General features: G+C 32.5%; 7 protein-coding genes across 9 annotated transcripts; 2 read left to right on the top strand and 5 right to left on the bottom strand.

The window, feature by feature from the left end:
* The first annotated feature begins 333 nt into the window (after positions 1–333).
* Positions 334–1,739, top strand: LOC118043868 (CRIB domain-containing protein RIC4). Its single transcript, XM_035051970.2, has 3 exons — positions 334–595; positions 681–821; positions 1,263–1,739. Exons 1-3 carry the CDS (start codon positions 409–411, stop codon positions 1,520–1,522), a joined length of 588 nt encoding a protein of 195 aa, XP_034907861.1. The 5' UTR covers positions 334–408; the 3' UTR covers positions 1,523–1,739.
* A 1,655-nt stretch (positions 1,740–3,394) lies between these two features.
* LOC118044012 (eukaryotic translation initiation factor 3 subunit H) lies at positions 3,395–9,494 on the top strand. Its single transcript, XM_035052155.2, has 12 exons — positions 3,395–3,529; positions 3,610–3,689; positions 3,758–3,874; positions 3,957–4,060; positions 5,342–5,408; positions 6,883–7,016; positions 7,104–7,152; positions 7,286–7,357; positions 7,439–7,540; positions 7,607–7,674; positions 8,244–8,396; positions 9,243–9,494. Exons 1-12 carry the CDS (start codon positions 3,511–3,513, stop codon positions 9,298–9,300), a joined length of 1,023 nt encoding a protein of 340 aa, XP_034908046.1. The 5' UTR covers positions 3,395–3,510; the 3' UTR covers positions 9,301–9,494.
* Positions 9,495–17,171: 7,677 nt separating this feature from the next.
* On the bottom strand, positions 17,172–20,658 carry LOC118044002 (probably inactive leucine-rich repeat receptor-like protein kinase At3g28040). The gene is made up of 2 exons (XM_035052143.2): positions 18,887–20,658; positions 17,172–18,789 (listed from the first exon to the last, which is right to left on the bottom strand). The coding sequence occupies exons 1-2, from the start codon at positions 20,446–20,448 to the stop codon at positions 17,313–17,315; spliced, it is 3,039 nt and encodes a 1,012-aa protein (XP_034908034.1). The 5' UTR covers positions 20,449–20,658; the 3' UTR covers positions 17,172–17,312.
* A 4,811-nt stretch (positions 20,659–25,469) lies between these two features.
* Positions 25,470–30,607, bottom strand: LOC118043985 (uncharacterized WD repeat-containing protein C2A9.03). Of its 3 annotated transcripts, none has more exons than XM_035052134.2 (10): positions 30,475–30,607; positions 29,933–30,105; positions 29,660–29,827; positions 29,485–29,571; positions 28,845–28,979; positions 28,566–28,676; positions 27,609–27,700; positions 27,422–27,527; positions 26,661–26,747; positions 25,470–26,075 (listed from the first exon to the last, which is right to left on the bottom strand). In XM_035052134.2, the coding sequence occupies exons 2-10, from the start codon at positions 30,077–30,079 to the stop codon at positions 25,662–25,664; spliced, it is 1,347 nt and encodes a 448-aa protein (XP_034908025.1). In that variant the 5' UTR covers positions 30,080–30,105; positions 30,475–30,607; the 3' UTR covers positions 25,470–25,661. The 3 variants fall into 3 exon arrangements, with proteins under 3 accessions (XP_034908025.1, XP_034908021.1, XP_034908012.1); XM_035052130.2 differs by having other exon boundaries at positions 30,479–30,583; XM_035052121.2 differs by having other exon boundaries at positions 30,395–30,524.
* Positions 30,608–33,771: 3,164 nt separating this feature from the next.
* On the bottom strand, positions 33,772–44,688 carry LOC118043974 (fanconi-associated nuclease 1 homolog). Its single transcript, XM_035052101.2, has 15 exons — positions 44,461–44,688; positions 44,205–44,367; positions 43,405–44,048; positions 43,210–43,314; positions 42,259–42,523; positions 42,109–42,171; positions 40,670–40,744; positions 40,453–40,568; positions 38,464–38,534; positions 38,276–38,363; positions 38,031–38,171; positions 37,735–37,955; positions 35,763–36,036; positions 35,406–35,639; positions 33,772–34,576 (listed from the first exon to the last, which is right to left on the bottom strand). The coding sequence occupies exons 1-15, from the start codon at positions 44,578–44,580 to the stop codon at positions 34,130–34,132; spliced, it is 3,027 nt and encodes a 1,008-aa protein (XP_034907992.1). The 5' UTR covers positions 44,581–44,688; the 3' UTR covers positions 33,772–34,129.
* Positions 44,689–46,563: 1,875 nt separating this feature from the next.
* On the bottom strand, positions 46,564–48,544 carry LOC118043966 (protein WHAT'S THIS FACTOR 1 homolog, chloroplastic). The gene has a single exon (XM_035052088.2). It carries the CDS (start codon positions 48,124–48,126, stop codon positions 46,675–46,677), a length of 1,452 nt encoding a protein of 483 aa, XP_034907979.1. The 5' UTR covers positions 48,127–48,544; the 3' UTR covers positions 46,564–46,674.
* Positions 48,545–59,588: 11,044 nt separating this feature from the next.
* LOC118043937 (probable aldo-keto reductase 2) lies at positions 59,589–62,152 on the bottom strand. The gene is made up of 4 exons (XM_035052054.2): positions 61,645–62,152; positions 61,132–61,304; positions 60,912–61,014; positions 59,589–60,097 (listed from the first exon to the last, which is right to left on the bottom strand). The coding sequence occupies exons 1-4, from the start codon at positions 62,059–62,061 to the stop codon at positions 59,759–59,761; spliced, it is 1,032 nt and encodes a 343-aa protein (XP_034907945.1). The 5' UTR covers positions 62,062–62,152; the 3' UTR covers positions 59,589–59,758.
* Between the last annotated feature and the right edge of the window lie 9,230 nt (positions 62,153–71,382).

Raw genomic sequence — 71,382 nt, 5'->3', positions numbered from 1 at the left:
TTCGATCAAGTTTTTAGTGATAGATTAAATCTCTTTAAGTCAGTACCAAATAATTTTTTAAATAAAATGACATTATTTTAATAAAAACAAATTATTTATATTAATTCAATCATTTATGTTAACTCAATGTATCAATAACTCATAAATTGATCTAAAAATCGAGTCATTTCTCGGGTTAATTCCTTGTGGAATATGACAACTATGCTGCAACCCCCTCCATAGAGTCTAATACTAGGCTCACTCTCACACATGCGCACAGCACCAAAGTTGGGTGGATCTTAACATATTCCATACACAAATCATTCTAGCTTGTAAGACAACCTACAGCGACCCAATATAATATAACAACTTGATATATTTTTCATGGCAATTCTTTATTTCCGCATCTAATCCTGGCACAGCTCTTGAATGCATGCATGCCCCTTTCAGATTTCGTGTTTGATTTTGTTATGTAAATCGAAGATGAGAGATCGTAAGGAAAGATTTGTAGTTCTTCCCTTCTCCATCGGATGTGCTTCTCAGTCTAGTGTCGCGGTGGCCACCGCTGAACCCTGCAAGAAACCAAAACATGAGACCAAATCCTCACATGCAACAAGTAATCTCGCCTCCGCCTCCCTCCTCCTCCCTCTCCGTTAAAAGTCTTCTCTTAACAATTTCTTTTTTCTTTTCTTTGACTCTAGGAAGACGGGAAGGGGAAGAAAGCTCTTGTCAAGAAAAGACGAATAGTAATACATTCAGTTCCCTGGCTCTTCCAAAGCCTAACATCTCCAGTGGCATGCACAAACTCGTTAGGGGCTTTAAAAGCCTGTCCCACATATTTGGTAAGTGATTGCTTCTTCTTCTTCTTCTTCTTCTTCTTCTTCCTGTCCTGTCCAAATAATGCAGTAGATTAACACAGTAGCATATATACAGATTAATGGTCATACATATGTTAGAAATTGAAACTGAGTTTTTTGAGCAAGAACCAACTTTAACCTTCGACCAAAACCTTCCGCAGTGTCTTTACTCTGCTTTGCTCTTCTCTCTCTACTTCTTCTTTTTTGTCTTCGACCAACATCAAATTGACTTAATTTAGTAAAATAGTCAAATCCCAGGTCTTAACTAATGCTGTGTAACATGCGTTTTGGTTAATCACTAAGGTGTTCATGTCATCCTGGTTAATTATCTCAGCTTTTTTCTAAGTTTCTTAGCATTAATTCTCTTAATTAGGTGAAATGTCTTCCTCACGTTTCTACCCCACCTTTGGTTCATGCATGATGCAGTGTACAAAGAAGATGATGGCGACAGAATGGAAAGAGAGATGGAGATCGGATATCCGACTGATGTGAAGCATTTAACACACATTGGATTGGATGGTTCCACTTCTACAACGACAGCGACAAATCCTATAAAGGGCTGGGAAAGTCTGAAACCTCCAGAAATAATTTCATTTCCTTCTATTTCTTTAGGGCACTTAGAGCTTGCTATGGCTGCACAGGCTCATGGACCTCTTGTTGAGGTCGATCATTCCAGGCTCTCCTGAATTATGGGAATTCTTCAACTTCCGTGCCCTCATCGTGTTTCTTTAGCACCTGATGAATGGGAGATGAAGACGACGGATCCATGTTTTTGATGGATGGAGGCCCTCCCAGCTGGTTGCTTGATGTGATCATGATGATATGTGTATAGAACTTGACAATGTTTTTTCGGATGGAGATTGTGTTGGGAAATTATTATTATGATTATTGTTATTCTGTAAATTTGTAAATCTTTGCTAAATGAAAAACTATTGGCATAAAATTTGACCACATACTTAAAGTTTTAAAGAATTGAATATAAAAAAAATACATGCAACAGAACAATTATTCAATTAAATAATTATTGAATTGAAAAACATTATCTTAATAAAAATTGATGAGAATTATTGAAGATAATAAAAAAAGAAATGAGGAACTTAAACGCTATTGCCAAGAATTGAATCTTTTATCCTCAAAGCATAATTTCCTGTCACTTGGTGGGTCCAAATGTAATTATCTTGCATGAATTCAACAACACCGCATTGAAAAAGGTGATTTTCTTTTTAAGGTAATGGAATGAGCTCACTTTTTTTATTCAAAAGAACACCTCCTTGAGTTTTTTTCAACACTAATTCTAGCTTGCCAACTAAGGAAAATCCCATATTTGCAGGCTAACATAAGTTGATTTGTCATTGTAAAAAAATTAAAAATAAAAAGATTTTAACCTCTTTACTTATGTTTTTATTCTAATCTTCTGTGTAAATATTTACTATACTTTGGTAATTTGGGTTGTAAAATTAGGATAAATACTAAAGAATAATATAAATTATATTTTTAAAACTTTAACTGCTAGTTTAAACTTTTGGGTTGAGATGATTTTTGTTATGGTATGAAAGCTTTAATGATTAAGTTGTTACGAGTTCGAATCTTATTATTATCATTTATTTGATCAAAAAAATTAAGCACGAGGTAACGTGGATCTGTACAAGTTTCAAGTTCAAAGAAGGTGTGTTAAATAATAATATAAATTATATTTTAAAACCTTACCTAACAGTTTAAACTTTTGAGTTGAGATAATTTTTTGATAAAATATAAAATATTTTTGATGAATAAATAAGGATAAATTACAATAACAGCGAGAATTATTTTTGCTATTACTTCTCCTTGAATTTTTAATGTTTAATAGTTTTTTCTTTAAAAAAAAACCAGTAATGTGTGTGTATGCATTAAAAAAACTGTTCTATGAGTAAAATGTTTGATCTTCGTCTCAGTTATTAGGATAACACTTTGATTTTTTTTTTTCTTTCCAGCTTGCAAATATAAATTTTGGGATTTTAGAAGAATTTTTTTTCAATGTTTTCAATTCAAGTGGGTGCTTTATTTTCAATTACATAAATCCTATTAGTTTGATAATGTGAATTCATATAAATTATAGGGGTGAGCATGGTTTAAATAGTTTGTTTTGGATAAAAAAATAATAACTAAACGAATCTCAATTGGTTTTATATTTTTAAAAATAAAATAAGTAAAACTTAATTTACAAGACTTTTAGTTGGAATATTTTTAATAGTATTTAATTTAATAAATCTTCTATTTTTTTTTTAATTTTGGTTTCTAAACCGAAATAAACTAATTTTTTTTTAAAAAAAATTTAATTAAAATTATCCAAAAAATTCATACGCTATTTCATTTTATTAATTTTGATTTAATTTTTATGAATATACCAAAAATTCGATTAATTTACCCATCCTTAATAAATTCTATTGGGATGTAATAATGGATAAAAAGAAGAAGAAAAAATACAAAAAGAGAATAATAAAAAACACAAATCATCCAAGCCCACGAAGTCTTAAGCCCAGACCAACAACATCACTCCGTAAGCCCATAGGAAAACTACTCTTAAAAGCAAGGGTTTTTTTCCCTCTTGCCAGGTAGAAGAGGCAAAGGGGAAGAACAGAGAAGCAAAAACAACCGCTTCATTCTTTCCTTCCTTCATCAATTCACCGGCGACTCCATGGCTAATCTTACCCCCAGTTTGTTCTCTTTCTCACTCTTTTCTATGTATCTTCATGGAAGGTTACGATCTGTAGTTAATCTTTTCGTTTTGGTGCAGCAATGGCACGATCTTTCCTTCAGGTTGCAGCCACGGAGGAGGTTGCTCCTCCTCTCCGTGTTGTTCAGATCGAAGGACTGGTACTTTATCATTTTCTTATAATTTAACGGCAACAACAACTATTTAAATTAATAAAATTAGTTTACAGGTTGTTTTGAAGATAATCAAACACTGCAAGGAGTTTTCGCCGTCTTTAGTGACTGGGCAGCTCCTAGGGTTGGATGTTGGTAGCGTTCTTGAAATTACCAACTGCTTTCCTTTTCCGGTATGCTGATTGTTTCAATTTTGAGAAAAAGTTTGGTTGGTTTCGCTGCCGAATTAGTTATTGTTATTGTTATGTAATGAAGATTAGGGAGGAGGATGAGGAGATTGAAGCAGATGGTGCTAATTACCAGCTTGAAATGATGAGGTGCTTGAGAGAGGTCAATGTTGACAATAATACCGTTGGATGGTCAGTTTCTTAATGATTTTTCATTCTTCCTTGAAGGTGCCATGCATTTTATTGATTTCTTCTACATTGTTAATGCGAATTTTGAGATAGAAATACCTGATTGGATTACAGCTGATAATTTATTTGATAGCTTCCCCTTTATGATATTTCAATTTATCATCTCATGTTAGAATTTTTTCTTTTTAGAATCAAAGGATTTGGAATAATACCATCATTTGTTCTAAATCAATTATGTTTACTGTTATGGCCTTTAGGCTCATTAGTTATACATTGAAGGACCCTTCTTTCTTTTGAAGTTTATGATTTTTAATGCTAACTTGGTCATTAGTTATGTGGTCCATGGACCATAAGGTTGGGCTTGTTGCGGTTAGATTCTACAACAAAATTTGAGATGGAGTCGCATCAAACAATTGACATGGGAATGAAATCTCAAATGCTTGTTTTTTGTGTGATTGTTTCGGATAGCACCAACACTTTTGTTGTGATCAAGAAAAAACATGGTCTACTGATGTTTGTTGCTAATGAGGTTCTCAAGCTATCACTAGGGAAAAATATTAGTGTTTCAATCCAAATAAACAAATCTCATTGCAGCGGATTTGCAACAACCTTTTGAATTGAAATATACTCTTACAATTTCTTATTTTTTGGAGAATTTGTGTTGAATTTTCACTTTTCATGGTCTACGAATATGTTTGTGGGATCTTCTTGTTCTTTTCCTTAGAACATGGACCATATCCATCATGCAATGCAGTGAATGAATTTAACTGGTTCACTGGACTGTTAAAGACCATTAAATTATTTGGGAAGGATTAGTTTTTGGCCTGATTATTGCAAGTCTGTATTTCTTTTTCATTTTCAATATATGGCAGTTTGAAAAAGAAAAAACAACGATTTTCTGTCTTGAGTGCAAATTCTAGGAAGTATGGATTTTCCCAAGTAAATTATCTTTTATCAGGAGCATTTATTTGTAAATTTTTACCTTGAGACTCATTTTTAAATGGTTTGTATGTGTATGGTGTTACCTCAATGTGTCTATTGCTATCAATAATAGGATACACACAAACATGTGTGTATCCCTTCTTTAAATGTGTCTAACTTCCATTATGAGAGGCTGCGACATGGACCTTTGCCCACTTTATACCATGAGTTCATTGCTTTCATCGATCTTTTTCTACAACATAACTAGTCTCCTTCAAAATAAATATGTACATGTGCTTCTGCTTGCGCATATCAAGTTTGCTGGTGCAATCTGTGATCCATTATTCTCTTCTCAATTTTCAGGTACCAGTCAATGTTGTTCGGTTGTTTCCAAACAGTGGAATTGATTGAGACATTTATGAATTACCAGGTACTGGGGTTTCCTCATTGTTTTCTTTTTTGACATGGCATACTCACAATTTGAGTGATGTATTCATCATAATTCATTTTCCCTGCTCTTATTATTGTTGTCTGTGAAGTTGAAAGTGTGGGAATATGAAAGAAGCAAATGAAAATAGATAGTTAGCACTGAAATATGAGAGATGCAAGTGACTATTTAACTGTTAAGTGGTTCCATTACTGATTATTTGGTTTTTTAATACTGGAGAGGTAAATATTTTGTCTGCTAGAATAGTTTTTGGCCTTTTCCTTATTAAAAGTTAGTAATCCTGAAACAGAAACTAGTATCGTCTGTGCTGTTTTCTTGAAATTACAGTCATACTTGAAAGTGAACCATGACTTAGTAGGAAGGTCAGCTTGAGTGTAGATGAATTGATAATGGAATGCTTTTAATTGGTGTACATCCATTGACATTGTAATTTGATCATATTGAGTGCGAGAACAATCCTTTCACCTTCTTTTAAGGATTGCTGGTTGATGATTTACATATTAATGGTATAAAGGAAAACTAACATTATTTGCAATGCTTGAAAGATGGTTAAGACATTTGATGGTTTAAGACAGCCCTTCAAATTGCAATTTTAAGGGTTATTCTACAAATATGATGCAGGATCTTTAACTACAGCACCTAAATACGGAGATTTTCAGATTATAGCTGATGTGGTGGATTAGGAAATTAAGGAATAGGTTATAGGAGAGGATTGGGATATGTTCAATGGTATAGTGAATAGGTAAAGGGTAAAGGATATGGGGTTTATAAATGCAAATGGAGATAGATTTCTGCTAACATGTTACCAGTAGGGTTTCTTGGAATCACACCTAGAAGATGAAAACGTTAGCATCACATCTATGGTTCTTAGGAGTCACCCAGGTATATTTGAAACTCCCATTCATTCATTCATTCTCTAAAAGTGTATGCTTACTAACATGTATATGGAGCAAGTAAGAAGGTGCCATGAGGAGGTGCTTGTTAGGTGGAGCCAGCTGACCATTCACAAGAGTGAGCAGCTGACTGCTCAATTTTTACAAAATTATAAAATTAACCTGTGAAAGACAATCACAGAACTCTTGCAGGTAGTTTAGACCTCAGAATCTTACAATATTACAATACCAGCTTAGCAATATAATCTTCTTTGGGCTAGTTCTTGTTGGGGGTCAAGCAAAATGGTCATGCTTACCTTAAAGATCACATAAAGATATATGAATTCTAATTGTTTCAGTTTCTGCATCAGTTTATTTACCCCAAAAAGAAAATAAAAGCATTTGCATATGTTTCATTTTATTTTTTACGGTTTTGAACACAAACTTAGTATCCAGTTTCAGGAAGTTGGTTTTGAATATATATGAATTCATTAACGAATTTGGTTGCCAGCACTTGGTACTGCAGCTTGCTACTGGCTTTCCATACTCAATTGTTTCATTACTCAAACTTTTCATGAATGCAGGAAAATATTAAGCGGTGTGTTTGTATAATTTATGATCCTTCAAGAGCTAATCAAGGCGCATTGGCTCTCAAGGCTTTGAAGCTTTCTGATTCTTTCATGGATCTGTACCGCAACAACAATTTTACTGGAGAGAAGTAAGAACTTTTCCTGAGGTGAAGTTGGGGAACTGGATTTAAACTATTTAACGCAATCTTATCTTGATGTCTCTTTTGCTTCCATAGATTGAGGGAGAAAAACTTGTCATGGGTGGATATTTTTGAGGAAATTCCTGTAAGATTTTGAAGTTTTTTTTTTACTGCAAGATAAATAAAATATTGCTGACTTTTCATTAAATTGTAAAAAATGTAGCATGAAGAAAGGGTACCTGTTTCCATATGGGTAACATTTTTCTTTCTGTTCTCAGATCAAAGTTTCAAATTCTGCACTTATCAGTGCCTTCATGACTGAGCTAGAAGCTGATACACCAGTGACTCAGGTACAATTTTAGTATTTTGAGCAACTATTGGAACCCAAGCTTCATGTTTGTAATTTGTCTTACAGTTGTTTCTTATGCCAGTGTGATTATGACCGCCTGCAATTATCAACCAGTCCATATTTGGAAAGAAATGTAGAATTTCTGATTGAATGCATGGATGATTTGTCAGGCGAGCAGCAGAAGGTTGGTTTTCTTGTTATCCATTATTACTGAATAATATGTTAGCCTAACATTATAATGCCTTTGCAGTTCCAATATCACTATCGGAACCTTTCACGCCAGCAAGCGCAGCAGCAAGCATGGCTTCAAAAGAGAAGGTAAAGTGTTGATTTAGTTGTTCACTGCTCTCTTTTTGTTTGGATGGATGGTACTGTGTTTTGGGTTGCATAGTTGGGAATTCTACTGATGCTTGGGCTGCATTCTGGTTCTGTAGAAGTACTAACTGTCATAGAGTTTATGTTCATATGCCCCTGAAACATATTAGAGTGTCTTGTTTTTTATGTATAAGTTGTGGATATGGAACATATCTGTCTTGGGTTTTGACATTTGCGCACGCTCAAAGACACCAAGAGGACATGGGAAAGATAGAGGTTGGCTATTTGAAAGGCTTGGGGTTTCTAAAGTTAGGATATAAGCTCCTTGTAACTCTGGACCACTGGATTAACAACATTTATCCACTGACAAATCTACATCAAAAAGACTAAAGAAGAAAGGCTAACAAAAAGAAACAGAAGCTGTGCGAGAAAAATCTGTCAGATTTTAGAGCTGTGTTGTCATTTTGAATTAAAGTTCTCAACGCAAATGTGCCTGTTTTTCCATTATTTTTTCTTGTTACTATTTTATATGCTCATGGAGGCATCTTTATTGGATTCATTCTGGTCTGCAGGTCAGAGAACATGACACGCAAAGCTGCAGGAGAAGAGCCCTTGCCTGAGGAGGATCCTTCAAATGCCATCTTCAAACCAATCCCTGAACCATCACGTTTGGGTAGTTTCCTGATAACCAATCAAATGGCAAATTATTGCAACCAAATCAACGGGTATGTTACTGATCTAAAAGACTGGCTGATATCATATCCTGTTGTAATGCCTCCCCTGCTAGAAAGCTGACTATCATCAATTTCATTGATGAGTTCATTGGCTTCTATTTCTGTGTCCACCGTCCATTGCCTTGGGAAATTCTGATATGTGATGGTCTGGCTGTTGTCTGAGATATTCTGTGCTTTCTGTATTTGCTTTTTAGATTCGTAACACCTGCTTGTTAGAATTGCCACCTTTTTTAGGCGAAATGCTCAAATGCTCAAATGTTAACTTTTCTGACAGCATGAAATTTGGACATGTTGAAGTGCCCCAGTTGCACTTCAGTCCCCAGCATCAAAATTGTCTCGCTCCGTGTTATTTCATCTTCTGCAATTTGACTTTTCCAAATCCCTATCCATCTAGATTGCTCATTTAATTGCAGTCTTGACTTTTTCCTCCTAATTGATTATGCCTCTGATGATCACATAGAAAACTTTAAAAAATGAGAGAAGATGTTTGGATTTCTGTTGTTGGATATAGCCTCTGAAGAAGTACGTGTTTTTGTAAATAATTCTTCAAGCTGAGCTCCTTGTTTGTTGTCCTATGGCGGATTAATACCACTTAGCCATTGAGCCTGGAGGAACTGTAATAGAAGAGATGTTTTTGTCTTTCTTTATGACAAATTTACGTATTTATATCAGAATACAAATTTGCATAATCTAGAAGGGGTAATTAGTTTGTAACTTTTATTGTTGATGCTCTGGGTCTGGGAGTTAAATTTTTTCTCTCTTAGGTGACACTTATCCACTACCTCAAATCATTGATGATTATAGTCTCATTGTAGCTGTGTATCATATAACATGCAGGGTTTCTGGACAGAGCTTCAGCCGATTATACTTGATGAAGGCTTTGCATAAAGATTGATGCTATGTGAGGTTTGAATGGCCTGTCATCCCTCATTTCAGAATTATTTATTGTTTGTAGCCTTTGTTAACAGCGAGGTATGACGCCATTTTGGATGAAAAATGAAAACAATTTTGGGCAAAGAACATTTGATGCGTAAAAACAGTATCTTAATTTTGAAATGATTATAGAATGTTACTTAGCATTGTTTAAAACCGATTCCATGGTAGAATTCCAGGTCTGATTTGCTGCAGGGTTGTCTCATCGGGCCAAACTTCGGGAGCAGACACTTGAAAATTTTGAGTAAGAACAGTGACAAATGAAGTTCGAGTAATAACCGAGGTATAGAATTTCGAATGCTCCCAGATATCAAGACAGTGAAAAATGAGCCCTTAAAATTACCCAAAACATCCAAATGGTCTTTTCTTTAATTTCCCAGTCATGCTACTTACTCTCTTGCTCTCACGATCAATATTTTTCTGTTTAATATCATTATTGTTTTTTTGAAGAAAAATAGAAAATATGTTTGGTTAAAGTGACGTTTTATTTTTTTATGTAAACGATTTAAAAAACAAAACTAAAGCAGTTTTTTTAAAATATCAGGGGGTTAATTTCTATTTTCTGTTTTTTTGCCTTTTATCCATAGAATATCATGTTATCAATATTATGGCCACGATACCATCTCTTTTATTTTATAGTCATCGCAACCATCACTTTCGTCAACTAGTGAGTTTTTCAATATAATACTAAATATAATGGGGATGGAGTTTTTCAAAAGTGGGGATGGAGTAATTTTTAAATCAATTACTATTATTATTTACAAAAATATAGTGAGTTTTTCAATATAATACTAAATATAATTTAATATGAATTATTATAATGTAATTATTATTTTGCTCTTGGGTGAAAAAATAGGAGGTTTTGTGACAGGTAATCTTTTTCAGAGGTCTATTTGGTCATTAAAATTAAAAGATTATTTGAGAATATAATAGTTTTTTCTAAATTTTATATAGTAATATTATGTTTTTATACTTTAAAATAATAAAAAATACTTCTTTATCTCTAAGATAAAAAATATATATATATATATTGCTAACCAAGAGTTTTTTTTTTTTTTTACCTTTAGAAAAGACAAAATAAATACATTTAGGGGTGTTTGTCTTTCCACTCAAGCTTATTTGTAATTTTTAGGATAATAAGAGGTTTTTTAATATTTTTTACATTGGATTTTTAATTTTTTATCATGAAAAGTTGTTAACACATGTTTATTATTGGCCAACATATAGGTTTGTCTGTATTGTTTTGGGTGACATTCAAGATGTCATCTAGTAGCCAAATTTAATAATTTGTGATGTCCTTGGAAGGGCCACAACATCCTTTTTGTTATGGCCCATGACAATGGATGATGGACAGTTTGTTATTGGTGGTCGTTTCGTCCCTTTCTTTTTTTTCTTTTAACTGTTAGGAAAAGTACATAATTGTCCACTTTGTTTATATATATATATTAATTTCATTCATTGTTTTTTGAGTTTTTATTTTTGTTCAAATCTTCTTTTATAAAAATTTTATTTGTTTTCAATTTAGTTCTTCAATTACAATTACATGTTATTTTTTTTTCATCTCGGTCCTTATTCTTTTAATTTTTAATTTTTTTTCTTTGCTTTTTTGTTAAAGTTTCATTGGTTGTCAATTACATCATTCGATTAAAGTTTATGTTTTAATTTTTTTCAAATTGACCCTTATTCTTTTGATTTGGTTTTTTTATTTTATTTTGTTAAAGTTATTTTTTGTTTCAATCTAACCCTCCAATTGAAAATTTTGGTTTGTTCTTAATTTATTTTTATTTCAATTTTCACCATTATTCTTTTAATTATAATGTCTTAGATCCTTTTGTAATCAGTTTTTTCTTCAGTTTCTTCCTTTTATATTTGATTTGTTGAAAATTAAGCTTTATATTTTTTTTCTATTTATAATGTTTTTGATCTAATGACCAGATTTACGAGTTTGAAAAGTTAATATTCATGTTTTTTTCACTTTTCACTTATTTTCTTTTATGATTTTATCATTCTACTTTAGTTCTTTTTTTAGAAAAAAAAATTAATTTTGTGAATATCTTCAATTTCTTTTCTATAAAATTATTACGGTTTCATGATCTATGTCATGGGTTTTGCAAGTATTTTTTGAATAGGAGTTTTTTAAAATTGTTTTGTTTGTATTTGATTTTTGAAGATATTATTCTACTTCATCTATTTTTATTTTTATTTTGTTTTATACATATGAACTTTGTTTTCAAAATAAAATATTTATTTTTAGATAATATTCTTGATATGTTCGATCTTGCGTGATTTTCTTTACGACGTGAGTGTACTCAATTAATTTCATTTGTGTTTCTATTTCTATTATCTTTTGTTGATTTAAATAAAAAAGTTCAATAAATATAATCGGGTAAATATCTTATTTTTTGTGGATCTTGATCTTCATTCATCTCTCGATTTTTTCTTTAATTTCTCTTTTAGTTATTGTTAATGATTTTTTTTTTATTTATATAGATAATTATTGATTTATTTAATTAAGTTTTTGCATAGACTTTTTGATTTATACTTTGAATTTTTATGTAAAAAAAAAAAAAACACATCGATATAGCTTGCGTACTCGATATTTTGTTTTAGAAAAAAACATGACAACTTATAATGAGGCACAAGTTAAATAGTTTATATATAACTTAGAGTGTGATTGTGTCTAATATAATTTTTTGTTTTTGTTTTTAATTGACTTGCATATTTTGGATATTGTGGGTATAATTATGTTGGTGGTTATTTATGGTTAAAATATTCTGTTTTAATATTCATTAGGTTTTGGATGGAAATCTAATATAGAAAAAAAAAATTCAAGGAAGGTTAGAATGTTTGAAGAGTTAAAACTCGAAAATATCACTATACTTAGAGTCAGGGGCGGAAGTAAGGGGGGCAGGCAGGGGCCCGGGCCCCCCTGCAAGATATATTTTTTATTATTATTAGGTAATTAAGTATAATTAAGTAAGAGAAAGTGTTATTATTTTAAAAAAGTGTGCCTTTCTTTTTCTTTGAGGTTATTCTTAACGTACATGAAAAGAAAAAAATATAAAAATATTATTTTGTGAAATAAAAAAAAATCACCAATTTAATTTAATATAAATCATGCAATGATAAAAAACAAAAATAAAAACATAAATTATATAAAAAAAAATTTCTATAAAAATATTAAAGCAAACCCATCAATTAATTTATCTTTTATCAAACAAAACAAGGTAATTTAAATTTTAAATCTATTTTTTTTTGTTTTGAAATGTTTGTTAATAATTTGATGAGATTTTTTTATAGTTCTACCATTTTTGCTCCTTTTTTTTTTCCTCAAATATGCTAATTCTACCAATTGTTTTTTGAATTTTTGTTATAGTAATTTTTTTTTCTAATGAATTATATATATTTTATTGGTTTGTTTTGATTATAATTGAATTTTTTTATGTTGTTTTTAGAAGAGCCACTAAAATTATTAATTTTTTCTTACAATATATATTTTGATTTTAGGTTGAACCATGAACAAAATAAGAAGAATTGATAAGATAATCGATGATTTTTATTTTATGAAAGAACAACAAGCATAATTAAAATAAATATATAAGAATTATTTTTTATTATTATTTTTTATTTCAAAGTTTATCAAACATAAATAATCCTTCACTTTAAATAATGTTTCTTATATACTTTGTATATTTATATTTAATAGGTATAATTACCAACAACATTAAAGTAATGAATGAACTATGAAGATGAAATTAAATTAATTGCTTTGACTCAATTTAGTATTTCTCCAAACCTTTTACCTTATATAAAGATCATTATATATTTGTAGTAAATTATTTAAATAAATTAAACTAAATTATATAAGTTCTGATTTATAACTCATGTACAATAAATTAAAACAAATATTATATCTTATTATATTAATTCAGATCCTTCCTAAAAAATATTTCTAGCTCCGCCCCTGCTTAGAGTGTTTGGTTTTTAGGTAGCTTTTGTGGTTGTGGTTTAAAAAAAATACGTTTTAAGAAATTATGGTTAGATGTGGTTGGTTAGATTTAGATACGTGTTTGGTAAAAAATGTAGTTGAGGTTTATGTGCAGCAAAAAAACAGGTATTAAATGTTTGGTAGTTTGTGTGGTTGCGGTTGCTTTTCAAAGTGTTTTTTATTTGGAAATACATCAAAATAATTTTTTTATTTTTAAAAAATTATTTTTGATATCCTCACATTAAAATGATATGAAAACACACAAAAAAAATTAACTTGAAGTAAAAAAAATATATTTTTTTTTTCAAAAACGTTTTTGAAACGCAAAAACAAACATAGTTTTATGAAACTCAGTTACAAAAACATGTAAAAACTGCATTTCAAACTTAATTTTTTAATGGGCCCCACAGTAAAAAACTCAATTTAGTGTGTTACCAAACACCTTACTCTTTTTTTGTTCCATAAACGCAAAAGCTTTAAGTAAACAAACTAGTGTGTTTGGTATTGAGGTTGTGGCTGTGATTTGAAAAAAATTGTTTTATAAAAACATTTTTAATTGAGGTTGATTTGGAAAAATATATGTTTGGTAAAAACTATGGTTCAACAAAAAGTAGTTTTAATGTGTTTGGTAACCGTTTGAAAATGCAGTGCAAACCATGTTCCCAAAACTTTAGTGTATATTTTTTTCCCAAAAAATAATTTTATTTTTTAATATTTTTTAGATCGTTTTCGTGCGCTGATATAAAAAATAATTGGATTTCAATATGAAAAAAAAAATTAATTTTCTGCATTTGTAAGTGAAAAACACTATGAATCAACACTGTTATCGTATTCTCAAACAGGTAAGCTTTTCAAATTGAGGTAATAAAATAAATATAAAAGACATTACTATTGATGGTTTTTTATTAGAATCTCGTAGATTTAACTATTACTACTACATCACGAAACAAGCAATACTTATATAAAGATTATGGATTATTGTTTCATTAAACTATCTGCAATTCCGTCACGTACAAAATTCATCCTGCCTTGACTACAATTTGCATTGATTTCAGAGTGTTCAATAACATCGGGTAAAATCTCATCATGAACGTAATTGAGATTGTGATTAAATTCTGCAAATGCAGCGTCATCATGTGATCTCCTTTTAACGTAATTATGTAGTGTCATTGATGCCACTACAATTTCAACTTGTGTTTTATATGCATAAGCAAACATATTTTGTAAAATCCTCCATCTTTGTTTCCATACTCCAAAAGAATGTTTTATGACATTACATAGCGACGAGTATGCTCGATTAAAAACTTCTTGCCGATTTCTTGGTTGTCCACAACATCTAAATTCTTGGAAGTGATATCTCTCACCTTTATATGGACCTAAATAACCATACTCATTGGGATATCCAACATCAACCAAATAATATTTACTTGTAATTACAAATAACATTCAAATTTTTCATGTAATTAGTAAATAAGAAATAGATTTTTATACTTATAATTACATAACAAGTTTTATTGTATAATTACCTTATGGTGGTTTATGAAATTTTATATTTCTATTCTTAATAGCCTCAAGAAAAATATATGTATTGTGGGCACTACCTTCTCATCCTGCCCACACAAACATGAACTACATGTCAAAACTACAAGCAGCCATTATGTTTTAAGTCGATACACCTTTTCTTCCGATAAATGAAATTTGATTTTTAGTTGATATGCAAGCTTGCACATGTGTTCCATCAATTGCACCAATACAATTCTACATGAAAACCATTGATAATATAATGTCATTCCTTACTAACATGCATAAAACTATTTTTAATTGAATACTGATAACATTAACAAATATGCATAAAAGCTTTACAGAGGAATTGAATATGAATTCTTCTGCAGAGAAGGTTGATGTTGTTTTTTCCGCCTTTGCCTCCCTCTTAGAAGAGAGTCTCTTTTTATAGTAAAGGAGACAACCTGGCGGGGTTGGTTGCACCGAAAAATGATTCTCTTTTATGTCTGAGTGGAGATGCCTTTTATAAGTGGGAAACACCTTTTATAAAGAGAAATGATGTTGCACCGAAAGTTTGTTTGTCGTGTTCTATTGACAATTTTGTTGGGTCTTCAATGCTTTGTAATGGGTGGCAATATGCCAAAGTAGTAATCTTCATTATCATTTCTAAGAGAATATGCTGGAGATGATGAACTGGAGGAGCTGGATTTGGACAGGACTATTTTGGGCTCTTGACTTTGTATGATGCCTTGCATAATATTAAGATATTCTTCCTCAGATTTTGCAAAGGCAAGGAGAGCTATAGTATGAGCCTTGCGGGCCAGAAATTTAGACTGGGGATGGTGGTCAGTAATGGGGACTGATTGATTCTTTTGTAACTATTCAATTATAGCTAATTTTGAACTTTTAGATTCTTCTGCAAAGAAATCTCTCCATTTGATTTTGAATTTGCGAACAAGAACTGGATGCCCTTATTGGAGATTGTAATAAAAAAATAATGAACATACCCATGGAACAAAACATTTTGTATAGAATGTCGAAAAAGAAGAAAACTTCCTTTTGAAAGGAGTAGGTTGAAAATTTTGTTTGAAATGGAGAAAATCATTTTCAACAAGGGGGTGGTCCTTGAGGAAGTCAACTTGACAACCAAAATAATCCCACCATTAAAGGAACTAGATTGGAAGCTTTGTAGTAGTCATGGAATTATGAAAGTAGAAAAGTTAGGAATGTCTATGTTTGGAGTTTTGGAGAAAAAAAGCATTGAACCAGGCTTGTTGGTAGTCCCAAGTTGTATAGGAAAGATTGGTGTTGGTGAAGGATGTACGGAGGAGCATGGGAAAGGGAATTGGTTTGTTAAGAGGTTGTTGTTAGTCTGAAGGATGTATGATGTTGTAGATAATGCATATGGAGTATGCAAGTTCAGGGTGGTTTGGATGTTATTTGAAATGTTTGAATTTTACAGAATTGGTTATTTCAAGAATGGTAGAATAATAGGATTGGGGTTTTGTGATATCCCAAGGTTTGTAGTGTCAATTCAGAGAAAATTTTTTGGAAGCAACGATAAAAGGATTTTCATGGTAAAAACCTTCTTTTATGTGTGTGTGCACGCGTGAGATAATGAGGAATATATATAAGTTTGGCTTATGCTTATAATTAACCCTTATTGTTTTGTTAACTGATTGACCGAAATCTACCAACCGGTGAACAAAAATCCTTCAGTACAACCGATCTATTAAAACTGACCTATTGGTCAACCAAAGCTAAACAAGTTAACTGGTCAACCAGTTCAAACAAACTAGTCAATCGGGATTCTAAATTCTTGATTTACCAGTCTCCCTAAAATAAAAGATTGACACTTCAAATAATCATAACAATTAACCCCCAACATTTAATTCATAACAATTAACCCATAAAACTTCAATCAATTTATTAATTAACTCAAAACATAAACTTCAAACCCTAAACCTTAACAAAACCAAAATCAAAGTTAATTACAATAATCATCCACATTAAAACGTAACTCTTACCTTAAACACCTATTTTCACTAATTCTCTTCCCTATCCTCTATCTTTCCCTCTCTTCTCTTCTTCTTCCACCTCCGAATCTCTCTCTCAATTTCATATTCTTTCTTTTCCTCCTCCTGCTACTCCTTTTTATTCTTCTTCTTTTTTCTCTTTCTTTTATACTTATCAATTGGTTGAGCAACTACCCCAATGTCTCTCATTCATTTATATTTAATAACTACTCCTCCACGGTTATTGTTGTCTTTTCATATTAAAATCTTTCTTCTTATTTCAAAACGTTACAAAAAAGGAATGATGAGATACCGATGCAATTAGGGGAGGATGAAGAACTAACTGTTTACAACAGAAATAAATCAAACAGGAAGCAGCTGCTGATAATACAATTCTCAGAAATCAAAAGGTAAAACAAGACATGATGAGAAAAGGAAGGACATGTCTTTGCTTACAAGGTTCATATCTTAGAAAAATTCTGTTCTTTGTGGAACTGGGGTCTTGATGACCTGCAATATTTGCACCACTTCTGCCATGGAAGGCCTGCTGGAAGGTATGTGAGAGGTGCATACAAGGGCCAATTTGAGCACTGGAAGAACCTCATCCTCAGGATAATCCCCCATGCTTGGATCAACACAATCAAAGACATTACCTTGTTCAAGCAAAAACCTCACATGATCCTTAAGTATCAGCACATTGTCTTCACCATATTCCACTGGCCTTCTTCCAGTCACTAGCTCAAGAATCAAGATTCCAAAACCATATATATCACATTTCTCATTGATTCTCAAGCTCTGGCATGATAGTTCTGGTGCCACATATCCTAATGCACTCTGAAATCTAGTACTTATAACATGCCTATCAAGCTTCGCCAAGAACCTTGCAAGTCCAAAATCCGAAATCTTTGGGTTGAAATTTTCATCAAGAAGAATGTTGCTTGGTTTTATGTTACAGTGAATGATTGGTGGACGGAAAGAATGATGCAAGTGTGCAAGTCCCTTTGCTGTTCCAAGCACAATCTTCAATCTGTTTGCCCAAGAAAGATGTGGAGCAGACGGTATCCTTTCATGGAGTTTGGCTTGCAAACTACCATTAGGTGCATATTCTGATACCAACAGCTGCAATTGAGGAGTCCAGTAATACCCTTTTAATGATAAGAGATTTGGGTGCCTTGCCTTTCCTAATACCTGAACTTCTCGATGAAAATCTTCAGGATATTGGATAATGTTTAATGTAAAGAGCTTCTTTATTGCTACCATTCTTGCCTCTGAACCCAATGAGACCTTGTAAACAGTTCCAAATACTCCCTGACCTATCTCAGCAGCCTTATTAAGGAGTGCTTCTGGATTGCTGATCCAATCAGGAGATGATTTCGAATCGAACAGGACCAGCTTGCCTGTGGATAGATTTCCGGACCTGGAAGAGCTCGAGCACATGCTTTCCAAGGCATGGTCCACAAATGCAAGCCTCTTCCGGACAGATACATTTAGTAGACTTACGAGTATCACTCCAAACAAAATGAATATAGCTGCTGAAATTGCAATGATAGTTGAAACACTGAGGAACATATGATGATGGAACCTTGCGGGGTGAGAGGACACGTTTCTTGGTTTCTTACCATCCCCTTGATTGCCATAGGCATACGGATCAAGTACTAGAGGCTTGGGAACATTCATCTTACATGGTCCCTTCAACAACGGTGAGCAAATTCCCAAATTCCCCCGCAATGCACTTTGATCCAAACTTGGAAATATACCCCCAACAGGAAGCCTGCCCACTAGCTTATTATAAGATACATTTACAGCCAGAAGATTCTCCAGTTTTCCAAGCTCTTGCGGTATCTCTCCGGTCAGCTCATTGAATTCCAACTTCAGAATCTTGAGCTTGTTTAGCCTTGAAATGGACTCGGGAATGGAACCGCTCAAATTATTTTGGGACAAGCTCCTGCAAATAAAATTAATGGTTTTCACATTTGGTACGTAAACAAGCATCCAATAAAGCATTAGTTGTAGTTTTGAAGTGGAATTGATGCAAGACTTACAGCAAATACAGTGATGAGCAATTTCCAATCTCTTCTGGAATTTGGCCCACCAATGAGTTTCCATCCAATTGAAGGATGTTCAAACTTCCAGACTCACATATATCAGCGGGAATTAAGCCAACTAAAGCACTGTTTCGAAGATCCAACACAGTCAAGTTCTGAAAGTAGCCAAGCTCTAGTGGCATTCTTGATTCCAGATTGTTCCAGGACAAATTCAAGTATCTTAAATTAGATGAGAGACCCCTTTCAGCTGGAATATGTCCTGTGAGATTGTTCTTTGAAAGATCAAGTGTATGAAGAGATGAAAAGAAAGTAATCGAACCTGATGGAATTGAACCTACCAATCCATTGTCTGAAAAATCTACTTCCTCCAGCTCAAGATCAAACAAACCTTCTGGTATGCTGCCATTGAAGCTGTTACCTCTCAACCGAATCACTGATAACATCGTGCAAGAAACCATTGAGGTGGGAATGATGCCAACGAGTTTGTTATTGGACAAACTCAAGAAGCGCAGAGATTTCAAGTTACCAATGGATGATGGGATGCTTCCAGTTAGAGCATTGCTTGATAAGTCCAAGTATACAAGATTGGTCAAGCTACCAATCCACTGAGGGAACTCACCTGCCAACATATTCTTGGATAAACTGAAAAAGCTCATTGAACTCAGCCTCTGAAGAGATTCTGGAAGTGCTCCACTAAAAAGATTGCGGCTTAAATCCAATCTATTCAAGTGCGGGCACAGTCCAATATCTCCAGGTAGTGGTCCGGAAAAGCGATTTCCCTGTAAATGGAGCTCTTTCAAAAAGTGAATGGCTGATACCCCTTGTGGCACGGACCCCGAAAACTCATTGTGTGAAAGATCCAATTTTCGAAGCCGCTTCAATGACCAAATCCCACTACTAAAATCTGGGTCACCGGAGAAATGGTTGTTGGACAGATTAATAGTGTTCAAGGAAGAGCAGCTCAATAGCGAACTAGGAATTGGCCCTTGAAGTAAATTCCCAGCTAAAGAAAGGTAACGAAGAGATTGAGAGTTTCGAAAAAGATTATCTGGGAGTGGTCCGGAGAATGAATTCCCAGAGATATCAAGAAACTTAATGGAACTCATATTGTCAAGAAAAGATGGGATGAGGCCTGAAAGACTGTTGTGACTAAGGTTAAGTCTTTCAAGATTTGACAAGAAACCAAGCTCAAGACTAATGCCACCGCTAAAATTGTTTTGAGACAATGATAATGTCTTCAAATGCTGCAACTTTTGGAGCCCTTTACCTAATCTACCTGATAATCCCAAGCCATCGAGTGAGACTTGAGAGACTCTGCCGCTCACCGGATTGCATTCTATGAACTTCCATGAACATGGTGAGTCATCGTCTCCGTTCCATGAGCTGAGATAGGAAGATGGGTCGATAAGGTCTGCCTTGAAAACAATCAAGCCGAAGACATCATCATTGATTTGTATCGGTACACTATCACTTCCCATGCAACCTTTAAGAGAAGCAACTATAGAAACTAGCAAATATAACAACAAATGAGAGTAACCCATCACTAGTGGGGTAGCCATTAACAAACCCAAACTCTCTCTACCTGGTTCTTGGCTATGGAAAGACCAAGAAATTAAACATAAGCTATAATATCGAGATACTGTACTTAACAAGAAATCTAGTATGGATGACTGTTAGGTTAAACTGTGTGTTCACGAGAAAGTGAGTCTGAGGTGAGATAGGGCAAGACATTTTTTTTTCTTTTTTAACCCAAATGGAGTATATGTAGTGATTAAAATTTTGCTGCTATCACCTTGTCAAACATCACGTGAACAAAGTGGGAAGCTAAAAGAGGGAATGCAAGGAGTTATTTCCTCATACGAAGTAGTAAATTAAAATTTTGCTCAAGACAATAGGTCCAGCACGTTACAAGGGTCTCGTCATCTCGAGTCCTGACACATTCCACCACACACCAAGTCTTTTGTATTTGTCTATATACAAGCTGTGTAACATGTCTTTGCTGAGACCAAACTTGTCGTTTCTTAAAGCACCTTCTTCTCCTGTTTCAGATTTCAATAATGCATCAGCTGCATATGACATTGCTGTTTCAAAACAGCTTTCGGTGTCCATATAAAGATGCAACTAGTTGCTTCAACTATTTTGCTGCTGGAAATACGTAATTTGCCTCAAACTTGACACCATTAAGGTTTGTGGCTCTTTTGCAATGTTCTAGCCTCTCTTCTTCTTCTTCTTTCTTTTTTTTTTTATAAATCCTGCCCCCACCTCACATGTTAAATTTGACTAAGGTTTTATTTTTAACTAAACCATTATGTTCTATTTTTTTAAAAAAAAAAAAATCCATATCAATGTTATTTTTTTAGTTTTTTTATAATATAATTTGAATCAACTCAAGATCTAAGTCTTGAATTAGAAACGACTCTAAAATTAAATGGTTTAACCTTGAATTTAGAAGAATAGTGTAGTAGTAAATGTGTTATCCATGTGATAGCAACTCTTCTACTCCTATTTTAATTAGCTCCAATTGAGATAGATAATAAATAGATAATTTATCTTTTTAAATAAGGTTGATTATTTTTTATTTGGTATTTATTAAAAAAATTAACCAAATTAAACTTTTTTTAAAAAAAACCAAAACCGGTTCAAACTGACTGGTTTCAGTTTAGTTCGGTTTTTAAAACAAAAACCGGTTCAAACCGGTTTGGCTTGGTTTTTTTCTGAATTTTAATCGTTTTAATTGGTTTTTTTTCATGGTTTGATTTTTTCAGTTATTTTTTTAATTTTATTTCATCAGTTTAATTAGTTTTCTAGTTTTTTTGCTCATCCCTATCTTTAAGGACACAAAACATACTAGAATTATCATGTTGATGTTAAAATATTTTAGAGGATTTAATGAACAATATGTATGTTTAGTACCTTAATTCTAACTCATTTGAATAATTATATTCAAGTAAGATAAAATAAGTTGTTTATAGATCCTTGCATATCTTTGAATACACAATTAGTTGGGCAGCATATTCAATGTTTCCCTACAATTAATTTGGCTTGTGTTAGCATAGGGGGAGGAGTACCTTTTTATTTATTTTTATTTTTTAAAAAAATGTTTAATGGAGAATATTCTCTCTTACCTAAATCTAATCATGTTCTTTCACGGATTCTAATATAAAATTTTTAAATAGTAATTTGTAGGTCTTAACAGTCCCTTTAAAAATAATGTATTACTAGATTATTGTTTGTGCAAAAGAAATCTTTTTTATATGTTTTTTTAATATAAAACAAAATTTATAATGTTTAATATATTAGATGAAGTAGGGTTAATAACTTAATATATCAAATACACTTAGATTATGAAACCCTGATGATTTTATAAAAAAATATCAAAAAATATTATTCAATTAAATTCTTGATCAATTCAATACTAAAAAATAAAATTAAAAGTAAAATCCAATTAAAAAAATAAGCCGAGTTAAATTAGATTAATTTGCTAAACCTTGATCATGAGACATTAATAACCCAATAAAAAAAATCAAAATAAATTATACAGTTTAACTATCAATCAACCCAATATTGAAAGATAAACTTAAAAAATGATAGAAAAAGTCATTGAGTCAACCGACCAAACATGTAACCTGAGTCATAAAACCAAGATAATCTTATAAAACGCAAACTAGAAAAACAATTATGAAACTTATTTCCCAATCAAACCATATTGAATTGTGAAATTAAAAAAAAAATCAACAAAAAAAAACATGAGTCAACCGGCTTAACCCACAACCTGAGTCATAAGACCATGATAAAAATATACAAAGCAAATAAAAATTAATTATGATATCCAATTCTCAACCAACTTGGCTTAACTTATTTGAAATATTAAATTAAAAAAAATAAAAAAGATAAAAAATAACTTCAGCCAACTTGGCTTAACTTCTCAAACGTTGGTTAGGAGATCGGAATAACTATAAAGAAAATTAAAAACAAAACTTATAAAGTTCATTTCTTAAGCAACCCGAAGTTGAAGGATAAAGTTTTTTTAAAAAAAAATATTTAATTAAAAAATGACCAAAAAATCGAGTTAACTTGGCTAACCAACAAAACTCATGACCTAAATCATAAGAATGTAATAACTTCATAAAAAAAATAAAAAATAATTATGAAGCTTCATTTTCAATCAACTTAATGTTAAATTATAAAGTTGAGAAAAAAATAATTTAAAACATGACAAAAATAACTTGAGTCAACATAACTAATATGCAAAACTCATGATCTGAGTTATGAGAATGAGATAATTTTTATAAAAAGTAAATCAAAATAAATTAATAAGTTTAATACCTAGTAAATTCAATATTGAATAATAAAATTAAAATAAAAAATTAAATTTTAAATTTTAAAAAATCCTAAAAAATTTTGAAGATAATTCATTGTATGCACTTTAATACATGTTAATAATATCTATCTTTATAAATTTGGATTTTTTTATATATAATTTTTTGAGGACTTTTCATTTTTGTATGTTTTTATATATTCATGTTTCTCTAGTGTGTAATTTTATTTTATTTTACTTTTTGAATGAGAAATAACCCACAAAATATATAAAAAATAATAATTTTGAAAATTTTAAAGCAACTTCAAAGTCGTAAAAAAAATCTAGAAACCATAAAAGCATTTAGAAAAGGAGTTTTGCAGGACGTGTAGTTTAGATTATTATGGGTTATTTCATTTTTTTTACGAATTTTTCAAAATAACTTCCAAGTATTATTAAACATCTAGATTTTTAAAAATTTTTCTACTCTCTAGGTTTTTCAAATTTTCTCATGTTTTTTTTAAATTAGTGTTTATTCTTAGACTTAAAAATTAAATTTGTAGGGGTAATTTTGTTAAAAAGAAGTGTTGAAAATACATAAGAAAGAAAACATATACAAATAAATAAGAATATATGAAAGAAAAAAAGAATTTAATAATAAATAAAATAAAATAATAAGAATAGATGAATCAAGTAACCTATATTATAATATAAATAATACAAGTGTATTAAAAAAAAAACAATAATATAAGTAAATTATTGAATTTGCTCAGGCTCCAAGTGTTCATTTCAAAGCAACATGGGCACTATTCACAAGATCCAAACTTTCTTCACGGGGATCCCTCTGTTCCTTCCCCGCCTTGCAGACAATCTTTCTGTCAACATGTGGGCTCCACTCCATCATATCATATCATATCATATCAATGTAGTGTGGGCTTAATTCTTTGTCCCATTTTATTGTTGATTGTTTATTAATATATGGATGAACTTTCTTAAATTTTTGGTTTTTTTTTTTTTTAATTAGGATTAGATGAAGTTTGAAGAGTTTTAAGTTATTTTCAGTTTAAAAATTTTAAATAATTAAATAGTGGGGTGTTAATTTTTTCACAAATATTTTTTTTTATGATATAAAACTCATACAAACTTTCCAAATTAATCTAGGACTTGTAAATTTAAAATTTATAATGTATTTTGAAACACGGTTAAAATTATATTCCTTAAAATTTTAATTATTTTTTGTTAAAAATTATGTTTTTATATTGTTTGTATTGAATTTAAAATTAATTTTTAAAAAATAAAAAAAATATATTATTTTAATATATTGTTAAATAAAAAATATTTTAAATTGTAACTGTTACTATAATTTTAAACAACTTATTAGACTAATCTAAATTGAAATAATAATAATAAAAAAAAAGAATGAGTTTGACCGATTAAATACTCCTATTAACCTGAATCACAATCACCTTGATGGAACTTGATCTAAACCTATAAAAAATCTCTTAACTTGTTTTTTTGGAGTCAAAATAACATTGTTTCAGCTTTTTCATTGTCAATTTTCATTGATTTAAGATTTGAGGTCAAGAATCCATTTGGTATATGGAAGAGTGCGACCGGTCCAAGTTCATGCTCCACTTGCAAGCTTATGCTTGGCAAAATTGATCCAATCATTCTTTCCATGCTATCCATACTCGGTTTTTTTTTTTCTTAATTGAAAATATCCTTCACTTTTTGTATTTGGACATTTTTTATATATCTTTCTATGAAAATAAATAAAATAAATAAAAATTATTTAGGAAGAGATAAAATTAAAGAGATTTTTTGTTTGGAGTTATTTTCCATCAATTATTTTTTAAATTAAATAAAATATTTAATTTTATAACTTCAAAATAGATAAAATAAAATAATAATAATAATATTTATGAAAGTAATTAATTATATTTAAAAGGTTAGAGAAAAGGAAGTCAAAGATTCGTTGAACTTTAAGATATACACAGGCTTTAACAATGAAAGGAACGATTTGAACTCTAGTCAAAGACAAGTGAAGGGAGAAAAAAAACAAAAGAATAAAGGGTTTTTTCCCCAAAAAAATGTCTGCTTGGGGATAGTACAGTTTGCTTTGAATTGCAAATCATAGTGTAAAAACTCCATCTTTTGATTCAAAATCCAGAGGGTCCACTGGGTTTGTCTCGAAATCTCACAAAATTAACTCAGAATCGAAAGAAACACGAAATAGATGGTCTTGCTGGTGGTAGAAGCTCAAATTAAGTAGGAAAAATGGAGTTGACGAAGACAGCATTCATTACATGTAATGATCAAAATGTTACTATACATGCTCTAAGGAAAGTTCTAGCCAAGAGTATCTTATTTTATCCTCATCTTTGATTTCATATCAGACCTAACGAGAAGAGTACAAAAAGGTGGGTACAAGCTTGAGCAGATGCTTAGTGAAGAAGAAGATGCTTTGATACACAATTACAAGTAGGAATCGAGATATCCATATGTATGCCTTTTGTTATACTGTAGCAAGCTCGCATAAGTACGGTCCCAGATTCCTATATACAAAGATTCATCATCTGGGCTGAGAGCTACTCCTGAAATCTCACCGAAGAAATCAATCTCTTGCCGTCTCCTGTAGTCATCCTGTGTGCTATAAACATGCACAAAATCTGCAGGTTCGGCTACATACATGAATTGGCCATCTGATGAAAAGCAGATTGATCGAACCGCACCCAAGTTTCCCTTGAGGATAGCAGTAGGCGACGATAACTTTCTTATATCCCACACTCGGCAAGTCTTGTCCTGATTCCCTGTGGCAAAAACACGTCCATCTGGGTGCCATGCTGATGCAAAAGAATAATCTAGGTGACCTTCCACAGTGGATACAGTCTGCAAAACATTACAATGATTATGATTTAAGAATGGCAACAAAAAACCAAGAACTACAAAGGTCCAGTCTAGAGAAACCACTGCAAGACCCTTGAATGTATCACATTGAAGGCAGGGATAATTGCTTCCAACATTCAAGGAATTATGAGCATGGAAGGTTATAATACTCTTCTGTAAATAATTTTCCAACTGGACATAACATAAAAAATAACACAGTTGACAGGGGCAAGTGGAGTATTGAGTGCTTTCCATTTAGTTTTTTATGCAGTTTACCTGTCTTGAAAACAACCAGTTCCTCCCCGGGAAAAATAGAAGCACAGGCAATTCGAATTTCAATTAGAGCTTGTTTCGGGTAGCAATGCAACCAGAGTTTCATGAAATTTTGATATTTGTTTTTGCTTCAATTTTTTTTTTCTTGTGTTTTTGAATTGTTTTGATGTGTTGATATCAAAAATGAATTTTTAAAAATAAAAAAATATATATTATTTTAATATATTTCCTAGTGAGAAACTTTGAAAAACTACCGCTACCACCTATCCTAAACACCCTTAAAAAAAAAGGCTTTAGATGGAAAACTTCTTGTACCTTCCCACTTTGTGAATCCACCAACAATCCATCCAAGTTATCTCCGACAACTGCTATTAGCCTCCGGTCAGGGCTCACTGATGTGTGCTGTAAACAAAAACAAGTTTAGTCATCAAATTGGAAGTTGAGAAAGGCATAGCAGTTATCAAGTTCCACAACAGACGACTAGATCAAGGACCTTAAGGGACACTTCAAAAACCTGCCTTGTTAACACCCAGCCTGGAACAGTTCACAATTGGGCAAAATTAATTGAATTTGAATTCATTGAACCCAATACATATGTTGGAAACTGAAATTACTTGGCATGAAATGAATTGACAGAGCCAAAATCAACCAAAACTGATTTGGCATGATTTGTCAATTCATTTGTGAATTGCATTGCAGCAATTGTTGATTCCTATTTTTTCACGCTAGTGCTAGCTCAGCTATTGCTCTTCCAAATAGTTTTGGATAGAGAATCCACATGCAATCTATTCAGTTTGGTTCATTTATAAACTACTCCACAAAGACTTCTAATGCATTTTGATTGTTTAATTTCTCCTTCCTCCTACAGTTATTGCACTTCCACCTATTGTGTATATGAAAAGAAATTGATGAGGAAAACTTGCTCCAGCTAGCAGTTCCCCTGTATGTGTTCCTTCCTAACTCTGAGTATTCATGTGGCAGTCACAGAGAAAGTTGTCCCCAATAAACAACAAAATCAACCAGAAAATGCATATTAGGCTTCTTGTAAGTTGCTACAAGTAATAAGGATAACTTACATTCACTGGCCAAGGGAAACGAAAGTGATTCAAAAGTTGAAATGTCTCCAAGTCATATTCTCTGAGACCACCATCATTGTTGGATGACATGAAATTGATTCCACCCCTGCAAAAGCAGTTCCAATATCAACCTGTAATCCCTGAAAACAATTTATGACACTGAGCAAATACAACACAATCTTACTACCTCATGCTGTCATATATCTCAATAGCATTCGTGATGGCATTGTCGTCATATGTAGTGCGGGTACAAAAGCTAACTCCTTTTTTATCCAAACGCTGCAGCAGATAAAATATCTGTTTAGAGAGAGTTTCATAAAAGATGTTTGAGCAGCATATTGGCCTTCTCATTATTCTGATTGTCATTTTATTTTATTTTTCCTGTTTGCGGAGCAGAGGATATTTGAAACCCAGAAAAAGTAGAGCTAAAAATTACATTTTCTGTTATCTTTCCAAAACCTCAGCACATAAATACAACATCAACAATTTCATCACTTCATCAACACAGACAAACTGTCAGTTGCAAGCATGAAGCATCAAATGGAAGCCATTCAGTATTACAAGACAGAGGACAACAGAAAGCCATTCCTAATCAATCTTTCATTAAGACATCACCACCAGAGCAGTCTTGATATAGTGTATAACTGCAATTTATCACCGTTCATTTAAGCTCTGGAAAATTGTATTTTCACAATTTCATCAACATCCTAATGGTGCTAAAGAGCAGACAAAGGAGTAGAACAGTGCATTGCTCAATCATACAGCATACTTCACATGCCCTCATGTGTGTTGAGGTTGATTATATCACAAGCAAGTTAGCTTAACTCGGCAAAAAGGTTCGGGATTATTAAGCATAAAGAAACCCATCCATATCTCAAGTTCATTCTGAATTGTTCATATTTAAGATTCCAACTTCAAATTTGAAAATTGGTGAATGGCATGTCCTAACATTGCTAAATTCTAGTAAGAGCACAGCGACCTGCTAATAATGCTAGGTTTAACCTTAAATGTCAGAACTATTACTTTTTTGGTTAGAGCAAATTAAAGAAAATTTGATGAGATGATAATGACCCATGTACAAGTGCATATCCTTGTGTGTCTGTGTGTGCATTCAAGAGAGAGGGTGTGGGGGGTATCAACTCACTTTGCAAGTAAGCTCTCCGTGGAAGCCCCCAGCAACAAGAAAATTATCTTTGACTGCTATGGTGCTGATTTGAGTTTGGGTGAAACCTTCTAACAAACTTCCAGCATGTTTCTGTATTAAAAAAAAAAAGTTAATAGGGGGGAAAAGAACCAGAATGGTAAAATATATACAGGCTGACAAGGACCTTTTCTCAGAAACATAAGAGGTCTCATTCATATCATACTTTGACATACAGACTTGTTATCAACTGTGAAGCCAACATGGAAATAAACATAGTACCTCAGAAGGGGCTACATGTCCTGCAAAATCGATGACCTCAGACAAATTGCCAGATATGGATGACCAGTGCATGACTGAATAATTAGACATAAGATATACATCATGCTTCGAAGTGGCCCAGACCAAGTTCCTGAGCTGCATAACCATAACACAACAAAAGGCTATCAAGAGTCATGTGGGCGATATAACTAGCAGAAGTAAATGAAGTCAGCTAACATGCAATTTGGATTGAAAGGAAACTTGCTACTACACGCAGTCCAAAGAAACAAATCAACAGAGTCACTTTATAAACATGGAAACAAATGGTTGCAAACTAACACCTTAACATTTAAGAGTAGAAGTCCTAAAACTAAATATACGACTAGCAACATTTACGCACTTGCTACTACACGCAGTCCAAAGAAACAAATCAACAGAGTCACTTTATAAACATGGAAAACAAATGGTTGCAAACTAACACCTTAACATTTAAGAGTAGAAGTCCTAAAACTAAATATACGACTAGTAACTTTTACGCACTCTTTCCCTATTCCAGAACGTTGTGTCAAGACAAGCATGAACACAAACGACATGGTGCTGACATAAACTATTACATAAAATAAACTGCTATCCAAACACAGAAGTTGCAAAATCCACCAACCTGAAAATGAAGAATGGTGGGCTTAACCGATCTAGTATTATAAAAGAACTCATAGTAATGGCCACCCTTCTCCATTTGTTTGCACTCCTACAACAACCAAGTACAAGAATCATAACAAATTTCTAAACCCAGAAAGCAAATTAACAATTACCAATATAAATTAGTATTAAAGTACCTTATCGACAGCTTCGCCGGATAAGGGGATGTTCTCATAATTCTTGTACTGCTCAAGCCTCGTAGATCTGTAATTTTCCCTGCTTATATTCAATCTTTCCCAGGGAATACCCTGTATGTCCTGCCCGTTTCTGGCTTGCCCAGATGATGTATCCGTAACCTTGGTAATCTGGTCATTATTATTATTATTATTTACCAAAAAATAAATTAATTTTATAAACTTTCCATCTAAACTCAAAAAAAAAAAAAAAAAAACAAAATTGAGAATAAATACCAACTCGTATTCATCAGCTTCAACATCTTCTACACCACCAGCGGCGGCGGCGGCGGCTGCTCCTCCATCCATTTCCTCAACGAAATCAACCATTTCTGCCTCTTCCGCCATGTAATTCATTTCTTCTAACCGCTGGTAGTATGACATATACTATTTATCTATTTATATATTGTCTGTTCCAAAAATCAAAATCAAAATCAACTTCCAAGACAATAATTATCAATTGTCTTTGTAATTATAATATATATATTAGCTATATTCATGGAATATTTTAAAAAAATCCAACTCAAGGAATAACTAAAAAATATTTGACAATTTCAAGGATTAATTTACAGTAATAGATTATTAAGATTAACCAAAAATAAAATCTATTTAGCACCCAAAAAAAGGAAGAAAAATAAATTAAAATTACAAAAAAAAAATCATGGGAAATAAGTTAACAACTAACTGTTACTAACTTACTCGAGAAAAATTTAAAGAGAGAGAGAGAGAGAGAGACACAAGAAGAAGAAGGACGAGAAGAAGGGAAGGGATTCGCTTACGCACACAGATTGTAAAGAGGAGAGGAAATTAATTTTTTTTTTAAAAAGAAGGGGTTATGATTGTTATTATATAGGGTTAAGTGAAGTCACTCTGTTTAAAGGGTTCATAATATATATAGCCACACACTTAGATGGATGTCCCAAGCGACGCCACAGGCAGCAGCATTTTCTTTTTAACCTGAAAAAAAAAAAAATTGAGACAATAAGAGAAATTTTATAATTATGTTAAATTTTGATTAAGTTAATAATATGATAAAAAAATAGCAATAATAATAAATAATTTTTTAAAAAAAATATATTGTCTTGAGTTAAGTTAAATTAACATGCAAAACTTATGACTTAACATATGAGATTGGGATATACATATAAAAGAATGATATCAATAAAAATCAATTTAAAAAAGGACTGGAAAAAAAAATCTAAGGTAACCTGTCAAAATATTTCAAACTTGTAACCTTAAAAGCTAACAAAATTTTGATCAATAAAATACTAAGAGATGAAATAAAAAAAATTAAAAACAAAATAAATAAAAATTAAAAGAATAAAAACCAAATATGATATACAATCAAATAAATAAAAATACTAAGAGATGTAATTAAAAAATATATATATAATTAAGAAAATAAAGTATATAATTCAGTTGAGAGAACAATTAAAAAAATCAAAAGAATAAAAATATGAATCAAAATCTAAAAACTGAAAAAACCAAAGGAGGATTAAATCGAAAAGAAAATTCTATTGCACGGAGAATCTAAAATAAAAAAATAAAAATAAAAAAAATAAGCATTAAATTTGAAAGAAAAATAAATCAAAATGATGCTTCAAAAATATATTGAGGTTGACTCTAAAACTAAGAAAGAAAGAGAAAAGAAAGGAGAAAAAAAAGAAATGACCACTAACACAAAACTCAACATATTTTTTCTACACATGCCATCCAAAAATGAAGACGATATTGTGAGGGTTAAAACATTGTTATTGAAGATAGAGTTTGACCACCAAAACACGTCATCCAAAAATACTAAGAGAATCCATGTGTGTTTATGTGAATACTATGCATAACTCGCTTATTCAGACTAAATAATATTTTATTTATGTTAAATACTTTATAATAACAAAAAAAAAAACCTTTAGGCCTATGGAGAGACAATTCTCATCTAAGGGTTTTATGGTAATTATACTAACCCTTCGCTTCAGTGTTTTTTTTTTTTTTTTTGCCTCCAAGGTCATAATAGTCATTTTAATGGTTACCAAACAACAAAAATAATATTATACCCGCGTTGCCAAGTCCATTTACATGTTGCTGCCAAGAACAAAATAGTTATTTCATTGTTCCAATTTATAATAGTACTAAATTTAGAAGCACACTTATAAAACTGTACCGTTCCAACATATTGATTTGGGATCTCATGTCTAAATTGATTTGGGTTAAAAAAATTTAGAGAATGAAAAATATTCGGTTGACTCAATCAGAAATTCAATTCCAGATCCTTATCATATTCAAAACTTATCACCTAATTCATTAATTTTTTATAAAAATATTTAGTTAGAACAATATTATTTTAATCTTTCGTAATTGAAAAGGCACGACTCCGTTGTCGTTTCAAACCAACCCAAATTTTATAATTATATATAAAAAAATGAATAATACCAGGAAAATAAATAAATATAAGTGTGTCCCGCAAATAAAAAGCAAAATATGCGTGTGTGACGCCCATTCCTGTTCTTATTATTAAGGGGTAAAAAAAGAAGGAAAAAAAAAAAAAAAACCCTCACTATGTTCAAGCTCTCGAATAACATCAAACAATGGAACCCAACTGAAAATTTAGACAAAACTAGTGAATGATCGTCGTTTTGAAACCCGGTAAAAAGTTATCACACTAAAAAATTGTGTTTTATGTTTTTTTTTTATTTATTGTTGGCTACTAGGCAAGTATTGAATGAGATCTTAGTTTTTTAAATTCGATAGAATATGTCATTGGCTCTACCTTTAAAAAATAAATTAATAGAAAAATTGTTCTAATCTCATTTTTAATTAGAAAAACTCTTTATTTTTTATGACCAAGAGCTTGTGACAATTCAAATTTTGTGGTTGACGATTATGAAATTTATTCATTACTCTAGAGAGGGTGATTTCTTGGTTTTTTTTTCTTCATTTCTTATTTTTTAAAAGCTTGAAGTAGCTAGTTTGCACTCATGATTGAATATTTGCGTTTAAAATGCACAATATGATTGAAAAATATACCCCTCTATTTTTCTATTGCCTCGAAAAATCAGATCTTCCCAAGTGCCTTTTAAGCTTATAAAAAGAATGGTATAACATGCGTTTAACAAATAAATATATTACTCTAGAGAGGTTTGATTGAGAATAAAAAATTTTGAATACATACAAAACTTGGTTGGTTTTTAAAATTGATTTTTCTTACAATTAACATAAATAATTTTTCTTGTTATTATTAAATTTAGTTAGATAAACTAACTTGAAATCTAGTATATCTTTATTATATTTTAATAAAACTTGACATAGAGTTTGCCATTAACTTTTATTTTTTTAAAATAATATTATTTTGATTTTTTTTTAAAATTATCCCTTAAATTAACTTGAGTTAATCCAATAAATAAAGAGCAGAGTTGAGATTAATAACCTGATTTTTTGTGTCTTGATAAAATTGAAGATCACAAAACACTAGTGGGATTCATTTTATAGGTAAAGGTGAGGGACATAGTGAACAGCCTGATTTCCCATCATGGCGGGCAGTGATCTTCAAGCACATAAAAAGAGTTAATGAGGTAATGGAATTATTACATATGGTTGTGTAAGCCACATTGCATACATATAAAATGATATATCTAAGTTGCCTTCCTCATGCTTCCATGCATAATAAAAAAAATTATAGAAACCCACACCCATCATCATCACCATACACATTCTTGTTGATGGAGACTTCTAGAGAAGCTAACTTTGAGAATTTCTAAAAGCAATCGTCTTCTATTTGAAAATTATATTTTTTTATTTAAAATTAATTTTTTTTTATGTTTTTAAATTCTTTTAATATAATAATATTAAAAATACTTTTTTAAAAAATAATAATAAAATATTATTTTAATATATTTTTAAATAAAATATATTTTAAATCATAATTATTATCATATTGTCAACCTCGAAGGCTTCAACACCACAAAATAAAAACCAAAACCCATGAGATGCCAAGATAATGAAAGAAAAACCCTAACCACCATCCTACTTAGCTAGCGTGGACACTTGTACTCTTATGTTCACATTAGTAGCTAATGTCATCATTACATCAACATGTACATTATGTAACGTCAAAAATATGTCTCCTTTTTGCTACAAAACAATTATGAGCATCTCGATAGTAGTAAGTATTGATTAACATATAAAAATATAAAAAAATTATTTAAAAAATATAAAAAAATTATTTTTTAATAAAAAAATTCATTTTTTTGTAAAATGTTGTTTGGGCTGCTTTCCTAAACGGCAATTTCCTAATTGAGGCCCTCCCCTGGAAACTTTATGCGTTGAAGTAGACAATAATTGCAAGTGAAGCCATCTGTATGATACTCCATCAACTGGCTTCTGTAAGCTTCTGCAAGTATCCTTGCATGTCCGAACAGTCTTACGAGCACCAGCTTGTCATCACGTGGATAATGGCATAATGTTTACTTTACACACTTCAGTGTTGAACCCACAATCCATTAGTAGCAGCAACCATGCTCGTTGCTGCTCAGAGAGGCAATCCCTGGGGCCTTTAACTTCGACAAGCTTGGCTTCACCTTTGTATTCTCCATGGAAGCGCCACAGCAACAAATCTGGCATTCCACTGGACCAGCTCCGATAATCTTGAGCAAGGTGGCGGCAGAGAGAGGCCAAACAAGGGCCTCCAACGCAGGTAACAGCGGCTCGAAGTTCCGGGAGAGAATGCCGGTCCCAATTAACACCCCTACAAGCTGTTCCTGAATACAATTCCCATGATGTGATGAGGATCATCTCCGCCATGCCATCATAAATTTTCTGCAACTGGGATTCTATAAGGTTCTTTCTTGCTGGATAGAAGTTATCGGTCTCTAAATCCAAGGGAGCAGTCTGCAAAATAAAATAAAAAATATATATATTTTTCTAAATTCTATAAAAATAGGCAAAAGTTGGAGTCAAGCAACAAAATACACAGAACAAAAGGGAAAAACAGATGAAGAATTGAGTAACAAATACACTGAAACTACATTGAGAAGAAGCTCTTAGTGTCTGCTTAAGAATGTGGTAGAGATTGTTTTTTAAAATGTTTTTCGCTTGAAAACACATCAAAATTATGTTTTTTTCATTTTTTTAAATTTATTTTTGATATCAGCATTCAAAATAATCCCAAAACATATAAAATAATAATTAATTTGAAGATAAAAAAAATTTCAAACATTTTCAAAACAACCATGGAAATGGAAGTCAAAACTTAACAAATATTCATAAGTTCTCGTAAGGTTTTATTTTGTTTTAGAAATTCATTTTCAATAAATCATTATATAATGAAAATCTTGAACATAAAACTAAATGATTAAAAATAAAAGAAATCTGCAGGGAAACTTGAACTGTCTTGTTCCCCCCGACTAGGGAAACCTGATGCCGGCCCTATTATTGATGGGGTGGGGGGGGGGGGGGGGGCTAGACCCACTTCCAACCCCACTACCATTTCTAAACTTCTCTTCCACAATCGCAATAGTTTTTTTAAAATATCTTCAATACAACAATGACAAGACTATTCTGATAGACTGATGATGGGGCAGCAGCTGTTAACAACAGTATAACTTGTGCATTATGATAGGCTAGTTGTCTACCATGAAGTTTTGAGCATCAATATTTTGCAGCCAAACATGCCAAAACCCAAAAGATGAGAATTTTACAGCTTAAATACAAGCCATACCTGAAATCTGTTGCGGAAGACATTTGGAAAATCAGAAAATATAATGTCCCACATAAGAAGCGCAAAAATTGTTAACCAAATTCCACTCTCTGTATGAACACCCTGCCATCCACCACCTTCACCAGCATAATACTGTAAAGCAAGCTGCTCAACTCCGCATTGTGCCCCATCTTCTCCATAGAATCTGCTCTTTATTCCAGCTTCACAGTTCAAAGGTCTTCCTTGAATATGAACCTATATTAACAGTGGGAATTTGTAAAACAGAACATTGTTGGATGATGGCATATTTTGAGTTATTAACATTGAACTTCAAGTTCACTAGCATCCCAAATCTGAAAGAATCACCCAATCAGTTACCTCTCTGATCTTCCTCTTGATAAACAATGAGAAACTAGGAACTTTCCAGCGCCTTGGTGGTTTTCCCAGGCGAAGAGCACGCCTTTGCAATGCCATTCTTGAACCAGCACGTACCCATGGATCCAGTAACCCATCTTCAGCAACTAAAAGGCTCTCATTGGGACAACCCATGTGCTCCAAATCAATAGACAATCTCAGTGTCCAGTTCCCCCTTCTTCCATCACAAGTGAAAATAAAAAGCAACCTCTTCAACAAATTAATTGCATCCTTGTACCTGAAGAGAACTTCAGTTCATTTAGACATATTTCATGTAAATGCACATAATGCAGCACCGTTTTCATGATACTCTAATTGTCTTATTTAATAATTCACATGATACTACAAACAAAACAGATTTTGACTTGCAGAGTAATCAACAGGAGAACATGAGGGTGCATTTGCACTTCCATTACCAAGAACTATTTCCTTAAACACAAACAGAAGAGAGATGCCTTGCTCAAAATAATACAACTGTCCTTAAATGGATATACATTATTATACAGCTGAACAACAATTTTGTTACCAAAAAATTCTGTGCAAATAGATTTTTGGCTTTGACCATAGCACCCACCAAATTTGATTCTGAAAACCAGGATAAAATCTTTCTGTAAGACATTTGTATCAAAAAGGAAAAGAAAAAATCCATTGTTTACACAAGAAAATGCTTTGCAGAATTAGAGCAGGAATCATCCAACATCAGATTGCCATTGACCAATCAGCACCCCTTCCAACATCCTAAAAGGATATCCACAAATATACTCTGAAGCAACTTTTCATTCTTTGACTGTTCTTTCTGCTCTTGGTATATGATTTAGAACAGTGCTAATCAACCCCAGGAAGCAAAACAACAAATTGGATGAAAAGAGCAAAAGAGAGAAAAGAGATGCATTGTACAGCCGCCAAAACCACCAGCACAATCGTCATTGCTGCCACATCTTTTCCACTTTCCCATCAATTAGCAAGTATATTGAAGGGCTTTTTGGTTAAAAGAAATTATTTAAAATGGTTGAAAATGATGGTTGATTTTTCTGGTCTGCATCTATCTTATGAGTTTTAGATTTGAAATATGGTGTAGGAGCCTTTGATGGTGGAAAATAATTTCTGAGGCGGCTTTTGTACCTTACCTTAAAAATGCAGCAACAAGTTTCTGAGCACAAAATATCAATGTAGCACTGACACAGCTAACTTCAATAATATCTATGAGGTTTCTAGTTCAAAAAATGTAGGAGAACTGACATTGCACAAGCACACGATCAACTTTATTTATTTGGAATCAATATCAGTCACTTGAAAGACCAAAGTAGTCACAATGGTTTTTCCAGAATGAATTTATACATGTATAAACAAGCATATATAAATTCTACCACATGATCATGCATAGTTACCCACCATACTGATTTGATATGCATGAATTTATACATGTATCAACAAGCAAATATAAATTCTATCACATGATCATGCATAGTTACCCATCGTACTGATTTGATATGCATAATTTCCTCGTAACTTAAAAAAAAAAGATCATTCAGAACTCAGAAGTATCTCAACTTTACTAAATTTCACTTGCAAAGAAAACATATGCTGCAGAATGAACTGCTTCTGAAATTTGCAAAGACACTATAAGGGGCGGGCGGGTGGAGCCAAGAACTTCCCTGTGTTGTTTGGGGGAAGGGATGAAAACTTATTATATTTCTTTATTTTGATGTCTATAGGGATGAGACCATTCATTTGAATAAAAAAAAGTTAAAATGGTAGAAACATGAAGAGAATAAAAAGTGCTGCCCAGCAAGAGGAGTGGGCACTCATGATTTTCTATACAATAAAATAAATAAAAAGAAAAAAAGCAAGTTTGCAAATCTTAAAATAAAGAGAGAAACAATCCAATTGCACTACAAAATTTCATAAACGCCAGGCTAAATTATAAATTATGTACCTCCGCTCGTGCTCAAGAAAAGAAACTCCTAGAAAGACCACTTTAGAGTATACCCAGGATGCTGAAAAGCATGAGAAAAAAGCAGTCACTAATTCAGAGGCTGTTGAGTGACTTGCTTTAGTATGAGACATACGAGACTCAGCTATCTTTATGCATCTAAGTACTGATTCACTTTTGTTTTCATCAAGAGATTCATCCATCATTTGTGCCACTTCAATTGCCTGTAAAACATGAAGTGTTAATGAAGGTAAAAAGCAGCAAGACTTTAAAGGCAAATTCTCATAGAAATATAGCACCTCTTCATAAGCTATAAGGTCACTTCGAGCTGAGAAAATTTGTTCCGATATTATGCAGTGGTATGCTGGATACTTGATGATGCCCAAATCAACTAGTAGGAATGCTGAAAGATCCTGCTCTCCATTCAGGAAGAAAAGTCTCTGCATAGGAATGAAATTCAAAGAACACCTTAGTTGTAAACCAGATCAACATCCTTGTCTTATTTCCACCATGACTAACTCAAGCAATGGAAAGTAAAGAACACCTCAGTGCGCCAGATAAGGGACTCAGCTTTTGAAGATATCTTAATACAAATTCCTGTTCTATCCAAAATAGCAATCGGTAGGAATGGGCTGGCAAGATCAAAATCAACATGAAAGATATTAATTGCGATACTCATTGACACACCAAGAGGAGAAGCACATCATCTAACAGAAAAAAGAATATTAATACCATACTCCATCTTCATAGGATGAAAAAACAGATGCAATAAGATCCTGTTTTCTTGTAGCACGAGTACCATTCTGAAGCCTCAATAAAGCACAGAAAATTACAAAGAAGTTCCATCAGAGAAACAAGAAGAGCATATTGCATCATTATAAGAATTTTTAATATAAAAAAAGATTGTGTTGCCTCCATGTACTGATTTACAGCCGCAATTAAACATGGGTTTTATTTTTTAGGACATAATTATCATGCACACTTCATTTAAATATCCAAATTACAGAATAGGGAAATCACATAACAGAAGTAAAAGCTGTGAACCTGTAACCCTCCATGAATTTGTCACTTCCTATCCCCATAAGATATTCAAGCCTCTTAAAAAGCAAACATAAGGAACCATCTGAAGACCTAGATCAATATATTTCTTAAAGTTAGTTTGTCTACATGAAATTTAAAACCATGACATTTTACTCTCAATTTCTCTTTGCTTTCCCTCCATTTGAAGCCTTTCGAATTTGAGCACATTGCCTCTAGCATGGAAGCATAAATGGCATAAGGAAGTGCAGCCTTTGAAATTTTCCATCTAGGTGCAAACATGCAGAACTGTGGCAATATTTATAGTGCTCTAAGGCATTTCTTTGATGATTCATCTTCAGACACAGTTCAAGAACACTTTCTAAAACAGATGTTCATGATGTGTCAAATAAGTCAATTGTCCATTATGTACTGTAGACTTAATCAGGAAAGGACTACTATTTTGTTTGCTTAGTTGAATGTCATAGGACACATGCTTATTTAGCGAACCACATCACAGAATTGACTGATGAATACTGAAATTATTGACTGTAGTTTAGTATTTAGTACCATTCCAAACATGAAATCAGTCATATTGTAGAATATTCACTCACAAATACATTTTGATTAATTCATTTTTTTATTTTACATTCTGGAAAAGATCAAACCATGAAAGACACTTTAGATGAGAAGTAGATTGGTAAAGCTATAAACCAAGAAAAAGAATGGGAACTGAGACTTTGAAATGTTCAATAAACAGCACAAGAGAACTTCATAAATCATGGATTATGTTAACTTTTTAGAAAAGACCTGATCATGTGTGTGCAAGCAAAAATCAATTAAGGACCAAGGAAGCACTGTATTTGTTGAGTTTGTCTGTTTTTAACATTCTTTTGTGCATAAAAGGATAAAGTCTTGATCATCAAGCATGTAAAAGATGTTTGATCCGTATCTGTCGACAGAAAATCTCACTGTGTAGTCATCCAAAGCCAAATTTGTTTTTCTAAAGTAGTAAGAGATTTGCTAAACTAGTACAAGATTTTCTGCTAGTAAGCAAGAGAATGCATTACGACCTTGTTTTTCTAAAATAGTAAATTATAAAATAAATAATAATAGTAGTAGTAACAATATTTTTTTAGCTACAAGCTCTAGTATCCTATAAAACTTCAAAGAACCTATAATATGAGTTCAAGAAACAAAATGTAAAGAAACCTTTTTTTTTAACATTTGTGCATAGGACCCTCTTTGTGGGACGGAGTGACTACAATTGTGGGAAAAAAAATATAGACTACTAAAAATTAGAATCACAATTGTACTTCTGGAATCTACTATGACATTGCAAATTCATAACCATGACACAGAGAAATCTTTTATGGATCAACAAGCAGCATCTGTAGCTAGAAAATTGATAAATAAAACTAAGTGTACCAATGGCTCACTTCTTCTTGTACAAGGAAGTAGACTAGAGTTTTCAATGGGCCTGGGAGCATACCTATGTAGCACGCACTAATGGTGTGGGAGTTATAGAGAAACACTTAATCTCTAGTTGAGTGTGTTTAGTATTAAATACTGCTCTTCAGCAATACTTCTCCAACACATTACACAACAACATATGCCTGATGCCCTTGTCAGAAATCAATGCTTATGCAACAGTGGAAATAGGATTAGGTCAAGTACTTTGGAAAATATGATACAAATGCAAACCTTGGACATGGATGCAATTTCACGTAGCTCAGACACGGTGAGTAAATTCAAAATCTTTTCCATGTAATTCTCTTGTAGTTCATCCACTCCTTTAAAGGAGCACATATAACCCATTGCTGATATGACAAGAAAGGAAAAAAAAAACCTTGCCATCAAAAGCCACATTCAGAAATTCAATATTAAGTTATAGAAAAAATTATAAAAATAGTTTAAATACCAGAAAGATCCTTGATAGCCTGCTGAGAATCGGCAACTTCTGGGTATGAAATATTGGACATCCGAAACCATGGTCCTAAAATAAGAATAGCAAAATGCATGTTATAGTATTGGGGATGGATATCTAAATTTACATTTACCGTAAGAAGGTGATTTATTAGAGTGTAAGTATATATGTGGAGACAATGTCAATATTTAAACCAATAGGCAGGTAGAGAAATAAGATAGTTTCAAGCACTTCCACCAGCAACAATGATTAAAGAAAACCTTCATTATGAGAAAATGAGAAGTTACAGTGGTCACTCAAATTGTTATCTCATCCTAAAAGCCAATATACCTAAATTTCATTTACTCTATGTACAAGCACTTAGTTAAGTCAAGAAAGAACTAAGCCAACACATTAATATCTTCTCTCTTATAAGCCAAAAATACAAACCAAATAAAAGAACTCTTACCACAGTTGAATACATCATAAAAACGAGCATAGCAATATATTTTTTATTTTTTTTCCCTCTCCTTTGCTGCCTTGATATGTGGCACAGAGTCCACTACTTGTTCAAACTAAATCAGCTCCTTGAAAAATCATTGCTGGCTTTCCTTAAAAGCTTGGCAACAACAAGAAAGATGGACGCAATGACATACTCTTGGGTCCCACTTATACAAGACATTAACAAATCTCAATAAAGAAACCATTTGTTTGATTTTCTTGAATTTCAAGGCCTAATATAAATATATCTGTTTAAATTACTATAACCAAACTTCCCAGAGAAGCCACAAATTCCCAAGTTTATGAGACAAGCCATGAAACCACTGAGCATAATTGTTAGAGGATTGACCTTGACCATACAAAAGTCTCAATCCTTAGGCCATTGGTTCAAGGTTTGTGCTTGTGAAATCGATGAAATTTACCAGTTCAATTGCTCAAGCAATTAAATTTAAAACATGGCCTAGCCAAGGGTCCAATTCATCATATTTTTGTTCAAACATCCAACTTGGGCAATGTTTAACAACTCCATCACAGTGCTTTAAAGTGACCCATGCAGGTTTTATCTTTGAGGTTCATTTAAGCACCACTAGTAAAGAGCACGGTGCTTTTATATGCATCACCAAAAGAGAACAAAATAAAGAATTTCTAGGTCCTTCCTTTTATCTGGGAAGACCGGAAAAAAAAAAAAGAGTAGGGGGAGAGAGAAAAGAGATGAAATTCGCATTTACTGGGTTCTGGGTAGAGTATGGTAAATATTGTTTTTCATATTATGAAAATTTTCCAATCATCATCACCCAAGAAGTTATGCTTTGAAGGCTCAAACCTTAAAAACTCCTTGTTCTTGTGGTGCAGATAACTTCCCATTCTAGTTGTTCTCATAATTGTCAGCTTGCCTATTAATCCAGGTCTTGGTTTCTCTATAGTATAAATTTTTGACAAGATAAAAAAATAACCTTTACGTGTATAGAGCCGAACAAAAAGCCTCTGACTGTCATCTGATAGAGAAATAAATGATTCTGTTGATAAATAACAATGAAATAGTTAGAAATTATAAAGAAGAGAAGAAAGTGATGAAGTATTAAACTAGATAGCAGAGTTTATACCTAAAAACATTTTTTCATCATTGGTGAAAAGATGGGGATTACTTTTTAAAACCTCTTGTATCAACACCCAAAAGTTTTGTTGATATTTCGTCATACTAGGCGGATAATTCTTGGCAGATTCAGCCACATGAAGAACATCTTTCCATGAACATGTGAAGTCCTCAATTTCAGTATGGTCTTTATTGCTTTGTAACATAACTTCGCAACATTCAATTTGAATGGGAACAACATCAAGATAATGTTTTGGAACAGAAGTTATGCATCCCTGCAAAACAATCCTGATGGGATTATAATTGTTTGGGAGTGGCAACCATTCATCATGTTCTCATTTGATTTGAACAAACACATGATAGTAAGATTAGGTTTGGTCAGGAGTAAACAGACATAAAAGTAACAATGGTAACTATTCATCATGTTTTGTGCACAATTCTGAGAGCAACAAATATTGAGCAGGAACTTCTTTCCTTGGGGTCAGGGGCAATTAATTCTCTCTTTAAGAAAACAAATTTTCAGATATATATACTTGAACAATTTTTAGTTCTTCTGTTTACCTTGAGTAAAAATTTAACTTTGAAAACTTTCACAACACAGCAGTACTAATTACCCTTGCTAAATTACTTCAATATATATATATATATATATATTGAAAACAATCCATAAATGTAGACAGAGTCAATAGGACAGGTAAAATATATCAGCAAACTATGCATCATCATATTGGAGGGGGGGGGGTGTTAAAAGAAGCACTGGCACTTCTTTCTGTATCACTTATTGATCAGTGCATATTTATCAATATCTACACCAAGATTCAAGAATAGATTCAATGGCAAGAAAATAAGTGAAGTGACACCCATCCTTTGATTTCTTTACACTACTTTAATCAAACACAATCTAGAATTCAAACATACAAGTTTGGATAGAATTATTTTCACAAATTAAGAACTATATTACCTTAAAGGTCAGTGAGTGCTTATCAATTAGAGGAGACAAATATTGAGCTAATTCTCGGGGGAGATAACCCAGCACTTTACAGCATCTGGAATCTGCCAAAAGAACCTGAATCAAAATGACCACATGATTTAACATTAAAACTAATCTATAAAAAACTGAAATTCAAGGAAAAACCAAAGCAGAAATGAGATATACCTGGATAGCATTGGGATCTTTGGCATTATCAGTCTCTCTCAAAAGACAGATGTTTGCACCAAGATTTAATTCCTTTTCAACACTAAATCTACGTCCAACAATGAAGGTTTCAAGAAACACCCCTGATATGTCACCCACAGGTACAGCCTCAATAGATTTCATGACCTCACTTCTCAAATTCAACAAAGAGGGATCAACTTGGCCATTGATCCGATCATCATCAATCAGTTTTTGCTTCATAGTCGAACCACCAGCACTAGTTCCTAAAGCAGTCTCCCCTGATATGTCATCCACAGTTACTGCCTCAATACATTTCGTGACCTCACTTCTCAAATTCAACAAAGAGGAATCAACTCGGCTGTTGATCCCATCGTCATCAATCAGTTTTTGTTTCATAGGTGAACCATCCATGCTAGTTCCTAAAACAGCCTCCCCCATTGGAACCAATGTGCCTAAATTACCTTCAATTTCATCAACTGCAGTAGAATTGTCAAAACCAACTGCCGCGTCCTCCTGTACATTTCCTGTTCCCAACTTCTTTACATCACTAGACCTGCTACACACCATTGGTTGTGAGCAGAAGTTGAGTTGGAAGAGGGTGCGCTGCGTCAATTTCCGTTTGGTTCCTCTAGTTAGGCATGCATCTAGAAACACCAATAAATAACAAAACAATAAAAAAATCATAAGCCCTTAACGCAATGACAATATTTGGTACCTAGCAATTTCGAATAGTATCTCTATCTCATTTAAGTAATTAAACCTAATAATAAACGACCTTAATTAAAAAAAAAAATCTATACCTAAATGAGAGTTGATGATGTGGTCTTGAGCAGCAAGTTTAGAGGAACAAACAGGGCAAGTTACCCAATCTGAAGACTGCGGTGATTTGGATTTCTGTTCACTCTCCATTGACATTATTATTACATCTTCATTTTCATCCCTTTTTCCCACACTCAAAGGCGTCTGAGAGAAGAAATTAAAAGATTGAAATAACAAATCAAAATAAATAATAAAGAAAATCATAATCGGTGAGGTGAGGTGATGTGCAAGGAGTACCTGAGGAGGGTGAGAGTGAGAGAAAATGGAAGTGGAATCGGAAAGAAGAAATTTACGATTGGGGAGGAATCTTCGGCGCTTACCAACCAATCGGATCAAGCTCTCCCGTCCCCTCAACATTTCCTCCCCCTCTCCTCCTGCTTCTGCTAGGCTAGGGTAAGCAGTGACCGAGGAAAAAATAAACTTTCCATTTGTTTATCTTCTCGTCCCGCCAAGCTGGGTTTTAATTTGGTGTGATGCCTAGTTTCGGCTTTAACTCTTTTTGTGCCGTTAGATTTAGCATCAGATTGGAATTGCATTCCATTCTAAGCGACTTTTTTAAAAAATTAATTTCTTTTAAAAAATATTTTTTAAATTTTTTTAATATATTAATATTAAAAATAATTTTTTAAAATAAAAAAAATATATTTTCATACATTTTAAAATAAAAAATACTTAAAAAAACCGTATTTTCAAATAACCATTTAATACCCTAATTAAAGTTAATTGTATTGGATTAGTCACTCTAAAATGCAATATAATTAAATAGCTTTTTTACCATTATTAATCATATATTTATTTATGTATTATATGGTTTTTTAAAAAAAATTTCTAATTTAATTAAATTTTTTCTCAAAAAAATATGGTATTTTCAAGGCTATTATAAAATGAAAGATATAAGAATCTATAAGAAGTTGGATTTGAACAATACCTTATAAATTAAGTCATTTGAAACGGTTGTATATCTTATAATGTACAAGTCAATTTAATTATGAGATGGGAGTTTGGTGAGATTGTGCGTAATTAAGTCATTTGAAACGGTTGTATATCTTATAATGTACAAGTCAATTTAATTATGAGATGGGAGTTTGGTGAGATTGTGCGTGTATGTGTTTTTGGTTGCATAGAATATTTAAGTTTGAGAAAAGATATTATTTGGAAATGTTGTGGATATTAAGTTTTTAATTTTTGTTTTTATTAAAAATTAATATTTTTTTGTGTTTTGGATTTTGATACGTCGATTTTAAAATTAATTTTTTAAAAATAAAAAAAATATTATTTTAATGTATTTCGATATAAAAAATACTTTAAAAACAACTACAATCACACTTTAAACATGCTTAACTTATCTTTTTTATTTTTTATTTTCTCTCCAGGGAAGAAGATGATTTACCTTAAGGTTTAGAGCTCTCTATACAGCTTTGAACCCACTTGTATTTCTTGCAAGGGTAGGATAGTCAATGTATTTATCATCTATATTTCTTGTATCTTCCCCGAGCCTAATTTTAAACATTGAGACATGGATCGGCTCCCGAGGATATAATAATAAACCTCGAGCCTGTGATTACTTTCTTTTATTTATTCTATTTTCTTCAAAAAAAGAAGAAGAAATGAAATTCATAGCTGAATTAAAATAAAAAACATATAAAAAAACATTAGTATTAGATGCTGTAGTTTATGAAACCACAAGCAATAATTAATTAGTTTCATTAAACTAGAGAAATTAAGTTGTAATTAACTCCACATATAAGTTTAAACTCTGAGTAACTGAGCTTTTCCTTTGTTTTCTCGCTATTTTTTTTATAATAAAAGGCTGGTGTTTTTTCTTTAATTTCTTTAAAAAATTTGAAGCAGCTACTTTCAGAACTATTTCATCCCGTTTATTTTTTATATTTTAAAAGTATTTTTTTAAAACTTAAATTTTTATTTATTTATTTTTTTGCTTCAATTTTTTTCTAATGTTTTTAAATTGTTTTAATATTTAAAATAAAGAACACTTACATGGTCTTGGTACATAAAGCCCATCAGTTCACATGCAGCAGATCAAGTTTCATTTCCCCTGCACTGCCTGGATATAGAAGACCATGCACATTTTGGAACCAAGCAAGTAGACAGGAGAACATTCTCCAGGAGAAAATGCTACATCTATAGGATTTGTGGCTACTGTGGTAGCATAAAGAACAAGCTTGACGTGCAGGCCGAAGGTTTAAAGCTCTTTCATCAAAGGAATTAGGACGCCAAGATTAGCATCCAAACCATTTTAACAAACTTCCATCTATTTCTTGGAGATCATACAGCTTTTTGGTCACTACTTGGGATTCGATCATCTTCGCAAGGTCCAGCTTCAAAAGAAGTATAATTCACTGATATTTGCTAGCATCATTCACATTATACACACACTGCCATTAAAACACCTAGATTTCGCAAAGATAAATAGTACAGTATCAGTCAATGCTACCAAGGTTCCCTGGAGCCTCCTCCATCACTGGTGCCATCAAAGGAAGTATCAGCTGTCCATAACTCTCCATTCTTCCCATAACCATCAAACTCATTGTATTTGTCATCTTTGTCGATAAATTCATAATCAAAGCCTGAATCTTCAGAGTCAAACACATTCTCGAAACCATCATCATAGTCATCAAAAGCGTCGAGCAATTCATCATTCTCATCAACATCAATGGAGTCTCCAGTATCATCGCCATACTTACCGCGCTTTCTCCTTTCTCGTCTCAACCTCTTTGCTTCACTGACCAACTTCATCAACTGATCTTTTATGACTGAAGTTCGATCATTTTCCAGAAGTTTACCATTCTCATCAAATCCCTCGACCAAGAAAACAGAATCCCTTAGGCCCTTCAAGCTCACATAAAATAACTCTGGGTGCCTTATAATCATCCCTCTCAACTTGTTGGACAACCCAAATTCCTTCCTGAAATGTGTCAAGTGGTCTATTAAAGTCCTCTTTTCAACTGTCATGGCCAACACCTCTCTTACAACCGCACAAGCTCTCTTCTCAGCCTCAACGGACTCCTTAGCAAATTCTTCTAAACATGTGTTATATGGACACACATCAGGCAAGTCTCCCAACTTGACCAGGAAATCTCGGTGACGTCTCTTCAAATTAAGACCCTTTCGAAGTGTCAACTGCTTGAATTTCAAAGGCCTGTCCACTATCAACTCACGAGAAACTTTCGGAGCGGGCAAAGGAATAGCCAGCTGTTCATCCCACGATACAAGCTCAAGTGCACGACCGTACGAGGTGTCAACAATCCTGAATTTATCAGGGTGGTCATTGCAGAGGCGAGATCGAAAATTAGCGGGAAGCCCGAGATCAGGTGCAAGATGAACCAGCTTCGACAAGACAAGTCGGCGATGAGAAGAGAGCATGAGAAGCTTCTGCAGTTTGTTGGCTAAATCAGTGGAAATTTCAGACTGAAGACGAAGTTCCTGTGCAGCAAGGGCTGCAGCAGCTGGGGTCAGACGAACACACAGCTGATAGTAAGGCTTGGTGGCATTTAATGGCAACGGAGGTGTCGGCATTGGAAATATTTCAAAAATGGAAGGGTAACGATAAATCATAGAGCGGATTGAACAAGGTTTCGTGAGTGAAAGATAGGAACGGCATTTGGAAAGAATGTGGAGCGGAATGTAATGTTTTGGTTTGGACAACAGCAGCGTTTTAAGCTTTTGAACAAACCGAATCCTACTTTGTCTCACAACGTGCTTGTCTAGTGAAACATCACGAACAATTTTTGGAGCTGAACAAGATATGGAAAGACGCTTGTATCTGGGTTTTCTACAAGTCAGGGAGGGATTTGCATGTAGCTCAGAAGGAGTACTCGATGGGAGGAAGGTGTACTTGAGGAAACAACCGGTTTGGGAAGGGGAAGACAGGTTCAAAGCCATTGTTTTTTCAGTGATATAAGAACCAAGTAAAAGTCTGAGAGACTTTATCACAAACAGTTGGGGAGCATTCAAGAAACAAAGAACGGCCACAGAAAAGGGCAGGTGGGAAATGTTGTATGCACCCTAATGTGAATGAAAACGAAGAAAAGTGTTTCATTAGAGATGAAAAGTAAAGGGGTTCACGAGAACGAATTGAAGTTGCATGAATGCAATCAATTGAGTAAAGAAGATTAGATTAGCTCAAAGACAAGGTGGGTGTTTCTTGAGTTGAGCTTGTCGGTATCAAATCTTTACCTTCTTTAACATGAAATTACACGAAATTGGAAGAAGATGGCAGAGACGAGAGACTTACAGACACTTGGTGGGTGAAAGTTCAAGAGAATGGACATCTAGCTGATACAGCCCCACAGTATCTCCACGGGTGTATTAAATGAAAAATTCTTTCAGGTTTATTTTATATATTTTAAAAGAAATATTAAATAAAATACTAAAATACCTTTTTTTTCCCATAAATCTTATTCCTTTTTAAAAAGTCAAAACTAATAAAATGCATCATAAAAAAAATAAACCAATTAAATATAATTATATAAAAATATTAATAATAAATTTATTAAAAAAATAAAACATTTATTTTTCTCGCTCCAATATAATTAGTTTTTTTTAATTTTTTTTATTAGAGTATATATAATAAAAAAGGTCATATTTATAATATTCAAAATAATATTTTATCAATTTAATTTTTTAAAATAATATTTTTTTTTTAAAAATGCTTTTAAAGTAGAATGACGAGGATATACTTTTAAAAATCAACCCGACAAAGATTGATCTGATTAATATTTAAGTTTATCATATTTTTTTTAAAAAAATTAAAATCATATCAATTCAACTAAAAAAATTAAAAAAACTAATTAATATATTAATAGTCAAGTTTTGACAAGATTACCTAATTAATTAATTTTTTAATCAAATTAATTAAGTTTACATTTTTTTTAAATCAAATTAATTAAGTTTACATTTTTTTTTAATCAAATTAATTAAGTTTACATTTTAAATTTAGGTTCAATTAATTTTTAATTTTATATCGAATGAATTTCGATGTACTTATTGAGTGGTGCAGATTTAAAACAAAAGAGATGAGAGTATGACAATTGTATACCTGGCCTATTTTTTTTTAAGCCACATTCGAGTATTAATATAATTTAAAGTAATTTATAATTGAAATAATACATAATTAATATTACTTGGGGCTATGCTTGTCTTACTGTCAAGCTCATCTGGAGTTTGGTTAGCTTCGTATCTAACTCCTCTCCATTAAGGTGTGTTTGATGCTGACATGTGCCAACTTAATACATATAAAATTTTTAAAAAAATTTTCTTTATCCGATATTTATTGGTAAATATATATAAAGATATACTGAAAAAATCTTGGTTCATCAATAAAAAACAAGAAATGCAATTTTATAATTAAAAAAATTACCCACAACATTCTATAATATAATCAAAATTATATTTGCCTATTAAGTTTTGAAAATTTATAGTTTTCATCCTAAACTTTGATGGATGTGTAACAATTTACTTCTTATACATGACATCCAAAAATGAATCAACAAAAATCATCTGATTACTTACAAGTTTACCATTATTTTCTATTTAATTACTAAGAAACTCTAAATCAAAAAATAACTAAAAGGCCATATATTTGATTTTTTTACCCAAGTATAAAACCCTAAAAACAATAACCAATTATTAAATTGTGCAAATGAAGAAAATGAAGGAAATTCACCATTAGAAAAGGTTAACCGGACAAACTCAAGCATTGAACAATTCTAAGCTAGGGCTTTAAGACTCATATTTGTGTTATCTTGGTGGATTGTTCATCGGAAGTGGTAGGGAGAAATTTGAAGGAAGTTGGGGTGAAATTAAGCAAAGATTACTTGATTTTTGTGCTAATCATACGATACTGCACTCTCTGACTCCAACAATTGTCCATATGAATCTTCTCCAGGTTCTTGCACTTCCCCGAACCTTTCTCAGGGCTGACCAGAAGTAATTTATTTATTTATTTATTTACGTGGGTGTTTGGATCAGCTTGTGCGCATCATGACTAATCCCACGGCTCACTGAACATCCTGCAAACCCAGTAAGCATGTAAGACACCGTGGAGGTGACAGACGTGCACGGTGAGGTTTGAACCCAGGATGCAGAGGAAGGGAATAAGTCCCTTCAACCGCTGGGTCCATAAATAATTTACTAGGCCAAGCTCTAATATGGAATCCATTGCTTTTGCCTTTGATCAACAACTAGCATAAAAAAACAATTTTCTCTCTCTTTAAAACCTACTTGTCATCACCTAGTTATTGAACCCTAGTTTCCTTTATTTTCTAAAAAAAAAAACAAAAAAAAAAACATGTTTTTAATGAGATAAAAAGTTTTTTTTTTAAAATAATAATAATAAAAAAAAAGAATATGAAGTAATTATCTGCACTAATTCCACTTTGAATTGAGTGAGCTTTGTATTTAGTATAATGCCTTGTTTATTTCAAGGAAACCAGATTCCAGGAATTGACTTTCCTCATTTTCCAACGTTTGGTAATCACCCGGAAAGTTGGTCAAAGGAAAGTCTTTTCCGGTCAAAGGAAAAAACCCTTTTGTGCCGCAGGAAAGTGTTTTCCTTTCCTTGTCAAAAGGAAAACACTTTCCATCTTTTACAAAAACACATCTCTGGTCTCTCTCCGAAAACAACAGAAGCAAGAAGAATTGATCTTACTGAAATCAAATCCCTGGACATTTTTTTTCAGGTATTTTTTCCCCTCTCTATTTCTCTATATTATTTCGTTTATTATATGTTTTTATTTTTTTCGTTCATAGATCTGTTCTCTATTTCTGTATATTATTTCCTTTATATGTTTTTAATTTTTTCATTCATAGATTTGTAAGAATTATAGCAAGAAATCCTTTGACTTGTTTAATTTATTGTGTCTGTTACAAAAAAAATCCATGGTTTATCTTCTGTTTGTAAAACATTTTCCCATACCCAACACAAATACAGAGACGCAAACAAGGCACCAGTTTTCTTCCTTATCTTACCTCGTCATGCTCAAACAAAATCACAGAAAAAACCAAGCAAATTCATCACAAGCAAGCCATAAAAATTATAGTTTATTTTCTTGCACATTCGACAACTTCTTTTAGACAAACCAAACTTCCCCATCCCAGACCCAACCCTGTTTCCCCGTCCCCCGATCCAACGCAAACAGAGAGATGCAAAGTTAAGGGGGGGATTAGTGAATCTGTTGCCCTGCCTGCCTGCTCGCCCTTGCCCCTTGCATCTGTGATGTTGCCTGCTTCTTGAGAACAGGAAATGGCGAGAGAAAGGCAGGGGAAGTTAAGGACCGAGAGAGAACAACCGATAGAGAAAGTTGAGGCGAGAGAGAACAGAGAAAATAATCGGGGAAACCGAATACCACTTACCCAGGGGATTAGAGATTGAGGGGAAACTGACAGAGGGGAAACCGGGGGAGAAACCATATGAGAGAAAAACAGTGAAATCATGGGAAATCGACAGAGGGGAAACATGGGAAACCAGGGGACACCGACGGGGGGAAACAGGGGAGGGGGAGGGGAAACCGACAGGGGAATTATAGAAATGAAGAGAAAGCGATGATGTTGGCTTTTAATTTATGGGAGAGAGTTGGGGAACAGTTGGGATTGCAATGCAGGAGTCAGGGGTGGGTTTTGTTTTTTTGTTTTTTTTATATATAATTATAGTTTATGTTTGTAATTTTAATTATAAATTATGTGTTTAATAACATAATGAAATCTAGTGTAATACAACTCTAGGTAGGTATTGTTCCTCTAAAAATAGAGATTAACAATAAAATCTTTCTAATTTGTAACTGATGATTGGGTAGATTAGTTTGTTTATCATCCAAATATTATGGACCGCCTTGCCAAATCAAAATAGTATAGAATTACCTAGCCATGAACTCAATCGTGTGTTGTGTTGCTGCATGCGGGATGATTTTCGAAACTTATTTGTATTTAATTATTCGATAATCAAATTAATTTTAAGAATTAAAATGATTGATCCTCATCGTTGTGAACTTATGAATTGTATATTGTCAGCTTCTTTGAGCATAATTTATTATATTGATTGTGTTAGTATTTTATATGCCTTTTTTAATATTTATTTCCCTAAATTTTTAGGGTTTGTTATCAGAAAACTTCACTTTCATGTTATGGATAGTAAGATAATTCATGCAACATGTATGGGAGCAGCTGTAACTGTGATAACTACGGGGGTAGCTATTATTGAACAAGAAAAAAATAGAATTTATATACCAAGAGAACCACGTATAAATGCAATTGCTCAACGAGAATTCTATATTGACAGCATTTTGAATCGAGGTGATCGACATTGCGTTGAACAAAATGTGTTATCAGATAAAGATAGTAATAGGTTTTATTTTTTTTAATTTATAGGGAAATATTATCTTGGTGATGCTGGTTACGGTATTCGAAAAGGAATCATTTCTCCTTTTTGTGGAGTTCGATATCACTTGAACGAGTTTACAGAACGTACACCAGAAAATGAAAAGGAGCTATTTAATCTTCGACACTCTTCATTGAGAACCGCTATTGAGCGAGGGTTTGGTATTTTGAAGAGTCGTTTTAGATCAATTGATGGAAAATCTTTTTGGTCCTATGAAACACAAGTAGATGTTGTGCTTACATGTTGTATTATTCATAATCATATAATGGGGGTTGATCCTTATGACTTTATTATGGAAGAAATATGTTCGGATAGTGAACCAATTAGACGAACAATCAACTTAAGTCAACGGGAGGAAAGGGAAGAGAATAGGGAGTGGATAACAAAAAGAGAAATGATTGCATCAACCATGTGGAATGACTATAACACTCAAAGAAACAATTAATTGAGTGTTAATTATGTGTTTGTTTTTATTATGTATTGCTTAAGTTTGTATTATCTTTGTTATGTATTTGGAGTAGATATTGACTTTATTATAATTTCTCTTTTAATTATTAATTGTAGTTTTTATATGAAATTTATTAAATCTAAATGTTGTATGATTTTATTTTGTATAAATTTGTAATTTCTTTTTTGTAGAAATGAGTTCCACGCAGAATGAAAAATGCAAAGGCAAGCACTTCACATGGTCTAAGCCTATGTCTCACATGTTGCTTGAGATATTAGCTGAGGAGGCACTTAAAGGAAGCAAACCTTCTTCCACCTTTAAAGCAGAATCTTTTGTTAAGGTGGCTACAGAAATTAGTCAAAAGTTCAACGTCCAATGCGAGCCTAAGCATGTGGAAAATCATCTCAAGACTGTGAAAAAAGAATGAGGAATAATAACCAAACTTAAAAATAAAAGTGGCTTTGACTGGGATGATTGTTTGAAGATGATTACAGTTTTGAAAGATGTATATGATGAAGAAGTAAAGGTATGATAAATATTATACTCTTTGTAATTTTTATATTTACTTTTGTTTCTAAAATGTTATACAATGAACTAAAAAATTGCATATTATAAACTTTATGAACATGCACATCCTAATCATGACAAGTTTCTCAACAAAAAAACTTGATATGTACGAGACAATGACAATTGTTGTTGGAAAAGACATGACAATCGGAAATTATGCGAAATCATATGCTGATGTGAACTTGAAAGAGAACACTGAAGGGCAATCAATTTCAATTGAAAATGAAGGTGAATATGAAGAAAGTTATAAGGGAAAAGAAACATCTTCCTCTAGTACACAAAAGAGGCAACATAGGAAGAGAAATCGCATGTATGAAGATGATGGTATTGAAAAGTTGTCTAAACAGATTGGAGATGTAGCATTTGCAATTCAAAGTCTCAGCAAAAATCAACTTGATGTTAATGCGCTGTATAAGGAAGTGATGAAAATTGAGGGTCAAAGGAAAAAACCCTTTTGTGCTGCAGGAAAGTGTATTAAGTGTAAATGCACCATGCACTTGCTATAAAGCAATGCATTTGTGCAGAGAAGAGGAGGCTATGACATTAAAATAATAATAAAAAAAAACAAAACGCATCCCTTTCTCACTTGAACAAGAAAAATAGGTTTATAATTCTAAAGGATATTTTAATTGATTAAGTTTTGAATTTGCTTTTTAATAATTACAAATTCAAGTTTTCTTAGTATCATTGAAAGTTTACATGATTGCTAATTTTAAAATTTATTAGATTAGTTAGGTACGTGTAAATTTATCATAACATTTATATTAATAATAAAAAAAATACTTATTTCTTTTCGGAAATAAATGATGAAGGTGTCCATCTCTCCCTATAAAACCACCACCATTCACTCAAGATACTAGCAAAAACACACAATAACAACAACTTTTCTATGATAAGAAAATAAAAAATTAGAGAAAACAAATGCAAAAGAAACATCTCCTTTTTTTAAAAAAAAAAAATGATTGCCCCTCACTCTTATTATTTATTCCTCGTCTCCAGCCATTCTCCCCATGCAACAACTCTAATGAATAGCAACAATGTCGTCGTCTCCTCTAAACCCAACAATAGTAACCCATCTCCTTTTAGGGACACCTTCGCTTCTAAACAGCCTTACAACCTCCTTCCTCCTCAAACTAGGCCAACTGTTAGTCTTCCAGATCGCTACCCATCAATAACTTTTCACCACCAGCCCTTTCATCAGCAATAATGGCAGCCAAGTCCTGTAACCTCTTTTCATAAACTAGAATGAAAAAAAAAAAGTATAATAGAGAAAGAGAAGAAGCTAGAAGAGATAGGAAGGAGAGGGAAATCAAGATTCAAAACGGGTTAATCTCCTCCTTTAAGCAACCGTTGATCGCACCGTCGGCATAAAAGTGAAGAAAAGGAGAAAAACTACCTGATCCATTTAACCATGGTCTTCCAAAGTCACCAGAGCATTAGTCCACTCGCCACTAGTCATGGCAGTGCGTGATCTACATGTGCCAATATTATTTTGACAGTCTCTATAGATTCTCGACCGTTCCAACAACTTCTAATCCATTCCCACCGTTCTAGAAGGTTGATTTTGAACTCTTAACAATTTTTTTGAATGAATTATTATTATTATTATTATTGAATCCTTGTTGTTGATTTTTGTTAAGAATTTTAGCTGATTCCATCATCATCGTCGTCGTCATCAATTGTTAAAAAATATTTAAAGTCTTGTGTGTTTGTACTTGTTACATGACAACCCCAATTATATTATGTCATCATGAAATTTATTTTTATTATGAAATAAGGTTGAAAATTAATATCTTATAATGAAGTTGAAAGGATTAAGTCATAAAAGCTTTATCTAATGTATAGTTGTTTGGTTTTGATATGAATTTTAATATAAATTTGATTTGTTTGTGAGTTTTAATGTGCACTGATGTGTTCGTTAAATTATATTTTTGTTGATGTTATTTTTAAACTGTGAATTTTATTATGTGTTGACATTTGTTTTTTGTAAAATTTGTAAGTGCATGCTTGATTAGTTTAGTTAATATACGAGGTAAATTCAATAGAGAAGAAAAAGTTATTCGAAGATAACTTTATTAGTGTTTTTGTAAAACACATTAGTAATCTATTACCAACGTAACAAACTAGGAAGCTTAAAGGCTATCATTATCATTATCACATAAGACATGTATATAAGGAAGGTTAAGTCTAAAGAAATATGTGTTTCGGAAGAAAGTTTTAGAACGTAAAAGCATCAATTACATTAAAGCATGTGTGTCAACTAGCTAAGGAGTTTATGCAGAGTTACACACCATATACTCTTGACACACAAGGAGTGTGTAAGAACTTCTCAAGGAGAGTTAGTCCCTAAAGAGTTGGAGAGCCTACAAACTCGTGTTTAATTTTTTTCAAATGAATTTTTTGGAAGTGTTTCCATGTAAAAATCTATGAATAAAAAAAAATGACGTGTTCATTTTTTATTTTTTTTATTTTTGTATTTAGAATAGGCAAACTTTAGCATGTAAGAACGTTTAACACATTCTATCTTTGAAAACAAATAATAATACAATTTATCTTAAATATGATGTATAAGTTGATGTCTATCTTTCATATTATATAACTAGCCTTTTATCTAAAACTTTTAAAAATCAATTAAGATTTTTTATTTTTATAAAACTAGGTGGTAACCCCTTCTCATATTTTTTACTCTCTTCATATGTAGCTCACCTTGATATTCCCTTCGACACCACTAATCCAAACCCACCAAAGCACCAATATTTTGTAATTTCCAAAACCCATTAGTACTCATTTCACTAGAGTCAAAATTTTCAAGTTCCCTTAAAATGGTTTTTTTTGGTTCCCCTTAATAAATAAAATCCAAACTTGATCTGACCCCATTTATTTGCTGGAAACTAATTTTCTTTTGAAAAGTGAATTCTGAAAAAATAAATTATTTTTTCGATGTTTGGTAGTGTAATAAAAAATAAGTTGGAAAACACTTTCCAATGTTTGGCTATATTATAAAAAATGAGCTGGAAAATAACTTATAAATATATTGTTTTCAAGTTTATTAAAATAATAAGGAACAAATCTTACAAATTAAAAAGTTGAATGATAATGAAATTGAAAAAAAAATATAATTTTATAAATTATCTCAAATAAAATAAATAATAATCAAAATAATAGAGATCAAATCTAAAAAATAAAAATTGAAAGATGAAGAAATTAAAATAATAATAATTAACATTTCATAAATTATTTTAGTGAGGATTCAAAGTATTTTACAACTTTAAATTTTTTTGGGTTTGGATATAAACTATAATTTTCAAAAGAATAGAGACAAATTAAAAAAATAAAAATTATAGATGGAAAATCACACTTAGCATCCTAATGTTTGGTACGAATTGTGATTACCTAGTCTAGTTTAGAAATTTACATTTTATATCCTGGATAAAAAAAAAAAACTTTTGAAATTTGATGAAATGACCATATTGCCCTTATATATATTGAAATGAACCTTTATATTATATTAAAATGAAAACTAACCAAACAATAGATGAGTAGCTCCATTACATTCTCTCTTAGACCAAATCACTCCCCTTTTCTCTCAATTACATTTTCGTTTTGTTTGTAAATGAAATTCAAACCTAAATCAATTGATTTTGTTTAATTTGAGTTCATTAATAACCATTTATTTTTCAAAAATTCCTAATTGTTACTTGGTGGAATTTTTATTATTTTTTGAATGGCTCTTTAGTCATTAAATAAATCATAATGGTAAACCTATAAATAATTAGATATTTTATATTGATATTTTTTAAAAAGAATATTAAGTGTTGGCATATATGTATAAATTTAATCACAATTCAAACCAAACCTCATATAATTTTCAATTATAAAAAGATAATATCAAAGATATTTCTCAATTTAATCATAATAATTTTTCCCTAAAAATACTTTTTCTCAATTGAATCCTTATATGATATGGATATCACATTGAAAGTTAAAAAACACATGTCAAAACATGCAATCACTCATGCAAAATCTAATAGAAAAGGTGATCCATACCACCTGTGCCAATAATATATAAATCTTACTTAAGTAATGTTGGGTTCCTGAATGTCATACACATATTAAAAACAATAAAACAAAATTACTCAGAAGTCTTAGGATCTTGTTAAACAAATCTAGAGATGCTTAGGAATTTTTTACTTGAAGATTTGATCTTCTTCAGCTTCTAATAATTCTTTAAAGAGTAGGTTGTTACAAATCACAAGTCATCTAATTATCCAACCTTAAACAATAATTTATATGAATCACCAGTGAAAAATCTTCTAATATCTATTTAGGAGTGAGGAATTGCTATGCCTAGAGTGTTTGCTTTATATTCTGTAATTTTTGTCTAACAAACAACTACTTCTTAAAATAATAAGAGGCACAACATACCATTTAAAGAAAAAATAAAATGAAAAACCCTATAAATTGATAAAATATTAATTTATCCATTAAATAATATCCATATATTATTTAAGGATAATTTTAGAAATTTAATCAATTAAGTCCCTACTTGATTATTCTAGGACTAAAGTTATAATCCTTAAATTAAATACATTCTAGTGTTTAATTTCTAAAATTATTTTCAATCAAGTCACACTTGATTAATTATCCCAATTCAATTTCTATCTAATAGTTCTTAATGTGTGTGACCCATTAGGTTCTTAATTTCTAACTCTTTTTAAATCTTATTCTATCTTGACCAATGGTTTTTTAGTTAATACTATCTAAGAACATATGAAATATATATATATATATATATATATATATATATATATATTAATTCACATAGAATGATGAATCCTTTCTTGATAAATTGTGTACTTTTTTTATATAGTTCACGCTACACCCAATGTCCGCCCCTTCATTACATCAATTAAGATAACAAGTAACGTGATCAAAATATAACATTCTTTATATAAAATAGCTGAGTGATTTTAAATGTAAGGATCACTTACACAATCGTCATATTAACATTTCCATAGATACATGTGATCTTTTTATATGAAATTCTTATGCATGCCAGTTCAATGTACATGTCTTGTGACAAGAACTTACATATTAGTTCTAGATTTTCTTTATACCTTAACTTATAAGAACAATTGTTTTCTTTAATAAAGAAAAGAACATAATATGTATAAGTCTCTATGACTCTAATAAATATCCAGTGTTTAAGAGAATATCGACCAATAACATTTTAAGAATAAAGTTTTAATGCAATAATAATCTTATAATTATAACAATTTTATAATTTTTTTTATAAAGTATTTTTGTCATATGAATTTTATCTTTACTGTAGATTCAAATATCAAATGTTAAATTTATTAATCTAATATTATATAAATATTAAAGACAAATTAACTCTTTATTAATAATAAATATATATTTACACAAATATAATAATATTATATGTGATCACTTAATTGACTAACTGATTAATTACAAGATATATTATACTAAAAAAATTCAAGGCAATAACATGACTTTCTCTCTCTCTCTTCTAGACACATTGAACTTTCAACGCATACGATATTGACATGCAAATGCTTATACTATATTATATACATCATTCAATTAGGCATGATCACAAATTCCGCAACTGCATAAAGCATAGATTTTAAATCCAAGTATGGACCAAAAGATTTACATGGAAAACTTGTAATTTCAAGTTTAACCGGAGCCGGGTTTTTAGATAAAATATAGTGGTTAAATCCAGTATATATTAGCATATTTTACTTCAATATAGTGGTCAATAAACTCAATATAGATTTTTAGTGATTGACTTATTCATTCAATATAAAATAAATAAATAAATGATACTTTGAGCAATTATTTTCAGGTAAATTTTTATATCAAGTATGACAGGTATAATATAAAGTTTTTGGTCACTCTTAACAATTAGAAATTTAAATGAGGACAAACTAAGAAACACCATCTTTTTATAGCAAAGCTAAAAGAAAGTTGCAATAATTTAGATTACGAAAACATTTATTCTCTTGGTGTACAAACTCTCACAATTTTCGAAAACTTCAAAGGCAGCTGAAACCCAAGAGTAGCTAGCAGCAAGACAACATGACAAGGCAGCATGCCTTCTATACAGCTTTCCATGATGTAAGAGGTGGAGTTTCTGAATCCTTGAATGTAAGCATGCCAACGCCATACCTATCTCCCCTTACAGCATCCGAAGAAGCTATTGATTCGAGCTCAGCCATTTCTTCTGGCGTTAGTTTGACAGACAGAGCTCCAACATTCTGGTTGAAGTTTTCGATCTTGGTGGTTCCAGGAATAGGACATACATCATCACCCTGGTGGTGTACCCAGGCCAACGCCAGCTGCGATGAAGTGCACTGTTTCCTTGCTGCCATTTCCTTAACCCGCTCAAATAGTTGTGTATTGTGTTCAAGATTTTCAGGTCGGAACCTAGGCAAATCCTGAGGCAATTGAAACACAAGTTAATTTCAGCAGCTAAGCCTGAAACAACTCATCACGAAGAAAGCATCATAGATTACAGTTTATGCAACATTCCAGATGTACTTGTAAGATGTCCTTTTTGCCATAACAAAACATTAATCCTAGTACTAAACGCAAACCATCATGATATTGTATACCACGCAGTTTTTTATGGGTGCAAGCACGCCAAATTCCCATGTACAAGGCGAGTGAGCAGATTTTAGGAATTCAAAAGTACTGAAGATTGAATATCAGAGAGAACGATTTAAGCAAAACATTAAGTATGCAGAACTTTTTGTTTGGACATGCATGGGACAAACTAAAGCCACCTGTCTAATACAAGGAGATCCTGTAAATCTGTGTTTTATTTGATTGAATCTTTAAGCAATCCAAGTGTATAGCATATTTGTAGGAATAATGCAAATGTGAAGGAACTGCTAGGTAAAAATATAATGATCTCAAAGCTAAACTTTTACTTTGTGCAAGTTTCTTCTATGGAGTTTAGACCACCAAACCACTCCATAAGATGGCAGAGACTAGTGTTTTTTGAGGCATCTAAGCTAACCAAGATATTGTCAAAAACTCTTTGCTTAAGAGTTTAAGTTATTTGGTGAGTTTTCAAGAACGGTTTTATATTATTCTGTAACGCATATAACTGTCAAAGGAGGAAATGTGATTTGTGACATTCCTTCCTTTCCAAACTGTAAAAGATTATGCTTGTACAATTGGTTATTTAATTACTGGACATGTATTACACAGATCACAAACTCTATGTTCAAAAAGAAAAGAACCTACCTTTCTGAAGTCACCATCTGTAAGGTTCTCAACCAACTTAGGCCCAGAGGAAAAGAATCCCCGTCCTAGAGGACTGTAAGCAACAATCCCAATGCCAAGTTCTCTGAACCATTAGATTGATAAGATCAGAATCTGGATATCTAAGGCATCCCATAAACAGCCTAAGGTTTGGGTTATTTTGATCTCCAAAGGAAATTAGTTTTTCTCATCAATGCCTCACCTGCAGGTAGGAACAATCTCTTCCTCCACATCTCTTGACCACAGCGACCACTCCAACTGCACGGCTGTGATCGGATGAACAGCGTGAGCTCGTCTGATTGTTGAAGCAGAGGCCTCAGACAGACCTATATACTTTATTTTACCTTCCTCAACTAGTTTCTTGAGTTCCCCCATCTAGCAAAGAAAATAATTATGAGTACACAACTGCAATAAATTTTTCAGCTAGAATGCAGGGACAGAACCCACTATTAGCATTGTCGGCATCCAAGTACGAAAGAGACCATTGCAAGATGTCAATGCACATAATAAGCATGACGGTATCATCAGTACCGTGTATAATCTATAGTTTTAGTGGGTTTATGCTGAAGTTTTAGGATTTTTGGATATTCCTGTTACAGATTCTGGAAAATATATCATCAAGTAAAAGAAAATTCTCGAACTATCATCATCGCCATCGAACGATCAAGATTAATCAGAACAATATGCAGAAACAAAAACAATTAAAGAGAAATACCGTAGCTTCAATAGGAACGCTGGTATCAATGCGATGTTGGGTATAAAGATCAATGGACTCAAGTTGAAGGCGTTTCAAGCTGGCCTCACAAGCAAATCTCACATAAGCAGGATCCCCTCGAACCTCAAAACTGCGGTCCTTAAAGCTGGCGCCAAATTTGGTGGCCAATTCGACTCTCTGTCGTAATCCTCCCGCCTTCAAGGCCTTGCCCAGAAGGATTTCGTTGGTGTGGGGTCCATAGATATCGGAGGTGTCGAGTAAAGTGACCCCGGTGTTGACGGCATGGTGGATGAGTGCGATCATGTCCGATTCAGGCTTTGGAGGGCCGTAGGCGGCAGACATGCCCATGCATCCAAGTCCCTGTGCTGATACTTCAAGACCCTGTGACCCCAGCTTGATCCTTTTCACTGTTGCCATCTCTCTTGTTCTTGTTTAATTTGCTTCTCAAGAATGACGGACTGAGTGCGTGTACGAGTTCTCGGTAGCCTAGCAAATAAAACGAAACTGCCATAAATAGAGGAAGTGAATGAAGCGACTTGTCATCCAAGAACAATTTCTAACGTAAGCATCTGCGTAACTGATGATGTTTGAGCTGACGCTCCATTATATGGACATCCGTTGGCTTGAATAGCAAGTATATAAAGTTTTTAGTCACTCAACAATTAATAAATAAATAAATAAATAAATGATACTTTGAACAATTATTATCAAGCAAGTTTTTATATCGACTACGAGAGATATAATATAAAATTTTTGGTCATTCTCAATACTTAAAATAAATGAATGACGTGACTCTCTTTCTCTCTTCTAGACACATTGAAATTCTAACGCAAATGGCATTGACATGCAAATGCTTAGACTATATTATATACATAATTCAATTAGACATGATCACGAATTCCGGAACTTGTTTTCCACTATGCGTAAAGCATAGATTTTAAATCCAAGTATGGACCGGAAGATTTACATGGAAAACTTGTAATTTCAAGTTTAACCGGAGCCAGGTTTTTAAATAAAATATAATGGTTAAATCCAGTATATATTAGCAGATTTACTTGAATTTTAGTTGAATAGGATAAATCCATGACTCAATAAACTCGTCTAGATTTTTAGTGACTCACTTATCCCTTTCAAACATAATTTAAATCTAGCCGATTCAATATAAAATAAATAAATAAATAAATGATACTTTGAACAATTATTTTCAGGTAAGTCAAGTATATAAAGTTTTTAATCTCGATTAGCTGTGACCAATTATAAATTAATCTCGATTAGAAAAAGAATAGATATCTGGCATTTTGTTCTTTTAGAAAAAAATAAAGTCTTGTTTAAGAAGTAGGAACCCTAACGGGTCAATAGAGATTTTATAGTACGAGACTGATTACGCAAAATGGAAGATACTATCATCCTTTAAACGTCTTACCTAATGCAGGCTGTATTGCTGATTTTGTCTAAAATTGCTAAGAATTTGTTCTCTTTTTCCTTTTCTATCATTCCTTTAATGTTCATGACTCTAGCATAAGTGAACAATTCTTACAAATATTTTCAACTCTAGTGTTGGTAAATATTGCGCAAATCAAAAAAATGTGATACTCCTAACTTTGGCGTCAGTGAATATTTTCACAAAAACTGAATTTGAAGAAGAAATTTTCTATGCCATTTTTCTTGTTTTATCCTTTATTATTATTGCCCCTTTTTAGATGGAAATAAAAAAACCTTGCACCATATATTTGCATTTGAGAGTAATAGTCCACAAATTGAGCAAATAACTAAAAAAAAATATGTAAACACAAAAAAAAAAAAAAAAAAGTGCGAGGGGCCCACAAATAAATCAACGAAGACCTCTAAATATTTTTGGAATTTTATAATATAAAAAAGGGGCTTGTTTAGCCAAACATTAAACTAGAATGGACATAAAAATTATGGCTAAGGCATAAGGGTGTGTTTTGCCAAACACACCCTTAGCAACACAAATTGAGCTGGTTAGGCTTAAAGCCTAAGCCCGACCCATTTATTTCTTTTTTCTTTTGCTTTTTCTTTTTTTAGGCCTGGTTCGGTCCAGCCCATAGGAGCTGGGCGAGACCTAGCCAGCCTAACCCGGTTACTGGCCCAAGCCAGTGATCTAACTGGGCAAAACACCCGTGAACTTGTTCACGCGTGCATGGCATAGTGCGAAGATAATTAACTACCTTTGTGCAATGCTAAATGCCTAGAAGATTAAAAAAGAATGAAAAGGGAGAGGAAAGCTTACCTTGTCTAGAGATAGCTCTGGAGATGAACAAGCAAAAAGGGATAGCCACCGTGCAGTGACCCCCACCTTTATTTTGTGTGTTCTCTTCTTTTCTGTTTTCCTCTCTGTCGCCCCTCTGTTTTTTCTTGCTCTCTACTTTCCTCCCTTTTTTTCTTTTGGCGACCCAATGGCCTTTTATAAGGGCCAGAATCCATTTGTTGTTCCCTAGTACGCCTCTTCTTTCCTTGACAAAGGATAAGTCCTGTGGGGACTTGGATATAGGATTCAATCCTTATCTCCCTCAGTGTTTATCTCTATGTGCGGATATTCTTGAAACACCATGTTTTGGGTGGACTGGGACACTGACAGTCTTGCCCCGACTGGGCTGTTGGTGGTGATCTCCTCCACGTTGTTGGTACCTTGTGGTGATGATGTACATAGGGGTGAACTGATGGGCTGATGATGGAAGTCGTGGGTATTGCCATGTGTCTGGTGACTAGTTTTTTTTTTCTTTTCATTTTTGCAGGAAGCTTTCCTCTCTTTTTCGAAGGAAGAAGACAGTGAATAGTAATTGACGAACGATGTCGTTTTGGCTGGAAATGGCAATCTCTCAATTTGGTCCTCCAAGTTTCAACATTTTTTAATCGGGCCCTTGGATAGAATTTTAGCCCCTTTTACAAAATGATCTATGGACCTTAATCACTTGTAATTTTGTCCTTAATTAACTCATAAATTTAATATTTGTTCAATTATGCCCCTGATTTCATTAATTAACTAATTATAAGCCTAATTAAGTCCTCAAACTTATCCATTCTTTAATCAAATTCATGACATCATTAATTAAACCCACTCAAAGTTTAATTGGAACCCCATACAAGTTAATTCTTTCAATTTCTTTCAAAACTAACTTCCAAAGTCATAAATCCAACATGATTAACCCCTCAAAGCTTTCAATTTGTGCTGTCTTGAGTCAAAACCTTAAATTTTCATTCATTTTTATTTTTTCATTTATTTTGTCCAAAATTGGGTTATGACAGTTGCCCTCTCTTTACAATACTTACGATGCAAAGGCATTGGAAAATTCATTTTCTTCTGACTTTGTATAGTAAGTTTTGTAAAGAAAAATAAACGTAAAAACTCTTACCCCTTTTTTGTTTTGTTTTTGTTTTAAATGGTCTAATTGTTCGAGGCAACCTACCCGATAGGAAGAAGAAATGCGAAGGATTTTGCAAGTGGTTTTATTTTTCTAGGAGACCTGCCCGATGAAGAAAAAAACACAAAAAGGGTTTCGCGAGTGGTTTAATTATTCCAGGTGACCTGCTCGATAGGAAGAAGAAATGCGAAGGATTTCACAAGTTGTCTCATTTTTCCAGGTGACTTGCCCGATGAAGAATAAAACACGAAAAGGGTTTCGCGAGTGGTCTATCATCTCTTCATCCTCTGATTCTTTTGAATCTAAAAAGCATGAACTTGATGATTCCTTTCAAGACTTCCATGACCCTTATCAACTTATGATCCAGTCAAACGAACCTTCTAACCTTATTTAGTCTTTTCTTACTACCTATTCCCAACAAACTATTCCTAAAATCCTTACCCATAAACCTCTTGACAATACATTTGAAGAAGAGACTTTTAATGATGAAACTCTTGTAACTTCTGAAGAATATTTCACCGAAGATGATTCTTCTAACACTTGTTCTATGCCACCACTACTAATGATTGTCCTTCTCCAACACAGACATCAGATCTCCAATCATCACAAACTCAGCAAGAGCCTACTTCAACCTCTACCACAAGAGTTAGTGTGGGTGAACCAGTTAGTAGTGATGATGAAGTAAATCTCAATCCTCGCTATTATCAACCCCATATCCATTCTCCGAGTACATATGGTTATTTTACTCTATATGATATCCCACGAGTAAAATGATGAGACACAATCCTTGGAAACCATATATAAAGGAGGTTCCAATCGGATGATTTGTCATTAATAGCTCATTATAAATTATTAACATGATCATATTAATAATCTTATTTACATAACACCAAACTTTTAAATATTGTCAGGAATTCATGATGTTAACTGATGTTAACAACAAATCAAGTTCCTTTCATAGCCTAGGTGTAGGTAATACCATACGGTTGGGCTATGAGAGTGCCAAGCATTTGTTGTACCAAGTACTATACAATATAAATCTAGATTAACCATTTAACAAGCAAGGTGTTAAGAATTAGTAAGATAAAAAGATAAGACATGTTAATATTAAAAATTAAAGTCCATGTTGAATTTACACTATACTTATTCTTACACAATTAGTGTAACATTTTCACCTTGACATAATAAACTTAGCTAAACATAATGAAGAAGAGAAACATAAATAAACAAAACAAGAACATAAATAAGATACAAGTTAACTAAAGAAAGGAAAGGAAATGAAAAGCATAAATAAGATATTAATGAAAGCAAAACTTAAAAATTACAAAAAATATAAAGAGAGAAATAAAGAGCATGAACTTGATCTGAACAACCAAGCTCCCAAATACATGGAAAATGCCTCCTTTTATAAGCCAAAATTCGGAATTATTGATTTGATGACTAATTGTTGAGTGGGTGGCCAACTCTTGACTTTGTGAAAATCCTTATCTTCTTGTCTGAATAAAACAAAAATGCTAGAACTGGATCCACTTAAAAACATGAAAGTTACAGGAAATTGTCTTAACAAATATGTGTAAAAATTTGAGGTCATTTGAACTTCTAGAACTCCAGATATGGGCCAAACACTGAACAGTGTTCAGGCTTCAAGATAGATTCGGACTTCTCTATTGTTGCTATAATTTGAACTTGAAAACGGCCTTCTTAGATCTTGATGAAAACATGAAAGTTGTAGGCCTATGTCTTACTGAATCTGTGTAAACATTTGAGGTCATTTGGACATCTAGAACTCGAGATATGATCCAATTACCGAACAGTGTTCCAGTTTGGACTGCACCAACATCTCTTTTCTAAGTTTGGCCCTCTCTTTGTCCTTTCAATTTCCATACTTGAACTCATCAATCAATCCTTTGATTTATGTGATAGGCCTGCATTTAAGATGAACATTTACCATATATTAAGGCATTTTATAGTATTAGACTTGTTATTATAAAACATGCTTTAGTTAAGGAGTTATTGATACTTTAAGTGCAAAATGATGATATAAAACCTTGATAAATATGCAATTTTAAGTACTAATCAGCATCCATACCTAGAGATCTCGCTGATAAAACTTTCAAATTATTCAAAACCAGAAAACAAGTTATTAACAATTAATCTCTTGGCACCATATTTCATTAGGTGTCTTAACAAAATGTGTGATCAACATAAATATTTCACCAAGATATTACAGCCTGATAAAACTATGCTCCGTGCTTGCAAACGACCAGATTTGCTGATCAAATGTTCAAACATTGCTAATTGCAATTGTTCCATAAAAAAGAAGAAGCATTTCAAGAAAATCCATAGATCTTCTTTTAATGGTCGTAATAAGAAATGGAAGTTCTTAAAACATTGCCACACTAAACTCCCTAAGCACTTTTTCATCTGTAAGGGCAAAGATCACTTTACAAAGACCTGTCCACAAAAGAAGGCCCAGTCATTAAAGTTAATTGATTTTCTGGCCTAAAATACAAAGTTCAATCCTGATGATGATGAAGTTGAATCCTTATTCTCTCTCATAGATGAGATCACTCTTGATACCATAATTGCTGTTGCAGATGAAAGTTTTGATGATGAGATCTATAAACTTTACCAAGCCCAACCTACCAGTACCCCTTCACATCCAATACCTTTAGCCACTGTTACCATTCTTACCTCCACATATGCTAAGCCCATCAAAGCCATAGCCTTATTTGACACAAGAGCCCATAGAACCATTCTTAACCCTAAAGTTCTTCCACTACATTGTTGGGTCCCATATACATAATACTTCCGAGCTGTAGATGATCAAGTATTATACACCCACTTCAAAATTAAAAAGCCCATTACCATACAAATCATGCCCTAATGTTCAGTCAAAACCCATGTCCTTGGTTTTTTTTTACATGGTAAAGATTTAGTTATTGGGTTTGATGTTTATTTCAAATCCAAGTTCAGAATCCTTCTTTATGGTATTTAGTATAAAGCCTATTTTCTCTTATATACAATTATCCCTTCACTCTATGAAATCCAACCCTCTCTCACAGAAACCATTTCCCTCATCAAAGCCCAAATTATCCAACACTCATGTTCAAACTCTCATCAAGAATTTCTTGCTAAACATTATGGCAAAATCTATAGTTTTTTTTTTTTTTTTATTTAGCTTCCTCTCAAGTATAATGAAGACATTAATCCCACGAAAGCCAGTCATTCAGGAATGAATCCTGAGCACAAGACTCTAGCTCAAGATGAATGTGTCCAGCTACAGGCTTAAGGTCTCATTGAACCTACAGACTCATAATGGTCTTGTGAAGCCTTTTATGTTAATAAAAGGATTGAACAAAAACAAGGCAAGCTCAGATTGGTAATTAATTATCAGCCCTTGAATCATTTCCTGCAAGATGATAAGTTCCCTTTGCCAAACACAATGACATTATTCTTATGCCTTTACAATGCCAAAGTTTTCTCCAAGTTTGATCTCAAGACCGGATTTTGGCAACTTGGCATTCATCCTAAAGATAGATACAAAACAAGTTTATACATACCAGACCATCATTATCAATGGCGAGTCATACCTTTTGGTCTCAAAGTGGTACCCTTATTATTTCAAAAGGCCATGATTAAAGTATTTGAACCCATGATTCGATCAACTTTAATCTATATTGATGATGTGTTACTTTTCTCTAAAGATAAGAGTCACATGCTACTTTGTTAAAGCAATTTACAGAGATTGTTCCTCACCATGGTATCATGCTTTTTGAAAGTAAGAAGCTTATCTGTCAAAAGAAAATCAAATTTCTTGGTATGATATTTGCAGATGGTGCTTATACACCTGACAGTTATATAGCTGAAGAACTCTAAAAATTTTTAGATGCCCCCTCACGAGAAAGCAAGTCCAATAGTTTTTGGAAATTGTCTAATATCTCAAAAATTTTATCCTTAGAGTTGCACAGATGACAAGGCCATTTCAGCTCATGCTCAAGAAAGATGCGGACTCTTAGACAAAAAAGCAAACTCAAGTTGTTAGATAATTAAAGACACCCACACAAAATTTACTTGCTTTAGTCATTCTATAAATAGAACAAGCATACTCTAACCTGATGCCAATGATAAGTATTGGAGTGTTGTACTCCTAGAAGAAAAAGATGGTCATCGACACATATGTGGCTATAAAAGTGAGTCATTCAAAAAGTCAGAAACCCACTACCACTCCACTTTCAGGGAAATCTTAGTTGTAAAGTATGGCATCCAAAAATTTAAGTTTCACCTGGCAGCCTATCACTTTACAGTTGTCATGGACTGTTCCTTACTTCAAAAAATGCTACAGTTTAAGCGCAAGATGCTTCCTCATCCATAGCTTATGAGATTAGCTGAGTGGTTTTCCAAGTACACCTTCACTATCGAGCATATAAAAAGGAACAAGAACTTGATCCTAGACATGCTCACCAGACCATCCAAATCATAAACACTACTCATTTCCCTGATTCTTATGGCCTCATCTTCCACTCTTCCTCCACCTGAAAAAGAATTCCTTGCATATGACTTACCCCCTCTTGCTCAAGATATGGTTCTTAACCATACTCTTGACCTGCAAGCAAAAGAAAAACTATTTAGCCTCCAAGACTACCTTCTTCTCTACTATGATGTCTTCCCCTTGTTTCAAAAGCTTAGGCATCTATCCTAAATATCCTTTCATTCACCTCTTCACCTTCAAACCTGCTGGATTGTTCCCCAAAGAACTCTACTTTTTCTTATGGTATTTTTGTCACCAGTACCATATTGTTATCGAGTTTCCCACCAATTTTTTTCTTTCTCAGGACATCTTGGCTGGCATACTCTTGGAACTATACTCTAAAGTTCCTTATATGGTTCTACAACCCCACATAATGGATCTCTCTTCTCTAACAGGAAAAATCCAAATAGCCCTATGCACAAACCTGCTGAATTGAAGTACATCGCAGTACACTTTGTAATAAATCTGTTAAGCAAGCTTTTTCCCATCTATTCTGTATTTTCATATTCCACAGGCCTTTCAAAGCTTCAGCAGATAATCTGGTTATGAGTTTTCCACAAGCTGCAATATACAAAACTCATCCATACTCCATGTATGAAAACCCCTTAGATAACCTCCGGGACATCAGGACCTTGCAAAAAATAGTGTGCCTTAAAAGCAACATCATTCTTGATGAAATATGGCTTAAAGAAATAGATCCTGTTGAAGAAATTGACTATGATCTATATGACTATCAATATTCTAGTCATCTTCATAACTTGCAGAGGCAATACAAAAAACAAAAAACTCAAATAAATAATTTTGGGAATACCAAAGCTTCTGGAACCAAATAAGATAGAAATACTTGTAGAAGATGACTATGTGTTGGCCCTATAAGTCCAAACTATTCGTGATCAGGATAACCTGTCAGACCAGAATCTCTTTCTAGATCATGAACCTATTGTCGGTTGATATTAGTGTTGTCGGTTGATATTGGTGTTGTACTAACTTGTCATTTGTGTCATAAGTCATGTGAGGGTGCATTATTAAATGTGCTTTAATGCTTTTTGATGTAATGAATGATGTCAGCAAAAACCTCAAAGTACTATATATAGAGGCTGTGTGTAATGTTGTAAGGGCAGAACCTTAGGATGGTTGACTATAAGCCTTTTAAATAAAGAACTTGCTTTTCTAATTCTCTATTCTTCAAGCTCTTTTACCTCTTTACATTTTAAACTAGAAGCTTTTGTTATCATCTGATAAGACATGACACTCTAGTGAGTAGCTGGTAAATGCTTAAAAGGTTGGTTGTGTTAAGCCACTCTGTCAGAGTATATGTCTTACAATTGTTGTATCAGAGCTGCTACTTAAGATTCATTGTCTGTTGACTATTTAACATATAAATAATGAAATGAATTTGGATTTCTTGGTATCTCATTATAGTATATGTAACATATTATGTTACGCTACAATATTATTTATTTATTTATTTTGCTTTTTTTTTTAGTTTTCACCATTGGGCTAGTTAAGAATTATAGTTATGGCTTTTCTCACAAAACATTGTGGATTGCTACAGTGTTTCTACACATGATTTTTTTTATGATTTTTTTTCAAAATTATATTTTTAGATTAATTTTTTTAATATTGACCTGGTTGAGAATTTACCTTTGTAATTTTTTAAAAAAAACATTATGGATTGCTACAGTGTTTCCCCACATGACATTTTTCTTTTCTTTTCTTGTGTTTTTTTTTTTTATGATTTTTTTCCAAAATTATCTTTGTCGATTTTTTTTAATATTGAGCTGGTTAGAATTTAGCTTCATATATTTTTTTAAAACACTATGG

The sequence above is a fragment of the Populus alba genome, chromosome 2 (genome assembly GCF_005239225.2).
Source record: "Populus alba chromosome 2, ASM523922v2, whole genome shotgun sequence".
In the NCBI taxonomy this organism is placed as follows: domain Eukaryota; kingdom Viridiplantae; phylum Streptophyta; class Magnoliopsida; order Malpighiales; family Salicaceae; genus Populus; species Populus alba.
This window is presented reverse-complemented; position numbering and strand designations above follow the sequence as displayed.

Bases quoted from the DNA above. Each gene is read 5' to 3' on its own strand.
- LOC118043937 (XM_035052054.2), bottom strand. From the start codon at position 62,061: ATGGCAACAGTGAAAAGGATCAAGCTGGGGTCACAGGGTCTTGAAGTA. The intron at 61,015-61,131 runs GTGAGGCATTGA...CTAATGGTTCAG, and splicing joins GAGATTGTTCCTACCTGCAG to AGAACTTGGCATTGGGATTG. The intron at 60,098-60,911 runs GTAGGTTCTTTT...CAATTGCCTCAG, and splicing joins CAGATGGTGACTTCAGAAAG to GATTTGCCTAGGTTCCGACC.
- LOC118044002 (XM_035052143.2), bottom strand. From the start codon at position 20,448: ATGGCTACCCCACTAGTGATGGGTTACTCTCATTTGTTGTTATATTTG. The intron at 18,790-18,886 runs GTAAGTCTTGCA...TTTTATTTGCAG, and splicing joins TGCTCATCACTGTATTTGCT to GAGCTTGTCCCAAAATAATT.
- LOC118043966 (XM_035052088.2), bottom strand. From the start codon at position 48,126: ATGGCTTTGAACCTGTCTTCCCCTTCCCAAACCGGTTGTTTCCTCAAG.
- LOC118044012 (XM_035052155.2), top strand. The intron at 3,875-3,956 runs GTATGCTGATTG...TATGTAATGAAG, and splicing joins CCAACTGCTTTCCTTTTCCG to ATTAGGGAGGAGGATGAGGA. The intron at 7,153-7,285 runs GTAAGATTTTGA...TTCTGTTCTCAG, and splicing joins ATATTTTTGAGGAAATTCCT to ATCAAAGTTTCAAATTCTGC.
- LOC118043974 (XM_035052101.2), bottom strand. From the start codon at position 44,580: ATGTTGAGGGGACGGGAGAGCTTGATCCGATTGGTTGGTAAGCGCCGA. The intron at 40,569-40,669 runs GTATTTAAACTA...TTGTCATATCAG, and splicing joins GGCTATCAAGGATCTTTCTG to CAATGGGTTATATGTGCTCC. The intron at 38,535-40,452 runs GTTTGCATTTGT...TTGAGGCTTCAG, and splicing joins AAATTGCATCCATGTCCAAG to AATGGTACTCGTGCTACAAG.
- LOC118043985 (XM_035052134.2), bottom strand. From the start codon at position 30,079: ATGTCATACTACCAGCGGTTAGAAGAAATGAATTACATGGCGGAAGAG. The intron at 29,828-29,932 runs GTATTTATTCTC...AATAATGACCAG, and splicing joins AAGCTGATGAATACGAGTTG to ATTACCAAGGTTACGGATAC. The intron at 28,677-28,844 runs GTACTATGTTTA...TTTTTAATACAG, and splicing joins GACATGTAGCCCCTTCTGAG to AAACATGCTGGAAGTTTGTT.
- LOC118043868 (XM_035051970.2), top strand. From the start codon at position 409: ATGCATGCATGCCCCTTTCAGATTTCGTGTTTGATTTTGTTATGTAAA. The intron at 596-680 runs GTAATCTCGCCT...CTTTGACTCTAG, and splicing joins CAAATCCTCACATGCAACAA to GAAGACGGGAAGGGGAAGAA. The intron at 822-1,262 runs GTAAGTGATTGC...TGCATGATGCAG, and splicing joins AAGCCTGTCCCACATATTTG to TGTACAAAGAAGATGATGGC.